The following is a 72,089-nucleotide window of genomic DNA, read 5'->3' as shown; positions in this document are numbered from 1 at the left end:
TTCTTCTGATTTACAAAGCATGGCATGAGGGATATGTAAAGCCTTTAATATGTTATTATAATTAGGAATCTCCAGAAAAGTACAAGAATATTAAGCATATCTAATATTTTGACAATGAAGCCTATCTTATTTTATACTTCTGAACATCTCTGGGAAGAATATTTATGATATACTCCCAAATACACTTATGTGCACAGATAAAAGCTAGTTTGTAGAATTCTTTACTATGACACAAAGCATGAAAATTTTTAAATGTGTATTCATTGAGAAAAGTTTAAGAAATATATCAAAGCACAAAGAGTAATAAATCACATTCTCCACAAACTGCATAATCAGTTCATAAGTATGTCTGCATGTACATAGGTATACACACATATTTTTGCTTAACAGTTTATTCAATATTTATTCCTCAATATTCTTAATGATGAAAAGCTGACATAACTCTTATTTCCCCAAACACTAAAGGATTAGACAACTCCATTTTTACCTGAAGTTAAACTAGTACTCTGGTATGAATTACACCTATATTTGAAGGTAATTGGGCCTGTTCAGAAGGCCAGACTTATGTAGTACCTGGTCACACGCAGAAAGGCTAGAGGATTTGGGGCCTGATGCATCCTACTGGTTGGTTTTCATAATTTGGTCCATTTACAAATGATCTCTGTGGCAAATTATGTATAATTCTTAATTTACTCACGTCCTCAAGCTGCAAGGATTGGCAAATGAATGCAGAAAGGGCCATCAGCCATTGATACTGAATACTGGGCTCAATGACTCAAGAACAGAAATTAATAGGAACTAAGTCATTTGACTGAAAACTCCTCCAAACGCTCTTTTAATTCTTCCCCTCTTAATTTCTGAAGCCACTCAGGTTTTTAGGTACCTTGTATCCATTCAGCTGACTTTTTTTTTTCTTGAATCAGCTAAAGTTTACTAAATCCAAGACATTCTTTTTTCATTGATTACACTACTGTTTTTACTTCTGGAGCCTACAATTTGAAAAAAATGCTATAAATAAGAATAATTTGTGAAGGGACCTTTATGATCAAATGACAAGAAACTATTACAAAAATGTGTAAGTACTATTCCTTTAAAATTTTGTGTCAAATAAGATTTAATACCAAAGAGGCTAACCAAGAGTGAGAAAATCAAACCTCTAATCTGTTTCAGTTTGATAGAGTAAATTCCTTACCGGTGATAGTACTCAATTGGCCTAGATGATTGTTAATACTCTCTTTGGCCTATATAATCATCCTTAAAATTCAATCATAACTACTTCTCTTTTCAAAAACAAAATGTAAATAACTGTGATTCTATTTCATACATCTAACATCTGAAGTGGCCCATAATCTTCTAAAGGAGATTTTTCACTTGAATGATTATATAAAATCATTCACCAGGAATTTTCTAATTGAAAACCTGCCATTGGTGCAATTTTTACATCAGAAAGTAAGGAAGGACAGAATATGAATTCTATTCAGAGCACTAAGAAGTTAGGGAAAAGCTCATTATTTCGTGAGAATTCAGAATGTAGACATCGTACCAGATGACAGCACTGCATTGGGCTGCATTTGAAGATAAAGCCTTAATGACAGCATTTTCCATGTCATGTATATTCCAAATTTCCAAAAGTGGGACCTTTCAGGATCTTAAGCAATTAAGGAAGAAAATGACTGCAATAGGATATTTCAAATAATACAGGTTCTTTTATCTACAGAAAGAGGAGAGAGGGAAAATAGTATAAAGGGGTAAATTCTTTGACATTTGGGGAAATAGGATGCAAAGAATGCAGTTGCAAGAATTTCTAATATTATTTTGACTTCAGAAAATAGAGGTCATTTATGAAGTTTTCTCAAAGGTGCACAGAAAATCTAGAATGAACACAAAATCTGTTTCTTTTTGTATCCCCATTTCATAATGCTTCGATTTTTCATTCCTATATTTCCCATTACCTAGTTATGCTGTCATAGAAACTATTCCTATGAAACTGAGTGTGCTAAACTAAAAATGCTTTCAATACAGAAGCAATATTAATAGAAATATTTATATTTAGAACTTGCACATGCTTTTATTAATAGCAATATTTTAGATTTTCAAATTATTGCCTTCAAACTCTATTTAATCACATATAGTAGTGAGATAAAATTTAACTGAGGTTATTAGGTAGTCGTTTATTTTCAAAAAATAAGAATACAGTGTTATACTAAACTGGGTAATAGCAAAACAATTTTATGTATTCATCATTGCCAAGAGTTACCCATTTTTAATTTTTATTTTATGCTCAAGTATACATTAAATTATTTTCAAATAAAAATTGAAATTTTAAAACAGAGGGAAAACAATGTTAAGAAATATTAGCTCTGTCTACCTCTGTGAGATTAGGAGCTTTGGAGTTATCTACCTGGTCATCTCATAATATTCAAAACAAAAACCCAGATGGAAAAGGTACAGAGACATAACTGAGCTACACTGCTGTGGTGGTTAGTTTAGAGATTCAACTAGATTGATGTGGGATCTGCCCCCTGGAACAGTGGTTCCAGGAACAGTGGTTCCACTGAAGCACATGTCTAGGAATATTTAATAAAAACATTCCTTTGAGGGACTTCTTTGAATTGCTGATTTTTGGAACAGCTCTTTTTCTTTTATCAGCTCACATACTTTGTATTGTAGAAGGTTATTTTTTCTTCATCCACCCACAGAAGATTTAGAAGGACTAATCATGAGCTAATGGTGTCTACAGTGAGCAAAGGGGTCAAAAAGGCACAACCTTAGGGTCTATGGCTGGCTCTTTCTACTCTGCACACCTCCTGCTCTGCCTCCCAGCCACCATGAAAACCTTTCCTCTGCCGTGCCGTTCTGACACGCGCTTGTGCCTTAGAGCCATCCTATCGTGGACTGAAACCAAGAGCCCATTTTAACCTCTCTTTTAAGTTATGAGTGTCAGGTATTATATTCAGCAGTGGAAAAGTTGACTAATACAGGTTTTGGTACCGGAGAAGTAGGGTTATTGCTTTGACTGTATCTTGTCTCAGAACTAGTGGTTTGTGGGATGAGTTTGGAAAGATTTGGTGATGTTGACTAGGAAAATGGATGCACTTGAAAAGCATAATGTTGAGTGAAATAAATCAGACACACACACTTGAATACAATACAGTATCCCTCATTTGAGTGAGGCAAAGTATAAAGAAAATGACATAAGGTGGATAAAAGAGAAAAGGGGACAGATCTGGTTCCACAGGGAAATGGTCCAAGAGAACAAAGTGAAGGGTAATGGGAGGGGAAGGGGAAATGACTGAAATAAAGATGTGCCATGTACAGGAATCTAATAACCCCATTCAATGTACACTTTACAACCCATAACATGTACTAAGACAAATAGTACCAACAGGTACAAAAAAGATGATTGGGGACCCAGAGGAGGAAAGGAGATGAGGAGGGGAGGGAAAGGGTAAAAATAACAAGCTGTGATATGTACCTGTAGCCACTCTCCAAGATTGTTGTAAGGTGCATGATTTACAAACGTGTACTAAAAATTAGAAAGGAGTTTTAAAGCTCTAGAATTCTGTAAACAGAATTTGATGGATGAGTTAGGTCAGAATGTAGAAGACCAGAGTACTGGTAGGAATGCAGAGAGCAAGGCCAGGCTCAGGAGGCTTCTGTTGGGAACAAGCAGTCCATTGGCACTTGCGTTATTGACCATGTGTGTTACACTGCAGAAGAAAAGTTGTCTACACTTTGCATGTGTCCTGAGAATTTGCAAGAGCCTAATATCAAAGGAGGTGACCAACTAATCTGGTAGAGAAAATTTCAAGACAATCCAACTTCAGGCTGTGGTGTGAGTACTCCAGGATGTTCTTAGCTAGATGTACAGTGAGAATCAAGACCGGAAAAAACAAAGCTCAATAATTTGAAAAATGTCACTGGTGAAAGTAAGTACCGGTTCCAGAGAGTAAGTATCTGTAAAGCTGGAGCTCAGGCAAGTTTGGTTGTTGAAAGAGCCTAGTTGCTGGAATGATTAGCACTGAAAAGAAGTCATGTACTTTGCATCAGGACAATCGAAAAGATGTTGTTTAAGGCATCTCAGTAATCAGCAAGGTACTTCCCATTACAGGCCCAAAGGTACAAAACTGTCTGTCTTTCATTATAGAAGGGATCCCCTTCTCCATTTGCTCCACAGGGTCAGTTGAATAATGTTTCCCCGGCATGCTCTTTGCTTTGTTTGCTACCCAGGTACTCAAAGCCTACTTCACCTGTGTTCCAAGGGGGCCCACCTACTGCTGGACTTAGTGAAATGCCTTGGTATCATCCATGTGGTTCTGATTTTAAGAATGTAAGTATGTACATGTAAGTATGTACATGCAGAATGTAAATGTTTAAGGGTTGAGGTCATAGAGATTTCCACCCATATTTCAAAGTAAGGCATGAGAGGGCATTGAGAAGGCAGTGTGTGAAGCTGTGAAAGTGAAGCAGTGGAGACCCCAATGAAATTGGAAATTACACGAACATGGACAATCTGCTGAGAAAACCTGTAGGCAGTGATCAGAGCATTTCCAAAACAGACCATGTGTACTGAGCCCAGGCTGCACAAGCCCTTTGGAGCCCATATCTTACCATAACATGATTCAGTGGACACGGAGCTATAAGATTTAATATTTTCCCTCAGGAGTTTCAGTGTTGCTTTGGTCTGATTCATTTCTATTGCCTTCTTTCTTTTGGAATCAAATTGTTTACCTTGTGCCATTTTATGTTAGAAGTACTTTCCTTTCTTTTTTATTTTTATAGGTAGTCATATATTAAAGTTTTCTTTGTGTCTCAGAGGACACTTTGTACTTGGACTTTTCAGCAATTGCTCGAACTTAGACATGGACTAAGTGAATTTACATAGTGAGGTAGACATGAGCCCTTTGTGAGCCAGGAGTGGGATGTCATAATATAGCTATCAAATGTGCCAGCAAAGCCTCATGTGTTTGGAAGATGATCAGCTGTTGAGGGAACTACATTTAGTGGATGAGTTCAGTTGTCGCATATGTTATGGGGAAGTGTGGCCTTTCTGAAGGTGGGTCAGTGCAGAAATAATAGGAAGGGTACATACTGGTCCCCACATTATTACTTTTCTTTCTCCTTTCTGGCTGCCAGAGTTTAATCATCTTTAATTGCCATAACCCTCTGTGTGCTCCTTCTGTCTTGGAGCCAACTAACCATGGACTGAACCCTCTTCAACCTGTAAGCCAAAATAAGCATCTTCTCTTTTAATTTGCAGGTGTTAGATATTTTATTCCAGCAATGGGAAAGTGACTAAGACAGTAGCATATGCATTTTAAACCATGAGAAAGGAAAGTTAAAAGTTGATTCTGCTAAGCCAATTCAGTTCACCAGAAAAGGAAGTAGCTGGCAGTATGATCAGTATTCTCACTTCATATTCTAATTTCTGTGAATAGATTCATGGTTAGAACACACATTTCTTCTTCTAATCCTCCACCTCCTCACCCTTCTGCTCTTCTTCTTTCTTCTCCTCCTTCTTCCTCTTCCTTTTCTTCTTGATTTTGATTATAGTAAGCACATAAACCCATATCCATAGTTTCTGTTAGAAAATGAAATAAGTAGTTCTAGTACCTGGTTTTACAAGATCACATTTCTCTTGGATCTCAGAGAAAGTAATAGACAAATATTGAAAATGTAAATCAGGAATATAAACAGTAGAGGCTGGGGATATAGTTTAGCAGCACAAGTGCCTGCCTGGCAAGTGTACGGTCCTGAGTTCCACTTTTTGGTACAAAAAAAGAATATAAATGGTAGCCTAGCTTACCTTACTCTGAGGAGTCAGAATATATATGTTTCAAAAGGAACTGAAACAGACACATAAATAAATCATATAAAATTTTACAGAAGAGATGAATAAATATTAACATGCCCTGAAAAAGTATTATGGAATGACTGGAAACCTATGAGATTTGAGATATTGTGATAGTCATTCAGGAAATTGCAATGAAAAGACAAAACACCCATTCCAAGGATTATTATTATGTATTAGAAACTTGTATAAAGTTAAATACATTAGAAAGAATATACTATTAAATGATAAAAGAAAAATAATTTCATGTAACTGAAGTAGCATAAAAAATTTACTGTTAAAGTTAGATTAGCTTGTTTGACACAAAATTAATAATCTATTTTAGAGGGAAAAATCATAGTAAAGTATATAAGAACCAGATTGGATATACCTTGCTCTGTAACCATTCTTAGATAAAAAGCAGGAAGATTCTCAACTCTCATGAATAATTTGCAGTACATTGTTATTGAAGAGATAAAATGAAATAAACTATTGATGGATGAAATAGAAGTAAAGCAGAAAGAAGAAGATTATTGAGGAAATTATAAGATTTGGAGTAGAATAGTGAAAATGAGTGAGAATTGAAATAATGGAGCGGCTGTGGAAAATATCAAAGAGAAGAATCTAAACAACATTCAGTTGAATTCTCAAAATAGTTAATGGGCTACAAAGGCAGATGAGACAAGTGACATTGTAGAGGAATATAAAGTGAGCAAAAGCAAGACGGTCTTTTTTATTCACTAATAACAAAGAGAAGTCTAACTGCAACTGAAACAGAAATAATGCTTTGACAAGCAGATTATTTCTTACTGTCTGGAATTAACAAGCTTTTAATTAATGAACTCTTACAAGTAATCAAATGTTTTCATAATATATGGTTTATTCATTACATTCTTGATAGTTCTTTTTCACTGCACTTGAAGTTCTTATGATATTTAAGGGTCCGTTCTGCAGTGTGCTATAAGTTGTGCAAGTATTTTTCTATTCTTTCTAACCAACCTTAAGAGGTTCATTTTCTTGTTGCACGCATTCTAGAAATAAGATTATTGAGATTTAGTTCTCCAAGTAATGATCACAGGGTAAAGATCTCAGTCTAAAAAATCTAGACTATAAGATATTGGCAAAAATAGCAACTCAATTGAAAAAATATGACCAAATAAAGAACATAGTTAATTATAAATGTTTAGCAAACTATTGTAAGTAGTTAAACTCTAAAATAAATAAATGTAAATGTCATACCACAAAGGTATTCTTTTTTAACTCTGATTGTCAGAGATGCAGATTTGTAATTTCCAGGGCAGCATAAGATATAAATGGGCTTACTTACTTACCTCTGCTGCAAGGGGCATACCAGTTTACCATAATAGAATCATGCATGTGAGTATTAATGCAGTTCTTTGATTTAGTAGTTATCCCATGGAATTTAGCTGTAGTGATCACTGTATTAAAATCACTTAATATCCACCTGTGTGATCAGTTAGGTTAGTCTTTGAATATTTCTAAATTTCAGTGTTATACAGATTTATATAACATCAGTAAAAACACTGACATGTGACTATATCTATGTCCTATTAATTATTAACTAAACTATTGTAAGTAATTCAGATGACTTTTTTAAAAGTCTATTATTTACTTAAAGATTCCGCTCTCTCTTATGTGGCTTCCGCTTACTTTCATGCCCATTTTAAATGTGTTGTGCTGAGTGTGCTAATGATTAGGCAGTAAATGTGGAATGCAGGGACAACAATAAACTAAGTGTGAGAAGAAGAGCTAGACATTTATGAAGAATGACATAGGAGCCTAGCAGACAAGCTAGGGACAGAGAGGTGCTAATAAATGCACAAGGAGTGAGCTGAGAGCAGCATAGTTGGTGGGAGAGACACAGATTATCAAAGCAAATGAAACATTGATTGGGTGCTGTAATTTAATAATAGCTGGATAATTTACAGAAAAATTTTCAAAGTATATACCATCTGACACTGGAAATTCGCATTATTCACTGAAGATTTAAAAGTAGGATATGTGGGATATTTTGATGTGAAGGCAAAGAACTAGCCATTAACGCACTACTGGTAAAAGAGAATTTCACCCAGTTCACCTACAGATTAAAATTGCCTATGCATTAAGAAATTGGAAACACAGATCAATAAATTTATAGTACTTCTGCTGAATCACAAGCGCTATGTTAGCTTGGTTCAGCTGATGTAATAAATGGCCGTTAACTGACTTGTTTTAAAACCCAGAAATTTCTGTCATGGTCCTGAAGCCTGCAAGTTTTAAATCATGGTGTCAACCAGGCCACAATCCCTTGAAGGCTGTAAGGCAGTGATGGCGAACCTTCTAGAACTGAGTGCCCAAACTGCAGCCCCAAACCCACTTATTTCCCACAAGATGCCAACACTGCAATTAAACCCCTAATACTGAGGTTTTAGTTTAGAAAAACCAACTGTTATTGTGCTAATAGAAAGTGTTCCGCGTGCCCACTGGGGCACACATGCTGTGGGCTCACCGACTCTGCTGCAGGGAAAACTTCCTGTAGTTCCCTGGCTTTTGTTGGTGTCCGGCGATATTTCCTGTCCCTTAGCTTGGAGGTACTTCAGTTTCTGCCTGTTTTGTCACCTGACATTCTCCTTGTGTTTTTGTGTTAGTGGGTATGTCTTACGATAACACAGGGAGCATGATTTAATTCATAACGTGCAAATAAGTAATAAAATACCACAACAATAATCAGGAAATGAGAATATTTCTCTCTTAGAGATGCTACGTAAAAATTTCATCATTATTTCTTGGAAATTAGATTACAGTTTTATAAATTAATGTTCACCAATAGTACATCAACTAAAATACTACCTTGGAGTGGATCTGGCATTTATAAAGTGGTAGAATAATTTAATATCTTTTGCCATAGTGACTGAGGGAGGTACTCCATAAACAGCTTCTAACTAGTATGCTATCAATGAACTTTTTCATTAAGGAAGAAAAATGGTCAATAAGGAGTTCCTGATTAATGTGATTTGTATCTAACTGACCCATTCTGGACATAAAAGCAGTATCTTTAAAGAATAGAAAATATTAGCGAATAAAACTCTGGTAATTTAACTCAGGAATTCTTCTCTGATAGGTTAGACAGTGAGAAGAAGCAGGTAGGTGTTTTCATCTAAACAGTAAGCTTCTGTGCCATGTCAGACTGCCCAAAACTAATTTATAAGGTTTTGTTCTCATTTCTTAAATATCATTCTCTTAAATGTAATGAAATATTCCAAGAAACTAAAATGTCAATACACCATCAGACATCAGCAATACAGTTATTGCAGCTATTCATATATATATATACTTATATTTTGTGTTCTTTTTTCTTCTTTCCCTCATCCCAGGTGTTCCTTATTTTGAGTAATTCCTTTCCCTTTCCCATCATCTATTGAAAGTATTCAGTTTTACCTAGTCTTTCAGGTTCCTACACCAAGGAGACAATATGATGTTTACCCATCTGGGTCTGATTTATTTCACTTATGAGTATGGTCTTTCTTTGCATCCATTTACCTACAAAAGCCTCGTGTGTCTGGTGGTCTGAGCAACTGATGTGAAGGTAACAATTAACAATGGAATTACAATGGTGAACTCCTACCATCTTGTCTAGTGAAATTCTGTATTATCTCTACTGTTTTATTGACGAATTATTTTCTTATTCCCTTATAATGATTTGAGCAATCTTTCATTCTTATATCAGATAATCTGAGCAATGTACTTGAGGAATAGTGATATGTAATGTAACAACCACTGTTGATTCCTATTATTTTGTCTTGAGGCTCTGTATCACTTTGAATGTTCTTACTTTGATATATTTATGTTTGAGATACTGATATGCTGCTACTGTTCTACTTCTTTGTTTGTTTCTCATTTACTAATCTCTTTAAAATAAAAAAAGAAACTAAAATGTCACATCAAAAATTGTTATTCATCTACAAAATTATAAAAGAGGCTTTAAAATAGCCAGTCTTCTTTTAACTTATTAGTGCAGTTTCATAGATGATTTCTCAAATGAATATAACCTTTACCCATAATTCAAAGAGGATGTTCTGGAGATTGACTGATATGCAAAGTATCCCAGGTGGCATATGATAAACAAATGCTTATTGTCCCTGGTCTTTGTCACCTTTACAAGACTGCTGCTCACAAATATTAGAACCCAAGATAAATTTTATCAGTGTCACAGACACTAAGGGACTTTGGATAGTCTCTTTCTTTTTTTTTTTTTCTATTAATTTCAAAACTTGGAAAAATAGTGAAGGTATCCATCAATAGCATTATTCTGGGGGGGGCGGGCGGATAAGGTGCTTGTTGTAATGAAAGCTATGTGATATTTTCTATCCCATGCACATCTTGGATATAGGAGGTGGAAAACATGATTTTCACACAGCTTATGTGTCAGTGAAGAGAGAAGTATGCATACGTGCAGTATAGGTGCTCACTAGCCATGAAATGATGAAATATGTCACCAGACCACAGGGTGGTCACCACTCCTTGGGCCATGCAGGTGTTTCAAACATAAATTTGTTTTACAACACAAATTTCTTCTGAACTTTGAAAGATGTGATATCTGACATGAGACTGTCATGAGGACAATATCCCCAGTGAAACTAACTCTATTTGGAGGTCTGGAAGTCCGTAACTGCAGGGGTGCTCTGGAAAATGTTCAGTTTAGTTTACCTTGCTGGAAGGGCCATGACCAGCTAGGTACCAAGGAGGTGGATCAGCATCTCTTATAAAGCTTATTCCCTGTGAAAGAATTGCATTTTGTCTTTCAAGCTGTGTAGTTTTACTAATTATTTATACTCTTATATAACCATTTATTGAACATCTATGACTGTACCAACATATACATGTATATCCTTGGACCAGAGATAAAATGTGTTATTGATCTTGTATTGTTGAATAAGAGACAGACAGCAAACAAGAAAACAAACATGACCACGACAAACGGCAGCTTGACTCTCATGGCTGGGGTGATCCAATAGAAACAGGGTGCTCCTGAACCTGCATGGCATAGGTACTATGAGCAGTGCGAGTGTAGCTAAAGCGATGTGCTCCTAACTGAGGCTCGTACAAATTCAATGAGGTGGCCAAACGAGAGAGGATTCATTCAGCAGTACACAAGTCTGTAATTGTGTGGCTTGCTTGGGGGAGAGGTAGGGTCACGAGCTGGGAAGTGTATGCTGCAACTCTCCAAATGACCCTGACTGCCACGCATGCGTTCCATGTTATATTCAGGTTACACGTGGAGCAGATGATGCTGGTTCATGCTGGCTTTGCATATGCTTTGTAGGCCAGGCTCATCTCAAACTTGAGGTGATCCTCCTGCCTCAGCCTTCTAAGTTTTGGTATTACAGGTATGAATCACCATGAACCTAGCTTTTTTTTTTATCCTAAAATAAAGCACATATTTTATCCAATAAAATTAATGTGAATTTTTAAAATAAAGCTAATCTAAATCTATAAATAATTTCACTGATAATGTTAAAACAGAAGGTATACTTATTCAGCTATATTTATAAGAAAAAATTTAATTTGTACCAAGAAGAAGATTTAGTGTCTTTTGGTGAGGTACTAGAAAGGGATCCTGAGGCAAGTAGATATGAGTGATTTGTGAGTTAATTAGCCTTAAAGTCATCAGATTTATCATGTATTTTTGATGACAGACTTTGACATGATGCAAGTCATTCTTATTAAGCCTTAATAATAGTCTATGCAATCTTATTTGAAGCCATACAATGTTTATCTCTAATTATACCTCTAAACAAGTATATCTATAGTAACACAAATTTACAATGATATGGATACCTAATGTTTAAACTTTACTTCAATCTTTTCCTATGTCAGTCCTGTACATTTCATTGCAATATTCACTTATTTATAAGAAAATTACATTTTTACAAAAAATAATAGCTAAAGTTTGGAAACAACCCAAATGCCTATCAACTGTAGAATGGGTAAAAAAGATGTAGTATTTCTATACAATGGAGTGTTACTCAGCTATAAAAAAAGATAAACTTGAGGTTTTAATTGGTAAATGGATTCAACTAGAGACCATACTCATAAGTGAAATAAATCAGACCCACATGTGTAAACATCACATTGTCTCCCTGGTGTAAGAACACGAAAGAGTAAATAAAACCCAAAATGTGCAATAGATCTTGTGAAAGGGAAAGAAATTGCTCAAAGTAAGGAAGAACTTTGATGAGGGAAAGAAGAAAAAGAAAGTACTAAAACATTTTATATATATATTTATATATATATATATATGGATAGGTGGCATAACTGTACTGTTGGTGTCTGATGATTTATTGAGGGAAAGAGTTAATGTTTAAAAGTTGTTTTTTTTTAATATTTTAAGCAATTTTACATGTTTGTATCTGGTAATCTGAGCAATTTATGTGATGACAACAATTTGTAGTGTAATATCCATTGGTGAATTCCTACAATCCTGCCTTGTGACACTATATATTGTCTCTAATGTTCTTTTAAATTATTATTTTTTGTTCCCTTTAATGATTTGATCAGTCTTCTATTCTTACATCTGGTAATCTGAGCAACTTCACTGAAGATAATTTGTAATATAACAACCACTGTTAATCTCTATCATTTGGTTTGAAACCTTGTATCATTTTTAATGTCCTTGCTCTGTGTTGTTTGTATTCTTCTATTGTTCTTTTTTGTACTATTTTTTAAAAATAAAAACAATTAAAAGAAATACTATATGTAGGCCTGGGTGATAATGACTACTTACTAATTTGAAAGTGACTGTGGGGGAAAAGGACACTGTAAATAGTTGAGAAAGAATTAAGAAAGTAAATTTATTTCTATTAAATGTGAAATATATCTATTAAATGTGAATATGTAAAATATTGAATAGAGACAGTTGAGTGGTAGTTTCAAAAGGCAATTAAATATATATATATATATATACACATATATAAAGGTTGGAAGAACTTATTGAGAGAAAATTGAGTTAGAAATGTGTTGTATTTACTCATCTAAACAGCATACTTTTAAAATATAATATGAAAGAGCATAATAAAAATATGTCTATTATTTTAACTCTTTCCAATAAAGTGCCGTATGCTCTACATGGTGTAGAAGAAAGAGTGATAATTGCTGACTGTAGACTTTTTGCGATACTGTGGTGAACACTTGTTCTGTTCACTCCTTGGATGCTTTTTTCAGTCATTCTATGAGTTTAATTATTGACATTTTACACATTCAAAATTGGGTTTAAAGAGGTTAATTAATGTTACCAGCATCAATCATTTAAAAAGGGACGGAAACAAGATACAAGCTCAGATTTCTGTCATTAAAACCTATACTTTTTCTATACCACAGTAAAGCTAAGCAACAGTAATTAATTATTCCCATAATGGAGGCAAATACAGTAATATTTCTACATGGACCTGCCCAACTATAGGAGCCTTCCTTCTCACAGCCAATTCTGAGTATAGCCTGTAAACAGAAGAAACATTTGAGCAACATTTGCAATTACTTCCATATGTGAATATTTTAAAAATATTAATTTTGTACAATTTTGAAAGGCATAGGAAGTAAAGTTTGATTTTCATGGAGGAAAAATACAGCTATATCTTATTAGTCCATAGTTATTTTCAACATAAAAATTTGATATTTTAGGGGTTTAAATTATTCATTAAGGTAAGAGTTAAGTGATTCATCAAGATTCTGGTACTGTTTATCATTAGTATTACCTGGAGGGCTGGTATTTGCTGCTCTTGCTATTTTTGACAGGGGCAGGAGCGATGAGAAACATTGTCTTCCTAAGAGGATTTTTCCAAAATGTGTTCATGCATTTTCTTTCAACAGGAAGAATTCTGTTCTATCCTCATACATAAATACATTTCATTTGGAATATGAAGTTTTCCCTTTCCTATCTTTTCCTGAGAATTTTAGAGGAAATAAGATTGATATATTATCATACTAGAGATAAGTCTTTGTGAGATAAGAAGATAATTTATTATATTGCTCAAATTTAAACTTTCTCCTGGAATATTTTCTATTTTGTGTAATGTAAAAAAGTTGTTTGCTTACATAAGTGTATGATATGTTTCAAATACAATTCATATTTGAATCCATATCTAGAGTGGTAGCCAATATTAAAATAATGAAATTTCTGCAAATAAAATGGAATAGTTTTATCCTTTTTTGTTGATTTATTAGAAAAATTATTTTGAGGTATTAAAAATGTAGAATTAAAAACCATATAATATGAGATGACTTCTTACACTGAAAGGAGGGAGATGAAGAAAGAAGGTATCAGTTTTTGAAATATCAATATATGACTTTGAGAAATTACATGTGTGATTTCTCTAAAATTCAGGAATTTTGATTCCTATTTTAGAAAGTTTAAAGATTTAATTATTAACCCCAGTTGACATAATCAGTAAGGGAAAAAGTTGTGAAAGATTCATGTTATAATTTAGAATGCAGCACATGGGGCTACATACCATGATTTGCTTTTACCATATGTTACAATTTGTATCTAGATGTCCCCCCAAAGCCTCACACAGTCATAGGTGGGGTTTTACAGGGGTGGCTGGATCTAGAGTGTGATGCTGTGATCAAGGCTGTATGCTTACTACATTAGACCACTGTACGGTTTGGCATAGTTCTGGATAGAATTAAGGGTTTGCACCTTGGATGTGAGTGTTATCCACCCAAAGAGTGAGTAGGCTGGATAACATATAAGAGAAAGAAAGAGGGTAAGTGCTTGTTGCTTGCTGCCTTCTGCCTTCTGCCTGTCTGCTCTACAATGTCTTTCTGACATGCCAATGTCTTTCATGCCATCTTGTCTTGGAGCTAGTCAACTATGAAATGAAATCTCTACAAATTGTGATACAATAAAACTTTTCCTATTTTAACTTGGGATGTTGAGTATTTTGTCTCAAAAACAAGAAAATTAACTAAGATGGAATTTGGTACCAGAAAAGTGGGATCGTTACTGTGACATTACATGACCCTATGGCTCAATAGCATTTGGAACTGTCTGTGGAAAGAGTTTAGAAAGGTGTGTAGGTGCTGGCTAAAAAAGCAGCCCTGGAATGCTTTACACTGTACTTGAAGGGAGATTCCAATCAGAGCTCAGAAAAGCAGACTGCTGCTAGAAATGTAGCAAGTAAAGACTAGATTCAAGATGTTTCTGCTGGGAAGAAGGACTAAATTGGCTGTTGGATTCCAGACAATGTGTGTTATTCCTTGGCACAAAATGTGTCTACATTTTGCTTGTTTGGAGACTTTTTTTGAGATTGAGATTAAGGCAGTGGACTAATGAATCTGGCAGAAGAAATATCAAAGCAGAATAATGCTGAGACTGTGACATGGCTACTGTTGGGGGTGTTTAGCTCAATTATATTGAGAACAAAGAGCAAAGAGCCCACCAGAATGATTTAAAATGTTTTGAGTTTGACCAAAAAGGAACTGCAGTAAAGTTGTGTCCTGGAAACAGGGAACAGAAGAGAAATTGGTCACTGAAAAGGCAATCAAGTAAAAGGCAATGAAGTATTTCAGAAGAGGACAGTAGAAAATATGGCCTAAGGATATCATAAGAACCAGCAAGACTTTGCAGCCTCAAAATTGAAAAAGTGAAAGACTTTACTTTGGGAAGAGAGCCCCAGAGGACCATGTTCTAGGAAGGCAAAAGCCATTCTATTCAGAAAGGGAAGTGAGTGGTTAGGATTTGATTCAGAGGTTCTTGATCTCTACAACCAAGAGAGAAGGAAGCCTGGTTATTTCTTCAGCTAGGAGAAGACATTGGTGTCACCCACATGGTGCTAGTTTTAGGTGCATGCAGAATAAAAAAGTTGTGGGATCAGGAAGCCTTCCAAGCAGATTTCATAAAAGGTCTGGAAGAGCAGGCAGGGTGCCTTTGACAGGGCTGTATATAAAGCCATGAATGTGAAGCCTAAGAAGTGGAAACCAAAGACGTTTGGAGAAGCCAGGAACATGTTGTGCAGTTGGGAACAGAGCCAGCTCAAGAGAGAAGCAAGGGGAGCTACAACTACAGGAAGTACCCTAGGGGTGGAACCACCCAAACCCTCTGGAGTTCACACCTTGTCATATTTCTTTGGATTCTCGACATGGAACTACAGGACTTAATGTTTGTCTTGCTGGATTATGGACTTGCTTCGATCCCATTCTTTTGTATCCTGTATAGGTACCTTTTGGAGTGGTAATGTTTATCTTGTGCCATTGAATGTTGGAAGTGTTTCACTTTATTTTTGCTTGTACAGGAGCTCATAGCTAAGGGTTTGCCTTAAAACTCAGAAGAGACTTTTCTGACTTGAACTTTTCAGCAATGCTGAAACTGATATGACTTTTACAGCTCTTAGAGATAGACCCAGTACCTTTTGCATAAAGAGATAGACATGACTTTATGGGAGAGCCAGGGGCAGAACATTATGCTTTATGTCTAAATGTCCTCTCAAAGCCTCCTACAGTCATAGGTGAGGCTATTTGCAGGTGGTTGGAGCTAGAGTGTGTGATGTTTAGATCAAGGGTGTGTGATTACTCTATTAGTCCACTGATTGGTTTTTCCACAGTAACTAAAATAGAGTATATATTAGTCACGTTCCCACTGCTAGGGCAAAATATCTGACCTGCAGTAGTTACAGGAAGAAAGGTTCATTTTGTGTCATAGTTTGTACAGGATTTATTTTATAGTGGGTGGCTCCATGACAACTTTGGGAACATTTTACACGCAAACCGCAATGACATGCTCCTAGAAATCTCTGGAAACTTATAATTATTAACAAAACTGAGGGGGAAAAGTATGTAAGAGAAAATAATTAACACCAATGTCATCTAACAAATAAACACAGTATTAGCTATGTTAGGTAGAAATCTCCTACTCACTGGCAGCCACTAACAATTTCCTTTACCCCAGCACTGGTTAAGTACCAATTGCTATCTTTTCCTGTAATTTTTATTCTTGACTTTTCATATCTCTGGCTCCTCTCTTCTGTCTCTACTTCCTGGATGCTATGGTGTGAGCACCCTTCCTCCACAAATCCCTTTGCCTTGTCATTTCTGCCTTTGAGCCAGTCAACGATGTACTGAATCCTCCGAAAATAGTGAGCCAAAATAAAATATATCTCTCTTAAATGGTACTTCTCAGGTCTTATGTCTCAGGAATAGGAAAGAGTGAAAAATAGGGAATTGGTACCAGGAGAAGGGCTGTTGCAGTCATCATAACTGAACAGATGGTTGAGAAGCTTTGGGGACTCACTTGAAAAAAAGAATTTGGAAAAGTTTGAAAATGTAAGCTGTAGAAGTTTTAAACAGTTGTGAACAATGCATGATGTGTGATACTTGTCAGAGCTCAGAATACTAATAAGAATACATACAATAAAGCTCATTTTCATGAGTTTACAATTCTGAATCATATGTCTATTGAAAACTGGAGTAGTGGCCATATATGTTTCATTCTAATGAATGATTTTCTGTTTTGTCCATGTCCTAAGACTTTGTATAGCTGAATTTAATGGAGGTAAGGTAAAATAACTGATCTAATAAAGGAAATCTTAATGCAGCCCAATATTCATCTGTTGCATAGGGACTTTTTCTGCTTAGATCTACAGTGATAATCACAACAAATAGTCTTTCCCAGAGTTCAGTCATCCAGCCACTCAAAAGCTGCTCCAGTCATGGGCCAAAGGATCCTCACTATTATATAACTTGTTGGCAGACCTTGGAATCACTCAAGTGGTTCAGATTTATGAGGCACTGAGAATACCAGAGCTGCATCCATGAGATTTCAGAAGGCCTGGAAGGCCAAACAGTATATTCCTGAAAAGGCAGTGCCTGAAGCTGTGAAAGTAGAGATAAAAGTGTAGTGTTGACCCTCGGAATTTGGAGATGCCAAGAATGTAAAATGTAAATATCTGCTGTGGAAATTTCAGGCAGTTAGCAGAACCAGCCCAAGGGTGAGCCTATGTAGGCTGTTACTGTCAAAGCCATAGGGGTGTGGCTAAGGCTCTTTGGAGATCATATCTCACCAAAACTGCCCCAAGTGCTCATGCAGATACAAGATTGAATATGCTTCCTGTCTTTCATTTTCAGTCTGACTCTTTTTTCCCTTCTTATTTTCCCTTTTTGAATGGAAATATTTACCCAGTACGATAGTATGTTAGTATTGTTTAACTTCCTTTTTGATTTCTACAAGGCACACAGTGAAATGCTTGCCTTGATTTTCAGAGAAGACTTTAGATTTATACTTTTCAGCAATGCTGGAACTATTCAGACTTTGGCAACTCTTAGAGATGAACTAAATACATTTTACATAATGAATAGGTTTTAATCTTTTGAGGATTAGGGGAAGAGTATTATGGCTTCAATGTACAATGTCCCCCCACAAGTCTTATGTATTTGGAAAGTGATTGAATCATAAGGGTGTGATACTCATCAGTGGCTTCATCCGTTGAGAAGTTCAGCAGCTGAGCTCACTGTTAGGAAGTGGGCCTGGTTGAAGGTGCATTACTGGGCTTTGTTCTGGAGGGTACATTGTTATCTTAGCTCCTTCCTTCTTTCTCTGCTTTCTGGTTGCTATGGGGCAAGTAGTCTTTCTTTCCCATCCTTCTGCAATGCTATTTCTCCCACTGATCCAACTAACTACAAACTATATTCTGTGAAAACTGTGTGACCAAGTAAGCCTTCCGTCTTTTAAATTGTATCAGGTATTGTGTATCAGCAATGAGAAAGTAACTAATACAGATCATAGATGTTTATAATTAGTCTTCAATCTTGATGGATTGAGTTATTTATCATTATGAAGTAGCTATTTGTAAGAATAGTAATATTGCTTTTGTAGTGCCTGTTTTTTGACACTAGTTTTTAGTTTCTGGTATATTCATTTTAGTTCTATTGTTCCTATTTGCACAATATATATTTTTGCATTTTATTAATTTAAACTTATTGATATACTTGAACCTAAAGCTGCCTCCTTGAAAAACTATATATATGAATTTAAATTCATCTCCAGTCTGATCATCTCACTTGATTGGATTATTTATTGCCTTTACAATTGACAGTATTATTATTACTATGGTTGTATTCACATTTTCCATGTTGTTTGTGTTTCTATGTCCGATATCATTCCCCCCCATTCCTCTTTTATCAATTTCTTTTCAAGGTAGTAAGTATTTTTCAGATTAGAGTTTGTTACTTTAATAATTTTTATTTATATATTTTTCAATCGTTATCTTAAGTATAGCTTGAGTTACTTTCCACTTATCACAATATACTTTAGATTTATATTTAAGTCCAGTTAAATACAGAAACTCTTTCTGTATATACTTCCATTTAGTTCCTTTTGGTGCTATCATTGTTATATATATTTCATCAGCATATTTCAAAAATTCAGTGATATATGTTTGTAATTATTACTTTATACAGTCATGTCTTTTAAAGAACATGGGAAAGAAAGAAGAGAAATTGTGCTACTGACATGCTCATAGCTGGGACAAATTCCTGACATAAGCAGTTTAGAGGAAGCAGGTTATTTTTGGTTTGCTTTCAGAGGTTCCTGTCCACAGCAAGCTGGCTCCAAGGCAGAAACGCCATGTGGAAAGGCAGGTGAGAGGACAGCTGCTCATTTCATGGCAGCCAGAAAATAGAGCAAGAGCCAGAGAAAAGGGATCCGGGGCCCAGATTCAGCCCCCGGGAACACACCCTCACACCCACCCAGTCACACCCACACGTGTGCTCTACTCATCTCCTAGGCTTCTATTCACCCATTCAGCCAATAACCAAGATTAATAATGTTATGTCCAGGTACAGATTTCTATGATGACTGTGATTGCTATGTATATCAAAAATGTACCAATTAAATTAACTTTTTAAAAAGATGAATAATCACAGATACTGTTTACTGCATTTGTAAAATCTGATGCATTAAATTCTTACTTGTCATTTCTTATTTTTCTCATTAGAAAGGAAATTAAGCTACTTTGAATTAGAGTTACTCTGTTAAAATTAGAAATTTCATTTGACCCAGCTATTCTTATTTAAGTACCTTCTCAGAAGAGCTAAAAATACCATATTGGTGTGATACATGCATAACAATGTTTATAGCAACACAATTCATAATGGGCTAAATTCTAGAAGCAGCTTATATGGTGCCATTTCTTAATCTGATAGAACTTTTCTCTATTCACCTATTCTATATACCTATTGTCAAAATACCATTATCTATCTGTCATAAACCTATCAGTTCAATTATCTACATATATTTTTTGCAACTGTTCTATGAGTTTAGAAAGATAGAGTTAAGAAAGATGGAATTAGAATCATTTATGTAATTATCTTAACTGGAAATTTTTAACAATACTTTAGATATTTTCATATCACTGTCTAGTTTCCTTAGCTTTCAATCTGAAGAATCCTGTTTAGTGTTTTTTATAAAGTCTTTTTTTTTTTTTGGTTTTTCTCCGGTACCGGGAACCGAACTCACGACCTTGCGCTTGCCAGGCAGGCGCTTTTGCCGCTGAGCTAAATCCCCAGCCCCTAAAGTAAGTCTTAAAGCAATGAATTCATTCACATTTTGTTTATCCTGGAATATTTTCACTTTACCTAAGTTTTTGAAGACTATTTTTTTTACTTTTTTATTTTAAAAAGAATAATAAAAAAGAACAATAGCAAAATACCAACAACATAGACAAAAACAAACCAAAGCAAAAACAATAAGAATGATACAGGGTTTCAGAAAAAAAAAAAGTATAAGAATTAACAGTAGCTGTTAGATTACATATTGTTATCTTCAGTGAAGTTGCTCAGATTACCAGATGTAGGAATGCAAGATTGATCAAACCATTAAAGAGAATTAAAAATAAAAACAAAACAAAAAAAACATTAGAAACAATGCAGAATTTCACAAGACAAGATGGTGGGAATTGACCAGTGGTTGTTATATTGCATATTGTTGTCTTCAAATTAGTTGTTCAGATTACCAGATATAAGCATGCAAAATTGGTAAAAAAAAAAAAAAAAAAAAAAGTAGGCATTAGCTACTCCTTTCGATAAACCACTAGACTTCAGCAGCACAGTTGTCCCAATTATCCATATATATATATTTTTCCCTTCCTTCTTCCTTTCTTTCTTTTTCTCCTTTCCTTTATCCAAGTTGTTCCTTCTTTTGAGCAATTTCTTTCTCTTTCATAATATCTATTGTATGTTTTAGGGTTTATTTACTCTTTCAGATTGTTACTGACACATATTGACACATGTATGATGTTTGATTGAGAGTACTTTTAATTTCATTACTTGAAGTATATTTTACCTGTGAATTTTGGCCTCCATTGCTCCAGTAAAAGTTCAGTTGTTAACTCCATTAAATTTTGCTTTTATATGATGAGTCATATTTTTCTCTTATTGCTTTCAAGAGTTTGTCTTTGCATCCAAAATTTGACTCTGATGTGTATGAGTATGAATCTCTTTGTATGTATCATATTTTGAGTTTATCATATTTCTTGGATTTTGAGATTAACATTTGTCAAATGCAGAGTTTTCACTTATGTATCTTTTCTGCACTTCTCTCTAGCTTTCCCATTACATAGATACCGGTGGATTTATTCACGTCTCTCATTTCTCTGTGGCTTTGTTTATTTTTCTTTAATCTTGTTTCTCTTTGTTCTTCATGTTATGTAACCTATTAATCTAACCCTATTAATCTGTCATCAAATTTTCAGATTGTTTTGGTAACTCAAATTTTCTGTTGAGTCCATTTGCTGAATATTTCTTTGTGGTTACATTTTCAAATGTGAAATTTCCATTTGGTTCTTTTAAAAAATAATTTCTCCCTATTCATTGAGATTGTCTATTTATGGAACATTGTCATCATGCCTTCTTTTAATTCTTTAGAGATGATCTATTTCAGTTCTTTGGTTATATTTATAATGGCTGCCTTAAATTCTTTGTTAACTAGAGCACTGAGGTCACATCAAGGAAGTTTCCATTTTCTGATTTTTATCTCCTGTATCATCATAATTTTATTAGTATGCATGCCATAGCTTTGTGTTAAATATGGAAAATTTTAGATACTATATTATAGCAACACATGGTGCTTATTTCCTTTTATCACCAGGATTTATTAAATGTTTTTGAGTGGCCTTTCATTCATTCACCTAATGACTTGGCTGGCTTGATCTCGGCAAGTCTATTTCCCGGAGTCTGATGCTGTGACCTTTGTTTGCCTTGCTCAGACTTTTTTTCTGAATTTAATCTTTTAACCTGGCCACCTAAGGCTCACCCCTGGATCAGCATAATCCATTTATTATTCAAATGTTGAACTTAAACCCTCTTAGCCAGTGAACATTTTAATCTTTATCATTTGATGTGTTTGGGGTTTGAGGAGCTGCTATCAATTAAAGGAGTTTGTTTTTGCTACATGCCCAGCCAAGTATGAGTAGCTTAGGTTTTTCTCTCTATGCTCGTTTCTAAGAGAATACAGCCTTAGCTATGCACACAATCTTCCAGGTTTCTAGGGGTATGTGTAATTTTACTTTTAAGCCTGGTTTCTTGGGAGCTGTCCCTATGTCAGAGCATTTGGTCACTGGTTATACTTAAGCCCCTAGTACCACTGAGAATTCCACCCTTTGTGTATTGATCTTCGAGCGATTAAGAAAAGCTTTCCAGCACTCTCCATATTCTTCCTATTTTTCTAAGCAGGTGCAGTGTAGAATTTAGATTTCTCAACCTTCAGTTTTGGTCGTGATCACAGGAGAGTGCTTTTTGGCTCACTTCTGATTCCTTAAGTCAAAATTTTGATGTTCAGTAGTTACTACTTGTGTAAGTGAGTTATGAATGTGGCTTCCTAGTTGTTCTCTACCAAGATCACCATAGGCTTCTCCTTCATCATGGAATTCTCTTTACACTGCTCTAAATAAAGTTAGTTCCCACATGTAGAGCTGTAGAACTCTTCATTTTAAAGCATGCTTCTCCATCTCGCCTGTTGACATAGGGTGACATTTCTGTTCCACTTTGAAAGAATTGGACACACCCACTTTGGTTACTTTTCTTAGAGTGAGACCTCAGCTTCATAGGTAGTTGCTTATAAGTATATGCTGGAAGGGGCCTTCATCTTCATGCCTTGCTTTTCTTAGTTTGAAATCTGTGTCAAGTAACTGAGCTTGGAGCTGTGGTACAGGTAAGGAGGATGTAGTATTCTTGGCTATTGCATGTGGAGGAAAACTTCAGTCCTGTGAGTGAGGATTAGTTGGAACAAGAATACCCTGATCCTCTCACCCACATCTGCCTAGAAAACAATTTACATGGGTGGGCAGAATGAAACATTTTTGCAGCCTACTCTTCTCTACCCCCAGGTTGATACCAAAGCCTGGTCTGAGATGTGGGCAGGAGGAAGTCCTTGCTTTCTTAGCCTCACTTGCCTAATTTAGATGCCTGGAGTAGTTTCCACAGGGTGGAGGCTGTGATAGGTGGGTGGGAGACCAGGGTGCGGAATGAAGGAGAGTTGTGGCTTATTATTTTTGCCAAACTGGATTTTCTTGAATGAATGTTTTTCCTTTTGCTCTGTGCTCTTAAGAAAATTTCCAGAGATTTTTATATGATTATTTTCCCTCTTTTTAAAATAATAAAATGCTTGTTTGGGGGGCAGAATTTATCAAGTATTTCCTGTTTCTTATTCAGGAAGTTGTTTCTATTCATAGATTTTTGAAAACTGGACATAACTTTCACAATCCAGGGAAACATTTTCATTTAAAAGTGAAAGAACTTAGCTCAGTGTGACTGATCCAGGACAGAGCTAATGGAAGACAAAGGCCAAGCCAGTCACCTAAACTTGAAAGTGGTAGTCCAAAGTAACCCCCTCTCACCTCTTCTCAGGGCACCCATCACCCCCAAACCACTAACCAGTGCAATTTGAATCTTTTCTCTATGGCCTATTTGGTTCTCAAAATTTCACTGAACTGCCTAGGGACTTGTTCAGATTGGGTCCCATGTTGTGTTGACACGTTTCTGTCATACTTTAAATGCTTCCTGACTTTCTTTACAGCACCTACAAAAAAAGATGTTTTATGTTCGTGTTTTACATTCCACACCTCAGTTCTGGAACCAGGCATTTCTCCAAGGAGCCCTGGTTTCTTTCTAAAGCAGTTTTAAGAGTATGAAATATAATCTCTAAATGCTGAGAGCTGTAATGAAATTTCCCTTCCATTCTTTCTTATTAAAGTATTTTGGTAAAGTAATTACCTACCACCTACTCAAAGTTTTCTGAGCCAGAGTAGGCTTATATAAATTTACCTGAGTCTGACTAAGGATTATTTCCCTATTCTGCTTAGATTTATCATGAACTTCGACAAAGTGCCCAATAAAATAGCCCGTTAGCTTGTACCTTTTCTGTGATGCCTGCTTTCAAACCTATTACAATATAATCTACTTCCTCCAAGGACTAACTTATCCAATGCAAGACAAGGAAAACAGAAGCTAGGGTTTAAAAATTTGATCTTTATTCACTTCAGGGAAAATATCTAAATGTGTATCTGCAGAAATGAAATCTAAAGCTTTATTTTATATTTGGATCTATAAGGATGATAAATAAATGCATTTACTTAAACCATAAAATCAGAAATAGACTTGAAAGGAAAAGGAAATATATTAAAATGTTTTCTAAATTTAATCAAGAATGTTTAAAAAGTCTTTAAGAAATTCAAATAATTAAAATGAAGAAGTAAGCAATATACTTAGATATTTTATATACCTGAGGACATTAGAAATGAGTTCTTATAATAAAATTATAGGAGTTTTTTGTCCTTCAAGGCCCTGAAAGGTCATTCTGTCAAAATAAGATTAGAAACTCATTTATTTTACACATTATTCAGTATTGAAATTTATTTTATTTCTTTGCTCTTGTGTTTGAGGTGGTCAAGTGGGAAACATTTTTATTGGTCATGAAGCATTTTTCTTTAAAATGGCTGCTATTTTTCTATTAGTAATAATTTAAAAGTTAATACATGCAAGTAGAATTAAATATCTTTTCCTAAAATAACTTTATATTTTTTCTCCAGACACACTTGAATGTCAGTTATTTATTGAACATGTACCACAGATGACAACTGCAGTAGTTATCTGCTTTCTGAGATTCTACCTTGCAAAATTACACTCTATCAGGGTTTAATAAACCATTTTCTCCCAGTAGCTACCACATTATTGAAGCTGTAATCATGATTTTTATAAAAATGAAAAAATTAAAATATAATCTTTGAAATGCACAGGTCATTTTTAAGCAAAACTTAAAATACTTAACTAATCAAATGACAATATCTAATATTTCAGTTAAAGTTCTTTTCTTTCAGTTCATATTGCTTCATTTGTTCATAATTTATTAGGTTGAAATTAAAAGAACTTGCCTTGAAAATCTGCAGAACATAAGGTTTTGTAGTTAAGTACTATAAATGTGATATTGGGAAGTCATTTACATGTTATATTCTGTGGCAACTCTAAAACAATATAATGATATTTATTTACTTTCCAGAGTTATAATAATTAGATTGTCATGGTAATGTAACATGTATATTTTGTATGGTCATATTTGTTAATGCATTTATATTATTACTGAGAATCAATTATATGCCAAGAGATGTTTCTTTATGCAGGCACTTGTTTTCTTTGTGGTATTTATTATATAATAAAATTTATCTGTAGTAATAACAACAGAGGTAATTTTCCATCTTGTTGCAGTCTTAACTTTCTATCATAAGATAATATTGTTTTTAAATAATATTGTGCTCTCAAAGGAATAAAAAGTCACATTAAAAAATGTATAAAACTAACTGCATTTTTAAGCTTAGCGTTTGCAATTGCTTTCCACTTTGTATATCTTTTGTAACTTTCTCTGGGCTGTGTGTGCTTTTCTAAACAGTGTTCACATAGCTGTCAACTGTAAACTATGCAAAGCAAAGGTTAGGCATCAGTAGATAACTTCTGTTTCCATGGAAACTGATTCAGTTTAGGAAAAAGCTGTAAGTGCTTATACATAATCATGGTTTCAGAAGACTTCATTGCCCTCCTCTGACAGTGCAGTAATGTAAATCTTTTTGAAAAAGGACCAATTCATAGATTAGTCTCAATTGAGATTTTCAAATATTCTTACTAATGTGTCTATTTTTAAGATGATCTTAAACATCCCATTCAGTTTCATTCTCCTTCTAATAAAAAATTAACTAAAACAGTCCTACTTTAGTTCAGGAAAATTATTTTCTGCTTATATATGTCTGAATTTGCTGTTTCCATTATAAGATTTTGATAATAGACTGCTCTGAAAATAAGTCTCATGGGAAAAGTTGCAGGTGGAAATGTTTCAATAAATGTTCATTTATTCTTCTTGTTTCATTTTGAAGATATTCTTTCTTATTTTTCCTATTTTCTTCCATTCCTTACGTTTGTCAAATTGTGTTAAGAATTCTATACCAATATATAAAGTCAACTTGTCTAATTTTGTTCCATCTTTCTTTTTTCAAATATTCATTAAAATATCCTCGAGTGAAACAAATGAGAATTACTCTGAAAATGTAAATTTATATCAAATATTTTTAAGAATCTAGAAATAATGCCTCCTAAATTAATCAAGTTGAGGTCCAAATGTGAATAACAATGATTTGCTTCATAACTACAAATAGTTTAGAACAAATTCTACAATGTGGGTGACTGACAGTCGCTAAGACATGTGACCTGTCATGATGATTACCTCCGTTGGCAAGGGCACGCAGTATACCTTTGCAACAGGACAGAAACTAAGTGGGAGATACATTGAACCAGAGGCATAGTTAGGACTTAAAGAGTATAGAGATATTTCAAACGGTAAATGATGAGCACTTAGAATAAACAGAATGGAACCATTTGTAAAAAATACAAGAGATGTTAGGATAGAGTTCTATAACTTAATTATTTTCTTTACATGACTAAACTCTAATCTTTCAGGACCAAGTTCAATATGAAGTCTTGGAGCATTTGAAGGAATGATTGCTCTTTTCTATGCTTTCAAAACTCCTGCAAATATACAACTCCCTAGATTGTACAGCTATCAGAATATAGAGTGAAAAGTGGGATTCTACCACATTCCACAAATTGTCCTAGTGTATGCTATTGTACTTGTGAAAAAATCACCACTCAATACATATTTACCAAATTGAACTGCATCTCTAAGTTCTTTTTCCCTTCTAAGTTCAGTATTCAGGATTTGCAAATAGAGTCTATAAAGATCAAAGGAACTGCGGTTAGCTATGCTCCGATTTTTTAAATGGCCTTTCATGTAGCATCCATTGTCAGAGAAATCTCTAAATACTTCTTTCACAACAAAATAGGTTTAAGCTATGAACAAAAGCTTCAGACACTGAGAATATGACTTTGAAAATGACTGTAAAACATTTTAAGGAATTTTCTAAAAATAGTTAACCCTCATGTATGGATACTATAGGTAATCTTTACTACCCATCTTATTAAATGTGCAGCGATATGACTGCTGAATGCAATGTTGTACCCTTGGTTCACTTTGGGACAGAAAGGGGCATTAGACTACAACTAAAGAAATCAGAATTAATATGACATCATTAAACAATATTGTGATATTGGTACTAATTGTAGTAAGTGATACTAATTGTAACCAACATACCCTACTCATTTTAGATGATGATCGTAGAGGACTTGAGCAGAGGAGATGAGACATCCCTGTTCCATTTCGGTAGGAAGCCCAGTGTGTCTGAGGCTCTGCATCCTGGCATACAGCCTGATCAGAGTTCCAGGGCTTCTGTAATCGTGTAATTTGGGGCAGGATGCTAGAGCAGAGAGAATGGGAGGAAAGCAAAACATGATTTTTTAAAGTATACAATGAAGGACGTGGGAGAATCACAGTTAACAAGGAAGTTATACAAATACGTAGGAAGGCATAAAAGGAGAAGGCATTTTATATCTCACTAGCTAGCTAGTTAGCTTTCTGCATATAAATGTGTGCTCCTGTGAACAAGTACATATGTATGCTAGTCCTGGTTCCTGGGAATCTGTCTGGCACCTTGGTTGTGAATCCTTTAAGAAGTTGCTGATCCCAATTCTGGGGCAGGAAAGCTGCAAGACAAGCTGGAACACAATGCTGTGGCAGAGATGCAGGAACTCTCAAGAAAACCTGGAAACATGAGAAAAAGACACAGAAGGCCCCTTGAAATGAGTCCCAGTGGGAAATAAAACAATCTGAGCACCAGCATGAATAATAATAATGCTTTTTAGCTCCCTGTATAAATTAGATACCCATGACACAAGACCCTCATAAATTTCTTCACGAACACACTGAAAGATTCAATGAGAACAATGCCAGTACATAGGGAAATAAAGAGTAACTTTACAGTAGAGGTAACAGTCTGGTACCAGGTATTTAAGAAACTAAATAAATATCATCAGAAATGAAACAACCAAACTTGTGCTGCAGTGGGTGAAAGCAATGAGAACAAAGAGCATGAAAGAGACAGAGAACAGAGTATCACACAAGGAGACTCTTCCTCTTTGAGGAAGCGGGTAAGCTTTCCACCTGAAAAAAGTCCATAAAGATCAACAACTGAACCCAATACAAAATTGTACACTGAATCATTTTACTACAAAAGACATTTTCAGAAAATTGGTAAAAAATGCAATGAACTTCACAAATATTACTGGTGTATCAGTGGTACATTCCTAATTTGTGGGTGTGTATTGGGACTGAATAGGACAATGTCCTTGTAGATATACACACTAGAGCATTTGCGAGTGACGGGCACAGGAGCAATGGTTACAGGAGTGACAGCTTCTTCTCGCAAGCTTATTTGTACTGTACACTCTGAGGCGTGATTTAATATCCCAGATATAATGTTAAGAACAGAAAACAAGTCAAAACAACAGAGAACATACAAGGCAATGAAATTTAAATAGTAATAGAAAAGTATTTGGACAGTCAGGACAAGAGTCACATAAAGAAAATGGCAGGACTGGTATAATGTTTCTAGGGTAGCAAATTTATATTTCTTGCTTAATTAATATATGGGTACAAAATATAAATTATTTGATAACTTGTATCTTGTATCTATTTTCTTTTATCTTTGTGTTTGTGAAACGTTTTAAAAAGTAAAAAGATATTAACAAAAAATCATAGTACAATTAATTTATACTTTTGTAGTGTAAACTAAGAGCAATGAATACTTGTCTTAGTTACTTTTTGCTCACTGCTGAGACAAAATGCCTGACACCAAAAGTTAAAGGAAGATAGGGTTATTTAGCTCAGTTTGTAGAGGTTTTGTCTATAATTGGTTGGATTCAAATCATGGTGGCATATGGCAGAGAGCAACAGTTCATGGTGGTGGTAGACAGGAAAAGCAAGCAAGGGAAGGCAAGGCTCTTTCTGTCCTTTATATTGTATGCAGGCTATCTGCCCTAGGGCAGGTGTACCACTCATACCTTTAATCCCAGCACTGGACCATGAATCAATCACAAACTCTAAATTAAGCCATCTTGAAAAGCCAGTCCTCACCCCATGACTGTACAGGGCTTTGACAGGATGTCTAGACACAAACCATAACAATACTGATATATTTCATCTGATCTAAAACACTACTCATTTTCTAAGCAACTAGTATTTTATATCAGAAAAAAATCTACCAGTCATATCATAAAATGTATCTTAGAATCAAGGATGTTAATATGTCAAAAATGTATATCTTGATCACAGTTAAATAATATTGTCTGGATATAGTGTAGTTTCTTCTCCCAGCTTGGGATCAAATGAATTAAATACTTTTGCAAATGTAACTAAATGATCTTTACTCCAAGAAATATGCTTCTAGATACATGTTGAGTTGTTATCCTAATACATTTAGCAAAGTAAAACTCTCAGATAGCTCTTAAAAAGAAAACAAATATAGCTCTCATCCTTAAATAGAACAAGACTTGGGGCAAAGATTCTCTGAATATGTTTAGACAGATATTTATACATTTTAATAAGACAAGTCCTACTTACACATAAAATGTCATGTCAAATTACTAGACATCACATTTCTAAAATTAAAATCGATTTCTTTTGTTCTTTCCTTCCTTCCCTCAGTGAAGATCCCTGCACAGATATATAAATACTGCCTTCTTCTGGGGCACTTCAAAACCACAATTAATTATGCTAATTACCTCACACAGGTAGGCCTAATTAAATTTAATTGGTTTGTCTTGTTAATTCTAAACATCATCCTCTGAGAGATTTTAGCTTTTGTTTTAAAGTGAGTTGAAAATCACTTATCTGAACATATTTAGAAAGAAATTTTACTATGTGAAGGTATTCGTGGTTTTGTTACAATCTAAGTTTCTGTGAAAATGTGAAGGTCTTAATTACAACTTAAATTCATCCACAGACACAAAAATATGAAATTATAGTACATAATATGACTGATACAATAATCAACAGAGACATTTACATTCTTATTTTTTAATTGTTTTTGGACTGTTGTATGTGCTATTGCTTCACCCTTGGCTTTAGTGGGATCCTACTACCTGACTTCCTCTTTGGTCCCCCAGTGTTCTATTTCATGTGGCACCATTTCCTTAGCAGAAGCAGTTAATTAGCACATCCAAGGTCTCTACCCTGGTTTCACTTTGCTTCACTCTTTAATACTCTTTCACAGGGAATTTATTTGCTGCACAAATGACTTTCATTAGTAGGCATAGGCTCGAAAATGTTTACCTCCTTATTTCTAGTCTTGAACTTCACCTTGCACTTGAGATATATCTCCAACAACCCTCTCAATTCATAAAAATCGGCTACCCACAGTTATCAAAATCACAACCTGTCCATTGCTGTGCACATCACCTGCACCTGTTTCATTATTATGTTTCAGGTCTTAATGATTTCTCACCGGGGCTCTTCCAGCAACCTTTTGTTCGTCATTCCACTTCTCCCCACTGCTTATTATCTCCTCTATTGGCTTTCTAGTAATTATCTGATTTCCTAAATTTGAAAAAGTAAACTTGCTTGTGTCACACCCCAAAACTTTGCTTAGGATTAAATAACTGATCTCTGTCACTTACAAAATAAAGCTGAAGTGTCTCAGCAAGAGCCATGGAGCCATGGGGGGCACAAAGACTTCACTGCTTCCTGGCCTCAGCTTTGCCGTGTTAGCCTTCTGTGTGTTTGACGGTAGTGCTGTCTGTATCTGGCATGCTATTGGCATATTTCTAATGGTTTTTGCACACAGAAGAGATATGTTTATTAAATAAGAAATTTTAAAAAGAGTTTAAACAATATAGATGTGTAGAGTGACAACAATAACCCTCCTGCACCACCTCTTCCCAGCCAGTCTCCTTTCACCAGGGCTGACTGCCTTCAGTAATGCAAACTTTACTCTTCTTCTAGTTTAGCAATTTGACTTTTCCTTTAACAACATGTTTTGCTTATTCCATGTTCATAAAATAGGTGAGAGCTAGCTAGCTAGCTAGATTGATTGATTTTCTTTTTACAGCGTGAGATAAACTACAACTATAGGACTTGTGGTATAATTATTTATTTGATCATCTACTCTCAGTTATTTGGTAGCTTTTCTTGTACCTTTTCATTATAATTAACAATAATGCAGTGTGTGTCCTTGCAAATGTGCTACCTAAACTTAACATGATTTCTCACTGTAATTTTTAAGTAATCCACTATGTATGCATTCCTCCCAGAAATAGCTTCTGCTGGTGATGTACACACCCACCCACCCATACACACACACAGTATTTTCTACTTTAAAACTTTGTTAAGTAACATTTTGTAAATAATTTTCTTCCATAATATTATGAATTATAGCTCTAATTACTTTAGAGATTGGATCAGTATATTCACATTATTTTTAAAGTTTCACATTTATTCTATTTTTTGAAAGTGATTTTAATTAAACAGTAAGTGTGATTATTGTTTTTATGCTCTTTTAGCAATATTATTCATAAGTACATATTTTAAATACTGTTAATGACCACTATAAGGTAAATGTATTTGATAATCGTTACATATTGAATATGGGGGCTGGGGTTTTGGTTTGGGGGCACAGCGCCTGCCTGGCAAGCGTGAGGTCGTGAGTTCGGTTCCCGGTACCAGAAAAAAAAAAAAAAAAAAAAAACCAAGATATTGAATATGGGATATTCAAGAAAAAAAACATAATTTATGTGAATAGGAAAAGTGCACTGGTTTATAAAGTTTATTGGTGCTATTTGTGTATGTCCAATGGTCATGTTCTGAAATATATTTTTTAAGTTCCTAATTGACAACTCCTGTTTAACAAAACATATTTAAATCATTCTCTTTGTTTTCATATCCAGTGATTTGAATTTGTCTTTGCCTCTCAAGAGAATGGTCTATAGAATGGATGAATCCAAATCATTACATAAAGAGCTCCAAATTCTGTTTACTTTGAGAGACTGAATTATTAAAGCACCTCTCTACAAATGTTGTATATTCTTACCAGATGATAATAGCATATTTAAGATAAAAATACTAAATTTTATAAACTTTGAATAATCAAAAATCAGTGACTATCTAAAAATATATATTGGAAGGGCAAAATTTGAGGATATAAATAATTACAAATTTTCAAATAAATCAGGCTCTTGTATTTATTAAAGATAATGATCAAAAGATACAAAATGTCAGATACTAAAACTAAAGAGACAAGAGAGCCGTTGTAGTACATGATTTCAGTTAGCAATGTATTCTTTTTAAATTTTTGGGTTTTTTTTTTTTTTTCTGATACAGGGAATTGAACTCACAATGTTATGCTTGCCAGGCAGGCCCTGTGCTGCTGAGCTAAATCCCCAGCCCTCAGCAATGCATTCTTGAGAATTCCAAAGAGGGTCAATGTAAATGTGTTCTCACCATATGTTTAATAACTATGAGGGGTGATTTGTTTGTGAAATAACTAGTTTTAACCAGTGCCTCGCGTGGATGCTATCAGAAGGTGTGATCCTTAGGAAGTGGTTGGTCCATAGAGGACAGGTCCTCAGGAGCAGGAAGTGGGTCTCTCTTTTCCAAAGGCTCTAGAGATCTTTCCCTGGCCTTCTACCCTATGGAAACAAAGCGAGAAGGTGCTATGTATGAATCCGGAAGAGAGTGGCCTCAGGCACCAGTTCTGCTGACTCCTTGTTCTAGAACTTTCCAGCCTCCAGGATTCTGACAAAGAAATGTCTGCTAAACCACCAGAGTTTGTGGCATCATTTCAGCAGCCCAAGTTGACAAGTAAGCAAGGAACACCCATCGTGGTCTCTTGCAAGTCTTGTGATGTTTGCCTGAATATGCTTAGTTTATGAAAATGTATCTGACTGAACACAGAGTCTGTGAACTTTTATATGTATGTGTATAAATACACTTCCATTAAAAAGTTTATGAAACAGTATAGGAATGTAAAACAGACAAATGAATGGATGTGGATATGACCATCTGTCTTGGTTACTTTTCTCTCACTGCTGAGACAAAATACACAATGTCCAAAATTAAGGAAGGAAAAGTTTATTCAACTCACAGTATGTGTAGGTTTCAGCGCATACTTGCTGGTGGTGGCACATGGTTGAGGGCAGCAGTTCATGGCCTTGGAAAACAGCAAAAGCAACAAGAGCACAAGGGGAGGATCATGACAAGCAGCCTCTTTCTCTCCCTTACATTATATGAAGACTACCCACCTCAGGGTGGGTGTAGCACTCACACCCATGCATCAATCATAAACTCCAGAAGCCTGCCCCATGACTGCAGCGGCTTTGCAGGGACATCCAGACACAAACCATAACACCATCCGCATTGAATTTTGACTTGCATGCTTGAAATAATGACGCATTCCAGAAATGAGAAATCTGACTCCTTTCTTGGTTTGAGTAAAAATGCCAGGTTTATTTGATGTTTTTTATTGCTAGAATCTGGGAGAGGAGCCACATAAGCACACAAATGCCTTCTAACACTAGGTCAGTAACTATTTTACTGAGAGATTAGATAAATAGTTGATAGTATCAAACAACAAATACAAATGAGATAGAAGTACAGGCAGATAGACTGGAGAAGGGCAGGTTCTTCACTTCTCGGTGTGAGGTTTGGGCGGATGGAGAAATGCTGACCCATCATTGTTCTATGTCCTTCCTGGATTTGGTAAGACAGTTATGACCACAATAAGGCAGTATTTTTTCAAATCCCGTTTTGAGTGGTTTGCATAAGCTCTCTCAGGAGGTGGAGGATGAGAAAGACAGAGGTTTTCATTTTTAGCATCACTATTTTCTATACTATTGAGTTTTTCTTTCAGACTTGGTTATGTTTGGAAATTCACAAGGCAGTAATTTTCACTTATTCATGTAATATCCCTTGAAAATATTAATGTTATGAAAATTTCATCTTTAACACTCTGAAAATTTTGAAGAATTAAAAGAGACTGACAAGTAAATAATATCAATTTTCAAGTTTTTGAGAACTTTAGCAAGGTGAAGATATTTTCTTTTAGTATTCACCAGGTCTCAAGAAAGTACCAACTATTTGTCGTCAAAACATACAGGATTCAAAAAATCTTACAAGTACTTTTAAATCTGACTTAAGCCTATTGTGTAGACTTGGATAGCTTGATTCCTTTTGACTTAGACTTTTCTAAAATGACTTTCTCAAACACAGTGGGAAAAGTGACTCTGTTTAAGTAAACTTGAGGAATAATGTAAATAAATAAGTGAAGATTCATTTTCCCAGCACTTCAGACTATTTTCTTTGTTTTAAAGAGAAAAAAATTAAAAACAATGATACAGAGTTTCAAAACAGGATAATAGATTAATGATGGTTAGTATATTGTATATTGTTATCTTCCAAATAGTTGCTCAGATTACAAGATATGGACATGAAAAATTAACATAATGATTTATAAAACTTTCAGCTATTGGAGGAATTTAGGATGTAACATCTCCCAAGTGTATTTGAGTACATGTTCATTGTTCATAGAAAACATATCACCATTTAGGGCTGATTTCATGGTTTTAGTGCAAACATATACTGGTATATAAAACGAGTAAATGTAAAAGAGCTTTCTAAATGTGATTAAAAACCTAAGAAAGTTCCCTTTTGTTAGCAGTTAGTTTAGTCATTTAAATAAAAAATAGGCAGTAACTTTGACTATATTTTGCTGTTTCACCTCAATATAAAATTTATGCCACAGGACATCCACATCCACTAAGGGACAATTATCTTTCAGGGGCAATAGTACATCAGGAAAATCAATGACTCATTCTTGGAGAAACTACCAGACCACCAATCAACACTGAATTATTGAAGGAATTGACAAGGTGCTTAATTAGATCAAGAGCTGAAGAGATCTGTCTACATTTCATGTCTAGGTTTAATGGATGAATATACACTGTGGTCATTTTGATCATCTGTTCCGGGTTTTATTCTCTCAGATTATTTATGATGATATTAATTATCTCAAACTTTATCCACATGAGATTAAAGTGAATGTCTCATGCATACAGTGATTTTGGAGACATTAAAGGAGTGTGATTTAATAATAATCTATCAATATTTAACAAATCTTTTGATTTAGAAGCCTTTACTGATGTATTTGATTCATTTTCTTTCAGTAGATTATTATAATTAATACAGAGATAGTATGTGGTGGTTTTAAATTCAATGAATGATGTTATTATTCTCTACTGTTGCGAGAAAATGTGATTAATTTAAAATTACAAACTGGAAGCCTGTAGACCAAATTCTCCTATATGAGTTTTGTCTTGCTCAGTACTTATTTTAGTGATAAGTTTTAACAGTAGAAACAGTTTACACAGAGAAAACTACATCTGATCACATTGGACACAGACTCCCTACAATGGCAAAAACCAGTGGCAGAGGAGCTGAAGAAGCCACATCAGGGATTTGCATTCCAGGATGGTGCCATCATTTACGCAGGGCACACCTATACATTTTCCTTGTTTCTCTCCATTCACTTCTATGATTTGACAGGCCCCAGTAAGTCTGAATTTTGACTATTCATACAAAGTGACCAATACCAACATGAAAAATAAATGCTGTATGTCTAAAAGTGAAGCAAAATAATAAAGAAAGATTCCTGGAAAAGTAATAGGAGAATTTGATTTTAATCCCGGATCTGCCCTCAAATTTACAATCCACTATGTGCCACATCGTCAAAATGTTGGAGTTTTACTGGCCTCAGGACCTCTTGTTTAAATGAGGAAAGTTTTAACATCTGTTTTGGCTTGAAGAAATCTAGGATCCCCTAATCAGTAAGATTTTAAAATTTGATAGAATATGGATCAATTTAGAGTGATCTTTAAAAACTTTTAACAGATATATGCTGCCCTCATTAGAAGTGGTCAGCACAAAACGTTACTGCAGAAGCATCAGATGCAGAGTAATTACACATGTATTGATCCCCTCAGGAGCATAGTTAAACTTTAGTTATTAACCTTAATTTGACATGCAGGGAATCTTTTCTATGAGGAAGGAATTCAAAGAAGATATCTTAGGAAAGAATGGAGTCTCTGCCACCGAGGCTTTTTATAGCATTGGATTAGCAGTTGTGGGTAGGGTTCTTTAATTCTCTGCACTATTCTGTGAGAGCCATAGGAGGTAGCATTGACTTGGTTACTTCACTGCTAGGACACATGGGCAATAAGGGTCCTATCTTGCTTCTACTATTATTGTTATTACTTTTTGTGATATTCAGGATTGGATCCAGGGTCTTCCCGCTGAGCTACACCCCCAGCCATTTACTCATTCATTCATTCATTCATTCATTCAGTTTTGAGACAGGGTACTGCCTAGTGACTAAGTTGCACGGGCTGTGCTCCAGCTTCTGCTCTTCCTGCCTCAGTCTCCCAGAGTGCTGGAATTTCAGATGTGCTTGCTCTGGTTCTTTTACTTTGATTAAGTGTATTTTCTAAGAATATAGTGGTGATTAGTCTACAGTTGTTTCTGCTATGTAGTAACACCCACATCTGAATATCTCTCATAGTTCGAACACTCTTCCACCACTGTGTCATTTTTAGAAAAAGTTGTTCTTCACTTCCCAGCACCACCCACTCACCCCAACACAGTTCCCTCCACTTCTTGGCACTCAAAAGTGGGCATATGGATGAAGTGCAAATATTTCATTTCTGCACTGGAAATCTCAATTTTGAAGGCTGTTACAAAAATGTGATAATGAAAGAGAAGTGATGTCTAGCTCAGCCTCTCCCACTGTTCTGGTATTGGTGGTCTTCAAAATATCACCCCTATCGGGTTTTGTGCTGTGCAGTGAGAGTGGTTGTATTGCTCGATATGCAGCCACCTTGCTTTTTGCCAGCTTTTGAACCAAATTCTCGAGCTTTTCCTTAGATTCTCTAGCTTATCAGATACCTGCCAACACATTTATGTTTTAATTTATTCAACATCTTTCTGTTTCTCACAACTAAAATCTTTGAAGATGATTAAAGTCTGGCCTGATTTCTAAATACCACACACACTTGAACTTCTTTTAGCAATGAGCAAAGAAATTAAAGCTTTTTGCATGTGTGTCCCTGGAAGAACTTGCCATGTCTTAAATTATGTCTGATATCTTAACAGCTGATAGGAAAACAAGGGAGTATGGACCAGCATTACCAAACTGCTTAGCTCTCACTGCAGAGCAGACCACCACAAAATCTCTAGTCATACTGCAATCAGTATATATGTCTCATGCTTCTGTGGATTATTCAAGACTTAACTAGTCTAGGCTCTCTACTTCCGCTTCAAGTCGTGGGTCCAATCAGCTCTTTCAACTCCTGCGTGTTTGGACCTAGTTGGCTTCACACTTAAGTCATTTGGGATGTTGAGTTTCCAGAGAAAGCTCTTCTTACAACACTGACTGAGCATAGAAGGCAAGTAGAAATTCATGATGCCTTTCTTAGTAATATAATTGATTTATTTTTATTAATGTATGCTTTTTTATTTTAAAGAAAATAGTACAAAAAACATAGCAAAACACAAACAAAACAAAGAAAGGACATTAAAAATAATACGGGGTTTCAAACCAAATAATAGGGATTAACAGTGGTTGTTGTACTACATATTGCTATCTTCAATGAAGTTGCTCAAATTACCAGCTGTAAGAATAGAAGATTGATCAAATCATTCAAGGGAATGAGGAAATAATAATTTAAAAGAACATTAGAGACAATACATAGTTTTACTAGACAGGATTGTAGGAATTCAACAGTAGTTGTTATACTGCAAATGGTCATCTTCAAGTAAGTTACTCAGATTGCCAGATATAAGCATGCAAAATTGGTCAAAATATAAACAAAAATATGTAAAAAGCCTTTTAATCATTAACAGTTCCTCTCAATAAACCATCAGACATCAGCAGTACAGTTATGCCACCAATCCATGTATAATGCTCAGTACTTTCTTTTTCTTCTCAACCTCATCCCAGCTGTTTCTTCCTTTGAACAATTTCTCTCCCTTTCCTATTGTCTATTGTACAATGCAACTAGAGACCATACTCATAAGTGAAATAAATTGGACCCACACGTGTAAACATCACATTGTCTCCCTGGTGTATGAACACGAAAGAGTAAAAATGTATGGTTTTGATACACAGTAATCACATTCATTTGCACAGTGGGTACAGGTATATACTGTCTCTTCATAATTTTCATCCCTTTAGACCCCTCCCTACTTCTGTTTCCCTGTTCCCCTTCCTCATCCCCAAAAAGTCTGCCTTCTCATTTCCCACCATCTTTCCTTTCTCTCACTCTTTTTCATATTTTGGGTTTGTCATACAAGAGAAAGTACGCCATATTTAACTTTTGGTGTCTGATTTATTTCACTTAACATTATAGTCTCAAGACCCATCCATTTTTCTGCAAATGACATGTGTCATTCTCCTTTATGACTGAATAATGTCCCATTGAGTATATACACCACATTTTCTTTACCCATTCATCTACTGATTGGCATCTGGTCTATTTCCAGAATTTACCCATTGTGAATTGTGTGCTATAAACATGGGTATGTGTGTTCACTACAATATGATGTCTTTAACTCTTCGGAAAGGATAACCAGGAGAGGACAGTTGGCTTAAATGAAATTTCTATGTCTTGATTTTGAAAAATTTCCAATATTGATAGTGGTAGTACTTATTTTACATTTCCAACAACAGGGTATGAAGGTTTCTTCTTCACAGATTCAGTGTGTGTGTATGTGTGTGTGTGTGTGTGTGTGTGTGAGTGTGTGTGTGTTTGAAGATAGCTATTCTGACTAGAATAAGATTGAATCTAAGAATTGTTTTGATTTTCATTTCTCTAATGGCTAAATATGATGAACATTTTTTCATGTACTTACTGGCCATTTGTCCTTCTTCTAAGACATGTCTGTTCAGTTGGTGTGCTAATTTTTTGGTTAGATAAATTGCTTTGGGGGGAGTTAACTTTTTCCAACTTTATATATCCTAGATAGTAGACCTATTTTTATTCTATAGGTGTTCTCTTCACTCTGTTGATTATTTCTTCTGTGCAGAAGTATTTTTAATTGGTTTTAATACCATTTGTTGATTCTTGATATTATTTCCTGTGTTATTGGAATTTTGTTCAGGAAGTGTTTGCTCGAGCCTATGGTTTCTGGTGTTTTTCAAAAATTGCATTGTTCCTCTATTTGCATCTAGGTTTGTGATCCATTTTTATTTTCTTTAGTATAGGATAAGAAATATGTGTCTCATTTTATTCTTCTGCACAAGGATATCAGTTTTGGTAATGAGCTTATTTTCTAAGTAAAATGATACTTTAGCTACTTCCTTGTCCATCTTTATTCCTTTTATTTCTTTCTCTTGTCCGCCTGTTCTGTTTTATATTTCCAGAACTATACTAAAAAGGAGTGGTGGTAGTTGATATCATTGTCTTGGTCCTGATTTTGAGGTGAAAGCTTTCAGTTTTTGATTGTTTAGTATAATGTTTGCTGTTCATTTGTGATAAGATGGTTTTTGTAAGGTTGAGATAAATATCATCTATTTCAATTTTCTGTAGAGTTGTTAGCATGAATGGTTGTTGGACTTTATCAAATGCTTTTTCTGTATTTATTGAGATGATACTGTGATTTTCGAATTTGGCTCTATTGATATGGTGTGTTACAAACATGATTCTCCACACAGAAAGCCTCAAAAACTCCACAAAAATTTCTAGATTTAATATCTAAATTCAGTTGCATAGCTGGATACAAAGGTAACACTCAAAATCAGTAGCATTCCTGTACACAAACAACAAACTCACTGAGGGAGAAATTAGGGATGCTACATTTTTCATAATAGCATGGAAAGAAATGAAGTACTTAGGAATAAATCTAACAAAGAAAGTAAAAGTTCAATTTATTGAAAACTACAGTACTCTGAAAAAGGAGATCAAAGAGGATACAAGGAAATGGAAACACGCTACTTGTTGTTGGGTAGGAAGAACAAATGTAACTAGTGAAAATGGTTGTGCTCCTAAAGTTATTATACAGATATAACACAATCCTGATCAAAATGCCAGTAGCATGCCTCACAGAACTATAGCAAACATTCCTAAAATTCATTTGAAACCAGAAGAAATCTAGAGTAGCTAAAACAATTCTGGACAACAAAGGCAAAGCAGGGCCATCACAATTTCTGACTTGAAATTATACTCCAAAGGTACATTGATAATAACATGGTATTGGTAGACAAACAAACAAAAGCAGACTTGAAAACCAATGGAACAGATTAGAAGATGCAGAAATAACTCCAAATACACTCAGTAAATATCTTACTTTTGACAGAGCTCCAAACACCTGCACTGGAAGAAAGATAGCCTCTTTAATAAATGGTGCTGAAAAAACTGGCTTTTGCTGGAAACAAAAATTAGACCCATGTTTTTCATCATGCCCTAAACTAAAATCAAAATAAATCAAAGATGTAAGTATTAAAATAAAAACACTAAATCTGCTGGAAAATAGAATGGGTACAACTCTTCAGACTTATGTATAGGTAAAGACGTTATGAATAAAATGCAGGCTATGTGGAAAATATTGCAAAGAATCAACAACTGGGACTCATCTTATTAAATAGATTTTGCACAGAAAAAGATATCACCAATAACGTGATGAGACAATCCAAAGAGGGGAAAAAGTTTTCCCAGCTGTTCCTCAGATAAAGGACTAGTATCTAGAGTATAAAAAGAACTCAAAAAATCAGATCCCCCAAATTTAAAGACCCAATCCAAAAACAGGCATCTGAAATGAACACACACTTCTCAGATGCAGAAGTAGAAGTGGAAAATAAATATATGAAAAAATATTCAACATCACTGGTCATATGAGAAACACAAATTAAAACAATGCTGAAATTCCATCTCATCCTAGAAAGAATGGCTATCATCAAGAAATTAACCAACTTCAAGTGCTGGTGGGGCTGTGGGGGAAAAGGAACCCTTCTCCCTTGTTGGTGGGAGTGTAGACTGGTACAACCACTGTGAAAATTAGTGTGGCAATTCTGCAAAAAACTAGGATTAGAGGTTCCATTCAGCTCATTCATGACTCTTGATATCTTCCCAAACGAATTAAAAACATCATACTACAGCAATATATGCTCATCCATGTTTATAGCAGCACAGTTTGTAATAGCTAACTCTTGGAAAGAACTCAAATGCTCATCAACAGATGAATGCACAAAGATGTGTTTTTTTATATAATACTTGAAGAATAAACCTGAGACATTTCTAGGTAAGTGGATGGACTTTGAGACCATACTCTTTAACTGAAATAAATTGAACACACAGGTGTGTACATTGCATTGTGTCTCTGGCGTGAGAAACTGAATATATAATTAAGGCCATATAGTAGATACTATGAAATAAGAAGAAAATGCTCAATTAAGAAAGGGAACATGGGAGAAAGGAGGGGGGAAAGAAGGAAGGAAAAGAAAAAAACAAGAAAAGAAGGAAAAACGAGAAACAAAGCTTTTGTAAATAAGGAGGGGAAGAGGTGTTGAAGGGAGGGTAAGGGAATGGAGGAAAAAAGGGAAAAGAAATAAATTATGTACAGGTTTAAAGTCCCTATGATGAAAGTGATCACTATATATATTTAAAATGTACAAATAAACAAGTATTACAAAACAAAATTATGTTGGATACAATAAAAATAAATGTTTATGTTGTCCAATGTATCTTTTTAGCCCCCTTTTTAAAAATCAGATGCTTAAGAGTATATGGGCTTGTCTCTGTGTTCTGCTTATTCCATTGGTCTTCATGTTTACTTTTGTGGCAGGGCCATGCTGTAGTTCTTATTATAGTTTTGTCATGTAACCTGAAATCTGGAATTGTGATGTGTGTTACTTTTTTTTTTTTTTTTGCTGAGAATTACTTTGCTTCTGCTAAGCCTCTATTAGTGTTGTATAAATTTTAGAATTCTTTCCCCAGTGCTCTGAAGAATGTTGATGGAATTTTAATTGGGATTCCATTAAATCTGTTCATGTAATATGGCCATTTTAGTAATATTACTTTTGCCTATCAGGAATAGAGGGTAATTGTCCATTTTGTAATGTCTTTCAATTTCAATATCATGGTGTAGTTTTCTTTTTCCTTTTTGTTTTTGCCTTGTATTTTTCTTACCCCTCTTTAAATTAGTGCATGCTTGTTGTACATAATAAGCATATAGATCTACGGGTCCTAGCACATGCACATGCCCCCTCTTGCTCCTCTTTACCTTCTGCTTCTCACCCGTCCCTTCTGCCTCTCTGTATCCCCACACCTGCTTCCTATCCCCACAGAGCCTGCCTTTGCATTTCCAATGATGCATCTTTTATTTATCCAGGTATTTTACTGACCTCCTAGACTGAGTCCTAGGTATTTAATTATTTAAAGTTTTCATGAATGAGATTGTTTTTCTCATTTTTTCCAGTGGATTCATTTTCGGCATACAGGCATGCTATTGACTTTATGTGTTAATTTTGTATTGTCCTCCTTTGTTGAATTTGTTTGGTAGTTCTGAGTCTTCTGTGGAGTTTTTGTGTCTTCTATGTAAAGGATCTTACCATCTGCAAGTAGAAATAATTTTACTTCAACCTTTTCTATTTACTTTTCCTTTATTTCTTTCCCTTTTCTGGTTGCTCTAAAAATGTTTCAAGTACTGTATTACCAAGGAATTGTGATGGTAGAACCTCTTGTCTCATTCTTGATTTTATGTTGCCTGCTTGTGTGTTTTCTCCTCAGGATGATCCTGGCTGTGAATTTGACATATATGCTTTGAACCGTTCAAGGAGAGGTCATACTATTCTTGATTTTCTTTCATGAAAGCATGTTGGATTTTGTCAAAGATTTGCTCTGCATCTATTGCAATGATTCTTTTAAGGACTGGATAATCCTTTAATGGGCTGGAACTGCTCATTAGTCTTTCTGTACATATTTTACTTCTGAAGAAAGTCACATAGCAGTCAACAACACCAAGAGCTGAGAAGTACACAGCAATTTTAGGAGAAGAAGCATGAAAATTAAGTCAAAGGACATATATTAGTGGGTAGAGAAGAAAGAGGACCAGCAATCCAACTTACTGTAATTATCCAAGACACATATCCAGTGGAGGATCCAAAAACTCAGCTTTCTCAGTTACTTGTTTCTCATTGCTGAGACAAAATACTCAATGCCCAAAGTTAAGGAAGGCAAAGTTTATTTAGCTCACAGTTTGTGGTGGTTTCAGTCCATATGCAGCTGGCTCCAAGGCAGTGTGATATGGCAGAGGGACAACAGTTCATGGCAGAAGACAGCAAAAGCAGCAAGAGCAAAAAAAGGGAGAAGCAAGGCTCTTTCCCTTATATTAAATATTCCCTTATATGCAGGCTACCTGCCCTAGATGTAGCACTCATATCACCAATCCCAGCACTAGACAATGAACCAATCACAAAGTGTAGATTCAGCCACCTTTGAAAAGCCATTCCCCCATGTCCCTGGGAGACATCCAAACCCAAACAATAATTGATGACTATTTAACAAAGTTTAAACTTTTTTTTTCAAAACCTAGATATGAGTGTTAGAAAAAGAACAACATTTTTATGGAATGGGGTACAAGTTATGCACACCTATGTATATGCACATATGAACATGGAAATGTGCTCATATTTATGCATACACTATAAATATGACAAACTATAAATTTGCCATGTTATGCTTATAGCATATGTTTATTTATAGATATGAATATGTAAGATTTTTTCTTACACCATCATACTTCCCAATTCTGTTTCTCTACTATGTCTCCATTGTAATATATCTGGCTTATATCTTTGAATTTCCTCTGATCTGTGGGGTAGTTGTTTTCGTTCTTGGCAATGTGTGATTTAACTGGAATACATGTTATGCTAAATAATTTATTCTGACTTTTAATTTTTAAATTTAATCATGTTGTGCTATTATCTACATAAATTTAAACTTCCTAACTAATACATGAAATACCAAAAGACACCTGCAAAACACAATATTCCTGATATTTTATGTTTTTCCTTTAGTAACAGACTTTCAATTGCATCTGACTTTTCATCCCTGTGAATAATGATACAATCCCCCCACCCCCCCGGTACCAGGAAATGAACTCACGACCTTGTGCTTGCCAAGCAGGCGCTTTTGCCGCTGAGCTAAATCCCCAGCCTGATACAATGTATATTTTTATAAAATATGAGTTTCTCTGTAAGTTTCTGTAATGGGTATGTGGAAAGAAAAACTCTGCCGTAGAAGATGTGCATGTTTAATTTCATTGAATACTGCCGATATAGTCTCTTATTTTCTTCTGTAATTCTATTCACGTCTTTTGACAGTATCTATCCTTTAATGTTATTGATGCTATTAGACTGGCTATTCTAACCCTATCTTCCTAGCATATTTGTCCCCTGAAATTCTCTTCTGCTATCTATTTTGCACATTATCTATTCTTTCCCTTATATAATCTAATTTATAGTATCTCATATATAAAGGAGTTGATTAAAGCCTCTCTGATTTGAAAATTTACGTAAACGTATCTTCTAATAAAGGAAAGTATCAATGTGTAACAAAAACTTTTCAGAAACTTTTAATGTAGTGTAATAAAAATAAATCCTCCCCAAAACGTATGTCTATTTTTATCTCATTTATGTCATTGCTATTATATTTGTTGTTAAATGTATTCTTAAGAGTTATTTTGTGCAGTTTTATAATTTTGCTAAGAAATAAATATAATTACATTTGCTTGTTTTGTTAATCCAATAGAAGTACCATTTGTGTTTTCTCTTTAGGGCAAAATTACAAATTAACTGAACTATTTAAGGCACTGGGAATTTAAGATATGTTTTCCTTTGACATCTTAATTATACCCAGATAGTCAATAGCATTCTAATATTGCCTCAACATTTGAAGGTTAATTGTTCGTGTTATTTTATCTCATTACATACTTCTCCTTGGTGCATTTTGCTAATGTAACTCATTTGATCTGAGAAAGATTTTTTTCTTTTGGTAAAATGTTTCTCTTGTGAAGTGTTTCTTTTGTAAAATATTTAAAAGTAGCAAATATAGTAAACTGATAATATCATTTTTCAATTTTTAACTTTTATGAATTATAAGTAATGTATAAGTTTACTGGAAGTAATCTAAAATGAATTATATTCCAACTAAATAGAATTAATTTCATCCATATAATTATTTTAAGGATAAACATTATTTTTAAATAAGCTTAAATCATTCATTTGTCTTAATAACACAATATCATTTTTCTAGAGAATGAGTAACTACAATATTTATTTTTTATATTGCCATTTGAGTTTATTTTCTGCAAAGAAACATTAAGCATTTGGGAAGTAGGTAGGAAATTTCCTACAAATTTGAGTCATGCTCATACTCTTCAATGAAAACCTTTAATTCGGGACACCAGTCAACACCTTTGTCTGAAAAGTTCAGTAAGATTTTTGTATGATAAAATTCTTAGTTGTGGGTATCCTTGGAAATATTTGTGTTTGAGAGACAGATTGTTAAATATTCTAAAAAAATTGAAATTACTCAAATAAAGATGAGAACAAAAAGATATAAATACTTGTAATCTGCAAAGCAATGACAATGTGTTCCAGCAGAGAGTTAATAAAAAGTTGTAACACATGTTTTAGAGAAATATCTATTATTAAATATTGATTTTAGCTTTCCACTGCTAAGAATAGCCCATATTTCTGAGATGGTGAGAGTTTGGCTTGCAATAAAGGAGAAATACTTGTCTGTATTATTTTGGTTAAGATTGTGGATTATAGGTAATATATATTTTATTATTTGCTAATAATTTTTAAGAATTTATTTTTAGGTAAGGAGTAAAACATCAAACAATTCAAATATTCCAGCTCCGGGGCTGGGGATTTAGCTCTGCGGCACAGCGCCTGCCTGGCAAGCGCAAGGTCATGAGTTCGGTTCCCGGTACCGGAGAAAAACCAAAAAAAAAAAAAAAAAATTCCAGCTCCTTATGGATGTTTTAATTAATAATAAAGGCCAAGCCAAAGATATAGTCAAAAGGACAGAAAATGTGCACACATATGTGGATATGCACATGTGCACATACATATAATAAATATATATTTATATATATGAATAGATGTATAAATGCATGTATAAATACGTCTGGTGAAATACTGAAATGCCGTCACTTTAGTCTGCATTCCACTAAGTATCTGAACGTCTGAACTTCTGTGCTTGTGTCTGGTCTGCACACGTAAGAGGCACGGCTGATAGTGGCAAATCCGTCCGGTCCTCACAACTTCTTTATACCACTTCCCCTGCTGTGTGGCCTTTCTGCCTCCTGCTACCAGGTGAACTTCTTGCCTTTGCTTCTAAAGACTGGCCTCCAGCTAATGGAGCTGTTTTTCCTTCGAAGCAGGGGAGAGAGTGAACAGGCTGGTTTATCTTCAATGCATGCCATCCAACTTTGATCTCAGACAGGTTCAAGTGTACAAAAAGTCAGCTGCTTTTCTTCAAATAATGCTAACTCTGAGCCCTAATTTACACTCCTTCAGGATCAGTTTGTGCCTGCTTTCCCTGGGATTTTGACCGAAATTTAGCTCGTTCTTAGTTTCTTCCTCTCCTTATCTTCCAGTACTCATGTTCTACTAGTAGCTCTGGGAAATATTAACAATTATTTCCTTCTGATTGATGAATAATCATCACACATCTATGTATATGGATAGTTTTTAAGTAAATCACCGGTGAGAGCCAATCCTTAAAGCCCACTTCTTGACGAATGGAGAACAATTGGTGTCAGTCAATGTGCAGAAGGTAGTTCCAGATTTACTGTCATTAGGAAGGTATTTAAATGTGTTGCAAAGGCAAAATCATGTCCTACATATTCCTCAGTAAACGAGGACAGATTGAAATAGGATCAGTCCTAAGGTTCAACTGGTGAATCATCTAACTCAGGAAAAAAATGTAAGGCTGAGAAAAACAGAGAAATTAAGATAGCACTGTAAAGCAATAATTAAAGTGAAGAACATAGCAATCCATGACATAAACAGGATCTACCTTTTAATTAGAGACAGGGTAAATATTATTGATTTTCTTCTTTTGTGGCTTCAGCTTTCAATGTGGTTCAACATAGCTCCTGAACTTCGACCTTAAGAAACTAGCAAAGGAGATCAGAAAGAATCCAAAGAGACACAAAGAAAGAAAGAATACAGCTAAGAGAGGAAATCAATTAAATGGAAAGCAAAAAGGCAATAGAAAGAAATCAGTGTTCATGAGAAACCACTTCGAAGATATCAATATGTCATACAACAAGCATTGTTAATTCCCTGCCACTTTGTAACTCCATATTGTCTGTACTGTTCTTTTGCTATTTTGTAAAATGTTGTCTGTCTGTTAATGTTTTCCTCCTTTTATTTTTAAAATAAAAAAAAAAGAAATCAGTGTTGCAGGGGCAAAAATCATACCTTAGGTGTTCCTCAGCAAAAGAGGACAGATTGAAGCAGGATCAATCCTACAGAAATGATGCAATTTCTTAAAAAGTACAAACTACCAAACCTCACCCAAAATGTATTAGATAATTAGAGTAGTTTAACTATTAAAGATGTAATAATTTTAAAGGTTTCTTTCTGGAAAGAAAACTCTAAGTCCAAATGATGTCAATGGAAATTTCGTCCAAGCATTTAAAGAATTAGTGGAATCTCTTTCAAAAAAACAGAAGAGGAAGCACAATTTCAGTTCATTATATGAGCCTGGAATTAGGCAATAACAGAGAAGGGAGTGCACATGAGCACATGCACACACACACACACACACACACACACACACACACACACACTAAAAAAATAACAGAAAACCACCACTCAATATGTCTCATGAAAATAGAATTTAAAACCTCCACAAAATACAGTAACTCAAATCTTTGTATATATAGAATGTCTGAGTGAGATTAATTCGAGAAATGCAAGACTGATTTGTGCTCTTCAAAAATTGAACAGTGTAATTTGTCATATTAACAAAATAAAGCCAACTTTATTAGAAATTCATTTTTGGCTAGATAATCTATACAAGTTTGCTGAAATTGAAATAGTAGAAGATCTGAAATGATCAAGAAAATAATTTGATTACAGACCAGGCAGGTTTGGCAATTAGAATTTTTATGTTATTCTTTGAAACTTAAATTAGTGGAATGAAAATAGGATATAGTTTTAAGATAATCACTAACTAAAGCATAAAGTATACTGAGTGACTAGTTGTTTTCTTAATCCTCAGTATGTTTGTGGAAAAGATGGATAGTTACACATAATATAGATATATTTTTTCAGAATTATACCATATAAGAATATTTACCTGGAACATATTTACCTGATATGTAATTGCATCAACAGTTTTGGCTCATTAGTCCATAAATATTAAAACTGTACTCTGAATTTCACAAACAATCTTACATTTGGCAACTACAATTACACTGATGACTTGCTGACTTTAAAATGATCTTGGAGAGCGATGGCGAACCTTTCAGAGAAAAGGGCTCAAATTGCAACCCAAAACCCAGTTATTTATTGCAAAATGCCAACAGAGCAATTAAATCAAATGCTGAGGTTTTAGATTTAAAAAAAAAAGCAACTCATATGTTAACATCTTTTGCCTGAAAAGAAAAACCAACAATACACTACCATAGCTTCATCACCACTGATGTAGAATATCAGAGTAAAATACCTCTCTAGTTCTAAATATAATCTATATTTCACATGTTTATATGAGATATACAAATGTGTGGTATTTAATTTTAGCATATTATTAAATATTATCAATATTATTTCTAAATGTCATTATTTTAAATTATATTTATCATCAATAAGCATTTGAGAACAATTCTGCAGAGGTATTTAGTAATGTTTCAAGTGTAATTTTATTTAAACAAGTATGGTTCTAATGGAAAAAAGTGTGAAACTCTGAAGAGATGCATAGTAGCATACGGCTTTCTGCATACTAGCTAGTAGACTTTGATATTTGCTTACTGAATAATCAATCACAGAATATGCTTTGTGAAATGATCAGACAAGGATCAGACATTCAGAAAGATAAAGTGGATGTATAAGTCACATAACCAGCTAGATAGCCTAGAAGTCTCTGATTGTCTTTGAATATAAGGGATCCCATGGGACACTAAAGAATATTAGGGATTATTTATCTACACAAAGATTTCTCATATTCATCAAGCACAGAAATATGTAAAAGTGGTGGTTATTCCCCAGTATGCAAAGCACAGCTCTGTGATGAAGCTATACAGGTTCAGAGCAAACCCAGGTCACCTATTCAAACCTTATCATTGTGTTCATAGAGAAACTGAAGTAATAAAAAGTTCAATTATCTCCTCAAGGGTATCAAATGGTACTTTTAAGGAACAGGTAATGCATCTAAACTTTCATATATCTTCACATTAAGCCTTTTTGATCTCTGTCACACTTGTGTTGCTTGTCTGTATGTGTTGCTGGTATGATTCTACAGAGCTCTGGAGTAATCTACCTAAGTATCTATTAGATTTAAAAGTGAGACCCTAGATGTTACAGGAAAAGAAATTAGTTGAATTAGAAGCCATACCAGGGAGCCCCAGGTGAGACAGGAAAAGGCTGAACATCAAGTAAGCGTATTTCAAGGAGATTGGACAGGAGAGGTCTGAATGCCTAGAATAATAAAAGTGTAATGAGTGAAGAGAAGGAAGTAGGAAGAGCTCTCAGAACAAAGATAGAAGACATACAGGTTGGTAAATGCTTTGGTTGATGGTTTACATGGTGCTTCATGGAGACTGTTAATTAGTATGCCATCGAGAACCACCCAATCAATTCCATCTAGAATGGCTCCAATCTTACCACATAAATTTGGGAAGGAGGAGAACATGTATGACAACTGATAGGAAACAATATTCCAAAGGGCCTGATTTTTCATCAGTCGAAGGTTGGATAGCAGAAAAACCTTATGCATGTTGTTATACACTTATATCTAAAAGGTTTTGCACATTAATTTAATAAAAATGGAAGGAAATTGACAAAAAACATATAAATATGCTAAGTGTGGCAGGAAATCCATGTGGCAGACTGAACCACAGGAATATTTCCACAGGGACCAGGGGTAGAGGAGCATGGCTTTCCAACAGGCCCTTCTGTGTGAAATGAACATGAGTTACTATAGCACCAGATGGCCGTCGGCTGGAAGGCGTTCATACATTTCTAAGTGGGAGACTTCTCCTGTGGAAGTATTTTAAAGCTAAGAATATATATGATAAATCTAATCTACTCTTTTCCAAGCACTTGCTTATGGAGACTTTGTGGGTAAAAGTAGTTTATCTTCTTATACAAAGGCTATGTTGCCCCCTTCTGGATAAAGGGAAATTCCACTGAGAAATGTGGTTAAATTCCTCCAACTCAGAAACATGTACAAGCCTCACATGGTGTTAGGTAGAAGGGGAGAGGGAGAGGGAGAGAAACAGAGAGACAGTGACTTTAAAACATCATCCCCAAAACAATCACATTTCTAAAAACAGAAAAAAGTCCAGACTTGGAGTACCTTGGTGACTTTTCTTTCTGATAGAGTTGCCACTCGCTGGTGTGCTGTGATGCATTTCTCTGTTCCTGACCTGTCAGACCATAACAGCTGGTCATCCTCACCTTCCCGGCTTCTCTTTCTTCTTGCTGCTAAACTGTCTAAGCACATACTTGTGCCTGGCTTTCATTCCCTAGAAGGCCTTCCTTCCCTTTTCATCTCAACTGCACAAAATCCCTCTCCATTATTAAAATAATTGTTAATTCCTCTGTGAAGTCTTTGCCATGATCCCATATCAAAAGTTACTTGCAGAGAGAACAAAATTTGTTTTTATTAGTTTGGTTTCATTTTCTTTTCTCTTTAAAATGAAAAATGAAATTTGTATGTATATACAAGGATAGCTGGGATAGGTGTACTGCTGATGTCTGTGGTTTATTGAAAGGAACAGTCAATGCTTAAAATTTTCTTTTTTCTTGACCAATCTTGCACGCTTGAATCTGGTAATCAGAATGACTGATCTGAAAACAACAATATGCAATGTAAGAACCGTTGTTGAACTCCTGCCATCTTGCATGGTGAAGCTCTGCATCTTTTCCAATTTTTTTTTTATTGTTACTGTCTTTGATTGTTTGATCTATCTTACATTCTCACGTCTGGTGGACTGAGCAATTTCATTGCAGATAACAGTATCTAATGTAGCAACCATTGTTAATTCCTATCATTTTGTTTTGAGGTCAAGTATCATTTTTGTGTTGTTTTGATTTTTTCCTCATTGTTGTTTTGTTACTTTTGTAATCTTTAACATAGAAAAGGTTACTTGCTTTTTGTGTGCCTTAACATTAGTTGTAATTTCCTTTACCTTGCAGTGATTCACATTACCACTCTTGTGCTCCACTTACATTATGGATCCTGCTGATTTTTCTTGCTAGTGTTTCCCAGAGACCTTTTCTTACTCATCTTTGTCTCTACGCCTGTACCAAATGCCTGACACAACACGTGCCATTCAGTCGGAGAAAGCGTGAGTACATTAATTTGAAGAATTATAATAGTGTTTTATATTCAAAGTGTGTTAGCTCAGTTGAAATGCTTTAGCAACACAGATGGATTACAATATCAGGTTGAATAAGGTTTATATCACCATGCAAAGCATTAACAATGTTCGCTAATTACGATCCAGACAGCTAATGATAGTCATTAATCATCACATCATTCTATAAAAATGTTAAATTCAGAAACAACACCATGTTCTCTGTGTGGGTGTATGGCTGACTGGATAATGGCTTCTGAAACATAGAAGTGCTGACCCACGTAACCTGTGACTGTGCTACTTTGAGGAGCAAGAAGGGCTGTTTGCAAGTGTGATGAAGAGTTTTGAAATGGATAAAGATCACCTTGGGTTATCCGGACTAGCCCGTGGTAATCACGAGTGGTACATAGGGAAGTCAAGAACCTCAGAGTAGACAAAGGATCCGGTGGTTGTGGAAGCTGAGGTGGGAGGGATGGATCCTGCAGGTGGTGGGGTTTTTTTTGTTTTTTGTTTTTTGTTTTCCGGTACCGGGAATCAAACTCACGACCTTCCACTTGCCAGGCAGGCGCTGTACCGCTGCGCTAAATCTCAAGCCCCAGTTGTGGTTTTTGACACTTTGGAAACCAAGGAAAATCATTCTTCCCTGCAGCCCTGTGAAGTAATGCAACCCTTTGCCATCTTGACTTGAGTGAAGTGAAACAGGCTTCAGACTTCTGAATTCCAGAAGGGCAAGATAATAAATATGTATATTTTTCAATGACAAAGTTTTGCTGGTATGTTACGGGAGTAGTAGAAAATTAACACAGGCTGTTTCTCTTTTATAAACATGAAACTTGCAATTATATTGAAAATTGGATAAACACAGAAACTGCTAGACATATGGTAAATTTCTCTGGTGAGAGTATCATCATAATATCATTGCATAAATGTCAGGTCATTAAAAATGGTTATAAATTAAATGAAAAACATTTGTAGAAAAATGAAGTTGTGTCTCTATATCATTCATGAAAAATAATTGCTCTCTACTTATTCATTGTGAGGGCCAAAGAAGCTGAGAAATGTGGCTATGAATTTAAAATAGATTCATAAATATATAACTTCTAATATAGGTCTAAATTGTTTATTAGTGCAGGTACAATCAGATTATAACTTCCACTGCAAAACTCAGATATCAACAGGCACTGTACAATATTATCCTACTCTGTGCAAAGAAATCATTCAAATGATCTTTTTGCAAAGCTTAAAGTTCTTTTACTGTATGACATGCAATATAAGGGACCACTTCCATAGTTTTCGTTTTGCTGCTTTCGAGAGATTCAGTTTATCTGTGTGTACGTTTGTATGCCCTGTTAGGTATCCTGTGCATTGGAAATTTTGTAAACAAATATTTTCTCTAAATTTATGCTTTAAAATTTTAAATATATGATATTTTAAAATGATATTTAAAATTTTAAATGTATGATATTTCTTAATTGTGGGACCAGTAGCTTTAACAAGTAAAACATGTTCAAGTATCAAGGAAAATGGTTCTGCATTTACAGACTCACTTTAAAAGCATTTTAGGATATTCTTCTTCCAATATTAACATGGAAAACGCAGTCATTTGTAATATACCACTGAAAACAGTCTATAAAGTAGTACCTCAGGTCACAAATGCATCTGTTCACAAACAATTCAGTTCTCGAAGAAAAAGCATTACACAAAATTTTGCTCTTATTTACAAACTCTACATCAGGTGACAAACATGATGACAGCTATCTTCCCTGCACAAACAGAAAAGCAGCCACCTTTTCCCAAATCATAAAACAAATAAAGATCATAAACTGAAGCACCACTGTACATTGATATTTTAATTTGATACATTACCTCTTCTTCAAGTCAAAAGGGAAGCATGAATCCGTGTTAGCCATTGTCAAGGCCCCTTTCTGATAAAACAGAGCACATTCTTCTTTGAGAAAGGTTCAGAAGCTTTCTAGGAGAAATACAAACTGTTTTTCAGAAAATTATGGAAGACATGGAGAAATACCAATAAATAACACAGCAGGGTCCTGCCTTAAGGATGTGTAAAGGATGCACCCTTTTTTTTTGTTTGTTTGTTTTTATGTTTGTTTTCTTGAGAAAGGGTCTCCTGAGTGCTGGGATCACAGGCATGTGCCACTACACCCAGCAAGGATGAACTATTTTTTTTTTTGTGGAGACAAGTTCTCACTATGCAGCTCAGGCTGGCCTTGAGCTCACTGTTTAGCTAAGACTGACCTGTTTAAACACACAGATCCTCCTGCGTCAGCCTCCCAAGTGCTGGGATTATAGGCATGTGCCACCACACCAGGCTTAGAATGCACCTTTAACATGAAGCAGCTCTCAGTTGTGCTATTGTGAAAATATTTAACTCAATAGAAAGTAGCTTACTTTGAAAACCTTTTATTGTATGCATTTGCCATACATAATGATTATGTTCATCATACGAGTTGGCACAAGTACACAGCACATCTTGATTCCATCCCCTTCCCTCCTGTCCTTCCCTCCTTCCTTTCTCTTGGTTCTCTCTCTATCTCTGTACTTCCTACTACCTACCTTTTATTTTGCTTTTCATTTATACTTAGGTTTTCTCATGAAGGATAAACTACGTGCTACTGAAGCTTGTGTGTCTGTTTCATTTCACTAAATATTATGAACTAACCTCTTAACTATCATTTCTTAGCATCCTAATTTATCAATTTAAAATTACTCATAAGAAACAGTTCTTTGACTTGGCTGAAACTCTTCATCCATTCACTACACCAATTTTTCAACAAGCGGGAGATCCAGCCTGCAATTTTCCCCTTCATTTTCGTGTCAGGTTCTATCATTTCTATTTTCCACTTGATTTGCTTGGTCACCTCATTAATGGCCTGTACAATCTAAACAGCCCATAAGGATTTACATAACTTTCCTTGTTTCTGCACACATAGATGGACATTGATTAAGAGAATCACATAACCAAGCCGACTGACATTTGCATAAAGTTGCAATCTCCAAATTAAATCGATAATCTTCAATTCTGTCATCTTTCTTGCACATCCCTTGAAATAACGATCAAGCAGAAAATCCCTCAAATTCTTACTGCTAATTCCCAAAGTGAGCGCATGTCCTTCTTTCTTCCTGGGTGCATGGGGAAGATGTGGTCCCTGTTCAAGGCCAACACCTCTGCGTTTGTTTATAGTTCTTCCTCACACGTTATCAGGGTTTTTGCTCTTCTACCCTTATCTCCTCTCTATTTTGCATTATCACTTGGTCCCTGTCTATTTCATCACTCATGAAAGACAAAAAAATAAAGGAATGGAGGAGGGAAGGAAGGAAGGAAGGAGGAAAGGAAGGAAGGAAGGATGGAGAAATAAAGCATCCTCCAATTCATTCATTTAAAACAAATGCAATTGAATCAAATCAAATTAAATCAAACCAAAGAATCAAGACTTCTGGGATGGCTCTCTGTGTTTTAAATGCAATGTAAATACTTCATCCTGATGTACAAGTACTGATCTTTCTTGGACCCAACCTATATTCCCAATATACTTCCAGTCTCAGCTAATGTTGTTCTGTGCCTTACTCACAGCATACACCATCTACCACATAAGCCTCTGTATCTTTCAAACACTGAAATAATTCGACTGAAGAACTGAGAACTCAATTACTGTGGGCATCATAGCTCCCTGGAAAACCAAGCACTGCTTGCTTCAAAGTCTTTCTTTATCCACTGCCAACTACCTGCTCTGGCCAGAGTTCTCTGCTGCAAGAGTTGCAAGCAGTAGCTCACAGGCTCCAAACTTGACCCTTAGGCTATAATTTGGTAGGGCTACCTCAAGTGACACCACTAAATTAATTTATGTCTGATTTTAAAAAAAAGAAACACATTAACTTATTTATCAAACACTCACTGTCACAATCCAAAAGCCACTGTGCTTTAGTGACACCCATCAAACATTTGGTTACAGAAACCAGGACTATTTATAACCTAACTTTGAATCTAAATGGTCATAAATAGAATATAGGATTTGGAGAGGGTAATAATTTTGGAGAGGATAGTTTGTGCTTTGTCACAAAAGATGTAGAAAAACAGTGCTACACGCCAAGGCAGTGCAATAGATGAGAAGGGGCACTCACATTCCAGCATGGGGTACAGAAAGTAAGGGTGGCAAGAGTCCAGCTGCGACAGCCCCTCTACTCAAGCTGCTTCTCGTTGTCTTGTGAGGGCGTGGGTCTCAGACCTGAGCTCACTGCTTTCAGATATGTCATCCTCATTGTTGCTGTTATTTTAACTTAGGTGCAAACAGAGGACAAAGTGGGAGACTGTGGTTGAGGAAGAGGACATCTGAAGGGTGTCTGAACAGGACATCAGACAGCTGTCCTTCCAGGCGACCTCCATCTCTTCAGAACCAGTTCCCTAAATGAGCGAGCAGTTTGCGAAATGTTAAAAAGTCAAAGACCAATGACCACAAAGACACAGCAGAGGTTGGCTTATTAAGAAAACTCATGAGAAGGAACAGTGTTAAATACGTAGAACTCCTAGTGGTGCTTGCATTCTGGGTGCATAAACTTGTAGCTAACAGGGCTGGACACTGAACTTTAGTGGGGAAAGACACATTCCTGAACTGGAGCTTCCTGACTAGGGAGGACCAAGCAGTCCCCTGGTAAGGTCAGTTACTGGCCTCCGATGCCAGGAAGGTCTGGTAAATAGTTGGCACAAGCCCTATTCTACCTACTGGTCAGCTTCTACGGAGGAAGAGCACCACTTTATTTCCTGATGTGATCATGGGCTTTTGTGTAACCTGTTTGTTAACCATTACCGACTGCCTGGAACACTTAGATATAAACCGTTTCCATGGAGCTTTGCAGGAAGCTAATTTCTTTTGGGAGGAACCCACTGCATGAAAATTGTTCTTGTATGAATTAGCCTTTACCTTCCCAGCAGTTTCTGTCATCCCTGAGGGAAGATAAAACTTCAAGGGCTGGTAGGAAGACAACCAAACATCTTGGCATAGAAATGGTACAAAACAGTCTAAATATACAGTGAGAGTACGGATTTCCTGGTACAGGGTACAGGGGGACTATAAGATTGCTGAATGAACAACAGGACAACAGCATGTCAATGGAAACAACCCAGTGCCAGTCCTACAGGCAGGATTAGCAGTATCAACCCATAGGGAAAACTGCCCAATGAAAATAGAAGTCATAGCAGTGGACTGAAGCAGATTTCAACCCTGCTAAAGTATAGAAAACAGAGCAAACAGTGTCCTAGACCCCTAGAGTCCATTTTAAAGAGAATTCCTTCAAGGCAGCTGTTGCAGCAGAAACTTGAACTAATCAGCACTCTACACTAGCAAGCAGGTCAAATTTGTGCCTGCTAAAATAACAGCATGAAATCAGCCTCTGGAAATCTCATGCAGACGAGGTGAGCTGGCTCCATGGGTGCCACGACCAGGAGGCAGTGGAGGGCAGGCAGTCTCATGGCCTGAGCTCCAAGCATGCAGTCAGCTTGGAGATGTGAGTTCTCCAGCCAAAAAGTACTGAAGAGGACTGCTAGCTGCGCTCATGATCAGTGTCTCCATTACCCTTATCTCACATGGTAAGAATTGAGGAAGTGACGTAGTCAGGTAGCTGGTCTCGTATTCGATGATTTCCAGGAAAGCTCCAGTTTCTCCATCTTTTCACTCTGCTGTAATTGTGGGTTGGTGTTTATTCTCACATTTGTACCCTCTTGTCTCATAGTGGCTGTTAGGTTTCCAAGCCTCTAAGTCTCACGAATTAATACACCAAACCAGAAGAGGAAAAAAACCATAACTTTTTGCTGTGAACCTTTCTACAACTTAGGAGATCCTTCAGGATCTATCACTTTGCTTTAAATCTCATAGGTCAAGATTAAGTCTCATGCTTGTTCTTAAGGTAAACACTCAGGGGAGAAGGAAACTTGGGCTTCGTTTCGCAGGGGTCTTTCCTGACTGTCGAATACTTTAACTGAGAACGGAGGTTCTGTCAAAAAGGAAGGACAAGTTGGTTATAATGCCACATGCCTGTAACCCCAGCACTCTGCGAGGATAAGGCAAGAGGATCCCAAGTTCAAACCCAGCCTGGGCAACTTTGCCACTTTGAAAATGCTGTCTCAAAAAATAACATGGGTTGGGAACATAGCTCAGCATGCAGACTCTGGGTCTAACCTACGGCACCACAAAGGAAAAAGAAAAAGAAGGATGCACTGTTAAAGCAGGGGGGTTCAAAGAATATGTGTTAGGCCAGCAGTCAAATGGGTCTGACCACAGGTGGTTTCAATAGCATTTTAGAGTTTTCTAAAGCATTGACTTTACATTTTTGCTTTGTTTCAATGTTCTCAACTTACCACATGCTGATTTTATTTTTGTTCCTTACTAATCAAGTATGTTGTTATCAAGGTGGGCTCACTGACTTGGCAGTACCGCAGCACAGAACGAAGCACTGCTCACAAAGCAGTCCCTCCACGAGGCAGTCCCTGACCCTTCCTTGAAAGTGATATTCAGCCATGCTTCCACTTCTACAATTTAATGTGCTTCAGGGTTGTGAGCCACCTAATGTTTGTAAATCAAATCCTTGTTTCCCACTTGTGTTTTTATTACAATTAATAGTGTGTCCCATATTAACATCCAATTAGCACTGTCTAATATTTTAAATGTAACCCTCACTTTTTCTCAGGTGTCTCTCTCCTGAGCAGTTAATGATCAGACAATAAATACATAGGTATAGAAGGAAAGCTCAGTAATTAAGGGAACTTTGAATCTTTTCCTAAAATAAAAATTCTTTTGTATCATGAAATATTTCCCTGGAAATTGTGAGTATAAAAAGGGGTTTTCCGATGGGTGTGGTGGCTCATACCTCTAATCTCAACACTCAGGAGGCTGAGACAGGAGGATCAACATAAGTTTCAGATCATCATGAGCAACAGAGTGAACTCAAGTCCAGCCTGAAGTATGTAGCAATATCCTGTCTTTAAAAAAAGAAAAAAGTTGTTTTAAATTGCTTTTTCTTAATTTGACACAGCCACATTAAAATATCAGATTATATTTTCAAATACCTATCTAATTAGATTTTGATCTGAGGATTTATTTTTGATTACTTCACAGCACTGAAGATTGAACCCAAGGCTTACTCATGCTAGATGAGTGTCCTATCAATAAGCTACATTCCCAGCCCACTTTTATTTTATTTTGTACAAGATCTCATTACATTGTGCAGACTGATGATGTGGCAATGATTTAGTCAAATTCTATATCATTACAATCTTTAAAGGTAACAAATTCGCAAATGCTATTTAACAACAACAAAAATTTGCCATTGTCAAAAAAATATAACCATTGGGCAAGCAGTTTTAAATAAAATATCTAACCATTTCATAAATCTAATTTAATATTTTGTACTTTCAGGTTATAGTAATTTAATCACAGCATATCATAGTTAATAGGTTTTAAGTCCTAATGGGGACTTTCTTAAGGAATATTTCCCGAGTAAAAATATGTATTTTTCAGCTTGGGACCAGGATGGAAGAGAATAAAAAAAAGAAAAAAAAAAACAAGGAAAGAAATGCAAATATTATGAAAACCATGTGTAGGAGTAAAAATTTGAGGAAAGAGCATGCGTTTCTCCAAAAACTTTGGAATGGAACTATGTTTTGACAGTTTTGATTTCATGTACTAAAATCCTTTGCTGTCTTTTTCCTGTTAGTGAAAATAATTTTTAAAAGATCACATAAGACTGGACAGTGGCCAGTCAAGCTGTTCTATTTAAGGCAACTTTTTTAAGGAAACTGCCAACAAAAATTTATTTTTTAAATATTTTTTATTTGTGGTCAGTAGTTAAATAAAATACATATTTCCTCCAAAGCCAGATTTTATTATTCAGAGTTGAAAACATGTCTGTCCAAACAGAGGCTGTGATTTTAGATTGCAGCCAAGTGAGCAGATCACTTTACACTCCACCCCTCTCTGGGAGTTTGTGGAGGCATGTAAGGACATGTCTGTCACATTTGAAAAAAAAAAAAATCAAATTTACTACTATCCCCACTCCATATCCCATGGAGGAAAATCAACTGTCCAAAAGGAACAGGAAGAGTGCCAACAAGTACCCCTTTGATTCTAGGGGACAATTGCTAGGTCCACAAAGAGTTCCCAGAGGACACCCCAAAGTATCAACACCTAGGATGTATCCTAAAATATTCTCCTCAGTTTTTCCATGTGGGGATGTGGTGGACCTCATTGGTCTCTCCTTGTACCCTAGAGAGGAACGGCGAGGGATGGAGGTATGAGGAACATAAAGACAAGACACAAGAGCTGGGTCAGGTGGTAAGAGGGCCTAACTCCAACAGTAGGGGCCTTTATTTATACTCTTGCAAAGTTAGTATTAGGAGAGGAACGTTGCCTAGCAACTAACGACTGTAATTGTCCAGGCAGGATGTTTTTCTCCAGACCGAGGTAACTTGACTGCTTGAGGCACTGTGTCTCTGTGCTGCCCTTGCACATAGGACCAATTTCCAGCTCCAGTGGCTCCCAGTATGGGGGATCTGGAAATAAAAAAAAATTATCTAAAGGAATCTTTGTTTCATAAAAAGTCGAGAAGAAAATACAGAGATTTCCCATATAGCTCCTCCCTCTCCCATGCGCACAGCTTCACTCACCCATCCCCAGCATCGCCCATCAGTGTGGCACAGGTGTGAGCACGGGTGGGCCCACACTGACACATCATCCTCCCCCAGAGTCCACGGTTCACAAGCAGGACTCACTCTTGGGTGCTGGCACGCTGTGTATGTGGACAAATGTAAAATGATAAACCTCCATCATTATGGTATCCTAGAGTAGTATCGCAGCTCTTTACAATTGTTTGCCCACTACCTGTTCATCCCTCCCATCCTCCTAAACTCTGACATCCGGTCATCTTTTGAACATCTTTGTAAGTTTGCCTGTTTTAAAAGTCCTGTAACTGGAATTATAAATGTGTCATCATTTCAGATTTACTCTCACTTGCTAATGTATACCTAGGCTTCTTCCATGTTCTTCATGGCTTGTTATTTTATGCCTTTTTAACTCGGAATAATAGCCTATTGCTTGTGTATCTCAGTTTGCTTATTCATTCATCTACTTTCAGAGTTACGTTTAACTGTTAACTGAACTTGCTTAAGAGCTGGCCAGGGGATTGGTAAAGCATACGTCTGTGTGTGTCTGCATGGGCCACGGAGATACGACTTTGGTACTCTGTAAGGCCCCGCCCCTTCCCTTCTGGTACTGTTGCTCTGCTCTCTTTGCTGGCCTCCATGACTTCAGCAGTTTGGCTGTAGCACACTCTTCAGCCATGATGGTTTTGCATTGAAAGCAGAGGACCATGGACAAAATCTTTTTGAAAGCATGACCCAAATAAACTGTTTCCTCCTTTAAGTTGTAGGTATCAGGTATTTTGTCCCAGCCCCTCTAAAAAAGAAAAGAAACCTGACTAATATAGGAGTAGGGACATTGCTGTAACTATACCTGAGTTTTTAGTTCAGAAGCTTTTGGAACAAATTTCTGAAAGAAGCTTGGAAAGGTTTGGAGATGCAGGCTAGAGCAACCCTACAGACAATAATAATGAGAGACAGAGATGAATGTGTAATTCTGCCTGGAGCTCAGAAGAAAACAATGCAGGAATGTCTGATAGGAATGCAGACAGTTATGTCCATGCTCATGAGGTTCAAGCTGGCAATTGGACTACAGGCCATGTGTGTTACATCTTGGCCTAAAAATTTGTCCAAATTTTTGCCGAATCCTGAGACTTTGCAGAAGACTGACATTAAGGACAGTGGACTAACTGATATGGTGGAGGAAATCACAAGGCAGCCCAGCACTCAGACTGCAACATAAACACTGCTGGCTGCTTTTAGCTAGACTTATAGTGATGACTGGGGGAAAAAATTAAAGCAGAACAATTTTAGATACTTGTGTAAAGTTTAGGCCAAACGAAGAATGGTTGCTGAAGAGATTAGATGCATTGAAAAGAAAGCAGTACTATGTACAGAGGCAAGAAGAAGGTACCCTGAGGCTGTCTCAGGAACTGGTAAGAGTCAGTCTATCACAGTCTCAAGGGTGCAGAAGTGCTTACCTTTCACTTGAGAAAATAGCCCTTTGAATACCTGTTCAAAAAGTGCTGTATAAAGAGTTGGTTCCCTGGGACAATTTCATGGTAATATTTCTTGGTACTCAGACATCCAGGAACTCAGAGACTGCTGCATTCCGTCTGGCAATGGGAAAACTGGCTAATATGCCAATGTCAAAGCTAGCTGAGGTAAACAAATCTCCCTCTTTAGCTGTTTAATAAAGTCTACTCTGATCACTGACATGCTTATTGCTATACATGGCTCCTGGTGAAAAGCAGTTATAAGTTCATTTTACCCCTGAAATTTCTAGGAATAAATTAGATTCATTTTAAAAATAGTTTAAGTGGTAAAATATTGCCATTTTAGCATAATCTTAATATTTACTGGAAAACTATTGTTGTAATTTAGTCCATGCATTTTAGTCAAGATATAGGCAAATGAAAAACACAGAAGAAAAGCCTCTTTTTAGAACTTAACTTGAGAGAGTGAAAAAATTAAAGCCAGAATTGTAACTCTGGTGAAGCCATTCATCAGCTGTACAATTACCTAAGAGTTTCTTGTACAAAAAAATTATAATAATACCTAATTCTTGAGATATTTTGAGAGTAAAATAGGGCATTGTTTAATATGCTCATGAAGATGGTTAATACATGGTTAGTGTTCAATAATTGGTAGCAATAAGGGAATTAATTGTCATATTTATTATGAAAATTAATATGTCACTGTTTTAGTAGAAGAATACAACCACCTACAGGAAAAGAAAAGTGTCTTTACTCTGTATTTCTCACATTATTTAACAGATTAGTGGTTTGAGTTGTCTGTATCTTTAAAACAGATCATGTTTCATTGGTTATTTACTTTGATTATCTTCTACTGTGATAATTAAAAAAAACTTTTAGAAATTTACACTTGATACTTACTGTGTCACAAATCTGGGAAATGGTCAACATCAGACAATATCATTTTAGATCCACAATATTTTTTCACAAACCCATAAAATCCATGGTCATTCTCTTCTGGACAGTAGATATGAAAGGATTATAGGCGATTCACAGGATTCTGAGGTGTGTTTATATCTGTATCAGCAGTCCACTGTCCACAAGCCAACATAAGCAGAACTAGGTCATTAAAGGATTTTTAAATTCTTAACTGTCAGAATGTCAATTTGTAGCACCGTATGATTCTTCAATTTATCTTTTCTTAATTGTTTCCTGTTATTACTTGTAGATCTGAGGACAAGTATGTCAATAGTTTAGAAAAGATCTTAAAATTACATAAGAAAAATGTTCAAAATTATATCAAAGTGTGTATGTACAAGAGAGAGATGAGAGACAACTTATAAGAAGTTGTTATTTTCCCTAAAGTGATGCCTAATTTTAATGTTACTGCTTTAAAGTAATCTTCCACTTTTAAAGAATAGCTATACACTGGTCATGAAATTATTTAAGATGATAGAGAGCTGACACTTGAAAATGAAGTCTATTCTATAAAACTGCAATGGGATATTGATTCAGGATACACAAATATATAAAGAATATAAATGAGCAAACATTCAAGCAATTCTACCACGGGCATTTGACAAGAGTGTTTGAAAGTGCTATAAAAATCAGAGCTAATGATGCTATTAGTTAATCACATAACTCATCTGCTGCCAAAATTCATAAGAAATGAAAATTGAAAATCTCTAGTGCTAAAAATAAAGCAGCAAACTTTGTGAGGAAACTGTCTCTGATCAGGAATTACCTTCAGGGCAAGCTCATAAAGGTACATGGAGGTTTCAAACAAAGGACTGGTAAGTCAACATTTTAAAGGTCCTTTTGGTTGGCTATTCAGGAAGATCTCATTTAGTAAGAAATAAGCCAATATTTAAGCACCTAAGATTGTAATACAAGGACCATTCATACAAGGACCCTAAATACAAGGACCATTAAGTAGGGTGTTATTGGAAAAAGTGCCAGATAATTTGACAAATTCAAACTAAAATATCCATAGGGCAACAATAGGGCTGGGTTTAGGGTCCCTTTCAGACAGGGACAAATTTATCCAGAAAATTATATCCCTCCCCTGCTCTGTTCGCATTTTCCTCTCAGGCTGTGCTCTGTATGCCTTTAAAGAGGAGATTCTGGTAGGGAGTCACATTTCAATGAAATACTATAAAGCAAAATAAAAATAAGAAAAAATTAAAGGATGTGTTCCAGATACATAATAGTCTAACACCGAGATTATGAAAAAATTTAAATGAGATAGAAAATAAGTATGTAAGTGAATTAAGTAAACCAGGACAGAAATGAAAAGTTAACAAATATTTGCAAAAGAAATCTAACACATTTGTGGAAGAAAAAAATAAAAACTAAACTAAAATTAAAAACTTATGATGTTTTCAATTATAAGATTGGCAAAAATTTCAAATCGGATTTTGCAATGTGTATGTATACATGGTGTGATTGAAAAACACAGGAACTGTTTAAATTTTTAATAGCTTATTACAGTAAGGGGAACATTGCCATTAGCCCCCCTCAAAGTGCGCTCCTCACTTTTCATATGCTTATCCTTTGATTCTTGCCACTTTGGCAAGCGCTTCTAGAAGTCTTCTTTTGTGAACGTGGGTAGTAGTGCTTTTGTGGATGTCCTAAGTGGATCCCAAATGACCTTTCATGGTGATTTTCACTTTGGAGAACAGCCAGAAGTCACAGAATGCCAGATCTGGGGCATAAAATGAATGAAGGCATACACTAATGCTTTTATTTGGCAAAAATTTCCTAAATGGATCAGCAAGAGTTGATGATAAAATACAGTGAATGCTTAAATTTAAAAATTTATTACAGTAACACACACGTTACCATCAATTCTCAGAATAACCCCCCTTATTTTGAACACACTTATGACAACATTCTTGGCAAGGTACCTTTTACAGTAATCTGGGTTTAAAATGTAAATATTTATTGTATCTTTTGATCACCCCTTTGTGAACTTTTCGCCACAGAACTCACTACAATAAATGTTCAGAAGATAGCATTTGCCAATTTTATCATTGCCATTAAAAGTCATTAGATGAAGTATATAGCCAGGTAGCTTAATACTTCAGGTTGAGCTCTCCAAATTAAGAACAGTTGTCATTGTGAATTATGTCATGCTTCATATTAAATGTTTCTATCACCAATCTGCCAGAAATAATCTGCTAATGTGTCTTCCAGGTTTTCATGCAATCTTATCTCAGACCCTTTCTACTGTGTTTTATTTCCTCTCTCTCTCTTCATATTCTCTCGTGTACAACCTATAGTATTCTTGTGCTCTTTCCCCCCATGGGCTTGTAAAAAATCATTAAGCCCTCACTGGACAGAGTAGGAAAAGCAATGGAAAATTCTAGAGTTTTTTCTGATCTTTTCATACACATACTGTAGCAAAATTAATAATTTTTATTAAAAGAATAAAGCAAATAGGTATTGTGTTTATTATACAATTTCTTGAGCTAAACAAAGGTGTTAACAAATTTAAATGTATTTTGCATTCATTTACCACTTCTAAGATTTGGCTAGAAATATCAAAAAATGCTTCCTCTAAATTTTAGTTTTCAGATTTCTAATAAAGACCCAGACTTCGTAAACACTGATTTTTTTTTCAAAAGGACATTTCAAGAAATAATATTTAAAATTTTAGACAGTCAAGTTTTTAAGATATATAGTATAATGAACTGTATTTACAAGCCTGACACTGCTGAGCATGTATTAGATTGACAGTAAAAGTTTTATATATATACTAAATGTTAAAGTTATGCTCTTTCTGCAGTATTTATTCTTCCCCACAGCAACTAGCTACATTTTATTCACTTTCATTGCAATTCAATAAATGTTCAAAATTGGATTATGCTCAAAGCAAAAATTTGAAATGAACATAGACTAAGATAAGAAAGAATATTATAAAAGCCGTTTGTGATTTTTATATTTCTTTGTCCTTATAAGTAACTTTTGAAAGTCTCTTGCACACTTGTCCTTTGAACTTCTCAGCCTCAGAGGACAAAAAGTTTCACATTAAATAAGCACATATTTATTAATCACCTACTATGTTCCAGGAACTATCATCAGTGGAATACCACCAAGTTGCACTCTCCTGAGAAATGAAGTCCCTTGCCTCGATCTTTCCCTGACCTCTCCTTCAACCCTATTTCCTGAGACATGCAGAGCTGGCTATATTGAGACAGATGTTTCCTTCATAGACCAAAAGCCCAATGAGTCTCATTAATAGCAAAGTGGCAACAAGCAGGCGAGAATAGCCCCTTCGGCTCATAGCTGGAACGGGGGCTTGAGCAAGAACTTGTGAGATTCTAGGGCTAAAACATGAGGAAAATCCCAGCTGAGACCTTGGAATTCGGAAAGAATTGTACCTTCCTGGCAGTAAATGTGCCAGCTTCATGTACATCGAGCTATCCTTGTATTCCTGATTGGATGCCTCCGTGCCTGCTACAAAAGTATCTGTTTCTTTTCACTTGCCATGCCTGCAAAGTTTCTCTTTCCTACCATTGTGCCCTGCCCCGACTCCTCCTCCCTAATTGATACCAATAAAAGCCAGGAAGTCTTGGACTCATGGCCTTTTGTTCCACAGAGAACATTGGCCATCCCAGAGCTCTGCAGCTGCACAATATTATTTATTTGCCTTTCTCTTGCATCCATATGCCATATTACTGGATGGGGAGAGGTGAACCCTCCGTGCAGGGTTCAGTAATCACCTACTATGTTCCAGGCACTAAAGATGTAACTATGAGTCCCACAAGGTTTTTGTCATCCTAGAACTTGAACTGTAAATGAAACAGAGAACTGATCAGTGAATATGTGTAACCCTAAAAGTCATTGCAAAAATAAAACTGTGTATGTCTTATACTGCATTAGGGATGGAAATTGGTAGGGAAAGGGAAATTGTATATAGTAAGACTCCAAGAGTGTTCCATGATGGTGGTATTTGAAGAGATACTTACAAGAAACAAAAGAGATAAGTTTGAGAATTTGGGGAGCAGGAGAGTTCCATGTTGCTACTATTTCAGTTACAACCACCTCTGAGAACTGTCATTTTCATTACCCATAAAAATGAGCAGGCAAAGATTCTAACTGTCTCTAGTGGGGGTCATACTATCCCAACTGCTAGTTTCCTCTCACAAAATATGATCCATAGCTTAAAAGAAAATTATTTAAAATATACAAAAGATTAAAAAAAGGAAAGGGAAAAGAGAAATGAAAGAATTCATCATTGCATAACCCATGTATTCTAAAAATAGGTATAAAGACATATGGAAAAATAGTATTACTTTTCATTTTTATGTAGTTTGCAGTGTATTTGTTTGGTTAGCTGTACATCTCTTTATCCTATTATACTCCATATATTCCAATACCTTAAATCTTTACTGATGTGGAAAAAAGGAGGATGTTTGGCTACTAAAACAAAGAAAAAAGATTGGAAAGTACATGAAAGCCAAGTTTCTCCCTGTGATATGTGTCATAAACTCTCCATAAATAAATCAAATGGAGATATGAGTTATGGGTCATACTTTGAAGTGTTGAGTTATTGTAAGAAAGATGAATTGATAGCATTTACCCTATCTGGATAGGTGAAATTTTCTGCATAACCTGCTCTTAATGAAATAGCTCTTCTTTTTCTTCAGGGTAAATTTTGTTACTATCTATGGATCATAATTTATGCTTAAGACAAAGCAGACCAACTGTGTTACTTGTTTTGAAACCCAAACCCTTGTAAATCTGCTGCCCCAAATTTTGACAGTATTTGAACATACTGGTTTTTAAATGGGACAAGAACTTCCAAATGTTTATCATCAACAAAGATGTGTAGAGAATATAAACTTATAAATTTAGAGTAATATCCTAAAGAAAATATGCACTTTTTATAATTGTATATTGCACTTCCCAGATTACTCCTCTGTAACCACATCATTGCATTTCTTTACACTGAGAAAGGGGATGGGTCACAGGTTTCTTGCATATCTTTGTGCCTTTTTAATGGAGAGTCTGCAGGGTCAGTTCTTTATTTCCCCAATTTTCAATTATCTAATAAAAAAGCACCTTGTACCTAAAATATGTCTGGCTCTGGAGATATAATTATGAATAAGAAGGACACAGTTCATGCCCTCACAAAACTTACAGATTAGTGGAGAAAATCCCCAAGTCAACAGGGAATAATTACAGAATCTAATAATTGCTCTACTGGGGCTAATACAGTGGCTTGCAGGGACACAAAGAGAGACGCTTCAGCATAGTGTGGGCGAGAAATGGTCAAGGGAGTCTTCTTGGGAAGGACATCCAAGGCACAAACTAAAATGTACACTGGTATAGTAGAAGCTACCCAAGACACACGGCAGAAACAGCATGTGTGAAGGCCAAGAGAAGAGATAACATAATCCATTCAAACAAAGCAAACTACACTAGGGGTCTGGAAGAGACAGTGCAGAAATGTGGGATGGAAAGAGTCTAACCCTGTACCATACTGAGAACCAAGTTAAACATGTTAAAGTCCATCCTGAGAGCTAAACCGTTGGGGTTGCTTTGGGAAGAAAGAGAAGCAATAAATGTTAAATGCATGAAGTAGTTTGGAAGGCAGCTAAACAAAGTATTGTTGTAATCATCTAGGATCGAGATGATGAAAGAGTGAATGAATCTGTTGTAGGTGATGGAGTGAATAGGAAAACAAAGGGAAAAGGAGGTTTTTAAGGATGGGTTCCTGATTTCTAATTTAAGCAAGTAGATAACCTATGTTGATTTCCTGTGACTTAGGGAGGAAAAATTCACGTTTGTGTATGTTGGATTTAAGAAGCATGTGGGATAAAGTGGCCAACATACTCATAAATGTTGTTACAAAGGTGGGTCTTCCTGAAAGATGATCGATTCATGAAAGCAAAGCACTAACCACCCGTGGACCACTGGGATGTCAGACTTGAATGGGCTGTTAGGAAAGAAGGCCAGGTGGAGGAAGTAGGACAGTAGAGTGTGACCCGGAAGGGGATTTCTTGGCCTTGGGCTCTTCCTTCTATTTGTCTCGGCTTCCTTGCTGCCGTGATGTGAGCAGCTTCGCACCACCATGCCCTTCTGCCATGATGTGATTGCATTTCCTGAAAAGGCTGAACAAGATGCAGTGCAGGTCATAAGCACAGGAGGTAGCAGCCTTGATGGCAGAAAAATAATGCTTCCACAGGAACGAGAAGGAAGAAGAAAGATGTCAAAGGAGTGCATAATGCAGACCTATTTTCCCAGTGTCAGGCGAACTTGTGATGGAGCATTTGGAGGAGAGTTAAAGGTTTAAAGAAGCTGAAAAGGGTTTGAAATGTTCCCTGAGGAGGATGGAGAAAAGGGCTTATCAAGTAAATAGAAAAAGATTCCAAGAAAGATTGATTTAAATGAAAGAGATTATTCTATATTTGTATAAATCTGAATGTTTACTCAACTCTTCTACTCAGCTTTTCCCTGCATGTAGATCCCTTTTGGCAGAGCACAGAAGGCAAGGCATTTGGAATGGGAGTGCAATAGGAGAAATTGAGAGCACTGGAGGAAACTTGGAGTATTTGTCAGTGGGATCTGAACAAAGTAGGGAATAAGATAAGGAGAAAGGAGGACTTGGCTGTGGAGTGAAACAGAAACACGAGACCAGGGCTCAACTGAATCAAAGAATATGTGCACCGGGGGGAAAAGCACAACAACTAAAACTAAAATATCTGGAAAGATAGAAGGTTGTGGGCACAGGACGTCTTCTGAATTTAAATTATTAGCAGTAGTGGAGCAATATAAAGACAAGGGTGCAGCTATGCAAGTGAGTAGCTGGGAAGAAGTAGGTTCCCAGGCCAATGGAAATAAAGCCATCCATGAACTGAAAACAAGCGCACTGGCGGGCTGTCCAAGGACCTTTCAGGATACAGTGGGGTGTAGGCAGTTGGTTTGAAGCCTTCAGAAATAAGGCTTTAGTCCAGGCACAACGTCAAACACCGATAGTGCAAGCACTTGGGAGACTGAGGCAGAAAGATTGTCAGTTCAAGGCCAGCCTGGGCTACAGAGGGTGTTCAAAATCAGCCTCAATTATGTACTGAGACTCTATCTCAGAGAAAGAAGGAAACTAAGAAAGAAAGAAAGAAAGAAAGAAAGAAAGAAAGAAAGAAAGAAAAAGAAAGAAAGAGAAAGAAGGAAAGAAAGAAAGAAAAAAAGAAGCAAAGAAAGAGAAAAAGACAGAAGGAAGGAAGGAAGGAAAGAAAGAAAGAAAGAAAGAAAGAAAGAAAGAAAGAAAGAAAGAAAGAAAAGACAGATGAGATAGAAAACAAATGTGTTTTAAAACTTCTTCCATTCTTGAAGAGCTCACATGAATGATTTCTCAAGAATTCACTTTTTTAATTAAACAAGGCATGGAAAAACAGCTTTTAAGCTATTTTGGCTGAAACGGCTATACCTTCTTTTTCTCATTATTATTCCTACTCTAGAAGTAAGAATTCATTTCATGCTGGGCAGTTTGTCCTAAGAAACCAGGAGCTCCTGTGCTGTGGCTGAGTGGGGCTTCTTGGATAGGACACTCTGAAGCCGAGTTTAGAGTTCAAGGTGATCATGAGAAAGGCTGTGGGGTGAACACCAAGGCGGAACCAAGAGAAGGCAGCTGGGTTCGGCAGAGGAAGACCAAAAACAGCCTCCCAGAGAGCGCCATGGTGGAGCCCTGAGCTGGAATGATCTAGAATCATGCTGGCTTCCGCCTTGGATTCTCGTTCAGACTTATCTATTGATGTGAGCTGCTACGGAAGAGTTCTAAACCTGAGCCAGGCAGATCTCCTAACCTGCTCTCAGCAGCTCAGGAGAAATAGATTTCATTAAAATGATTGCTCAGCACAGCAGTAGTTATCTATCGTAGGTCACCACATTCATGTTTCACTGAATAGAAATCATCAGAATGACTTTTTTAGTACACTTTGTTCTTACCTGATGGCACTTAAGTTATTGATATGTTCTGTCATAATTGAATAGAATCATTCATTTGCTTAGGTGTGGATACATTATGTTAAAAGTCCTAAAAGCACAAATGTTATATCTTGAAGAAAAATATTAAAGGCTTGTTTTCCATGCTTTCCACTCGATTTGAAATTGGCTTGTGATTAATGATTTATAGCAAGCCTACCATGCCAAATGAATACAATGGCTACAAAAATTCAGCAAATACTTCAAACTTACTAGAACATGGAAGATTGATACACATAGTGCTATGGGGTAGTAATATACTGTAAGCCAGGGCTATAATTGTGATATTTAATTTACATAATCAAAATCCCTGTGCATTAATATTTTAACTTCCCTTCGTTTTTCCAAATGTAAGACTTTTAATTGTCCAATTAAAATACTTTAAGCACCAAAACAAAGAAGCAATTATCAACATGGTAAAAAACAGTTAAGAAGTAAAGTGTGACTTGAAAAGCTGTCATGCTGAAACACGTCTTCTTTAAACTTGTAACCAGGTAGTTTTGATTGAAAGCAATATTGATGATATTTAATCACAATATGATATTAATAAAACTGTCTAACAAGACTCAAGCACTTTATTATCTAAAACTTTTATAATTAAACTAGAGGAGATATTTACAACAAGAACCAATGGGTCCAATCATACACATGTGAAAATTACTGCAAGTTTTTATGCAGTGGGAGAGAAACACTGAAATAGCTGGAAATCCTAATGTAAATCATGTGCATAAACACATAGACGTGGACGTGATACTGGAAAACATACAAAGTTATATTTGTGGTTTTCTTTCTTATCCAAAGTCACTCTTAGTAGAGTCAACTAATCTAGCAGCAGTGCTTGGAAAATTGCATTGCTATTACTAGTTGAGCTAGGCATCTTGCTTTTATTTATTTATTTATTTATTTATTTTGCAGGGGGCTTTTCTCCGGTACCGGGAACCGAACTCACGACCTTGCGCTTGCCAGGCAGGCGCTTTGCCGCTGAGCTAAATCCCCAGCCCCCGCATCTTGCTTTTATTATCATTTCTGCCACAAAGCCTATGTTGATGAGTGAATTTGAGTCACTGATAGATTACAAGGCTGAAGTAGATTCCTTAA

Source organism: Chinchilla lanigera, unplaced genomic scaffold (genome assembly GCF_000276665.1).
Source record: "Chinchilla lanigera isolate Chin_1 unplaced genomic scaffold, ChiLan1.0 scaffold00002, whole genome shotgun sequence".
Classification (NCBI taxonomy): Eukaryota; Metazoa; Chordata; class Mammalia; order Rodentia; family Chinchillidae; genus Chinchilla; species Chinchilla lanigera.
Note: the sequence above shows the minus strand (reverse complement) of the source record.